Here is a 72089-nt window from a genome sequence, read left to right as displayed (position 1 = left end):
CATGGCAAACAGTGTGCACTGCTGGCACATTTCATGCTTATGTTGTCACAAAAATAATTAAAAAAAAAAAATTAATTAGCATTATAAAATGCCATGTCAGCTTAAAAAAAAAAAAATTCCCGCTTCTCTCTCTCTCTCTCTCTCCCCATTGTTCTTATTCTTTACACTCTGAATGAGGTTTTGTTAAAACCATTGAGAGCTCACATGTAGGAAGAAAGTGGGTATGCAAAGTGGAAACATGAACGTTGCCTGCAATACTGGAAATTATTTGGGATTGAATTATTCAAGTCTAAGTACTGAAGGAACCAATAAAAGAATAGGTTTTGGGTTTGAAATCTAATACGAATTTTCTAGTTGGGAATGGGCAAAAAAAAAAAAAAAAAAAAAAAAAAAAGAATCGAAAAGGTTGGAGGATGTGTGTGTGTGTGTGTGTGTGTGTGTGTGTGAGATCTTGGAGCTTGAAGAGCATATCGCAGAGAGAGCAACAAATTCAAATCCAGAAAACCAACAACAAACCAATTTTCCCCATAAAATCAAACTCTAGATAATCAAAACCATAAAATTCAAAGGGAAATGATATGTCCACAACATTTTCACAACAAATTTTAAGTGTCAAGTTGTTACTGGTTGAGAGAGAGAGAATCAAAGACGAGGAACAACCAACAAATTCAAATCCAGAAAACCAACAACAAACCAATTTTCCCCATAAAATCAAACTCTAGATAATCAAAACCATAAAATTCAAAGGGAAATGATATGTCCACAACATTTTCACAACAAATTTTAAGTGCCAAGTTGTTACTGGTTGTTATTGTTAGGGTAAAAAAATATTCTTAGTGTTAAGTACAAATTTGAACTAATAACAACTAATCACCTACGATTTGTTGTGAAAATGTTATAAAAATATTGTGGACATAGCATCCCTCAAATTCAAAACCTGATGAACAAACCAATTTTCCCATGAATACCATAGATACATATCCGCCTAAATACACACACACCTACCTGCAATTGCAATACAAAACCATTGCCAAACAACATTGAGACAGGAGAGAGAGATATTCACACTAAGAAACGAGAGGACCACTGCCGTGATGTGGTGACATGATGCGGCGAGCAGCAGCTTAGCGAGGAGGAGCTCGAAATGTTGGGGTTTAGGCATAGAGCTAAGATAGAAAGAGAGACTATGTCAATAAGGGAGAGAGAAGTAGGCTAAAGGAAAGAGAAGAGCCACATCCACTGGTAGCCCTAGCATGTGATCTTAAAGAGGCCGGCCATGGTGGTTCAAATTTGAGTTTAGAGAAAGCTCAGATCTGTATTTTCCATTACATTATTTATTTTATAATTCAAAAGTTTGTGGTAATTTTTTATGACGGTTACTTTAGAAAATAACATGCTGACGCTGAGAGAGGGGGAGGGGGGGGGGGTGCTTTGACGTTTTGGTATCTTTCCATGTAGTCGTTTAGGACAATGATTGTTCCTTGGTGAGACTATCCGCAGGGAATTTACATATATTATGATACAAAGTCATAGACAAAACTCACCCATGAAAACCGACTTGCAAATAGAAGGTGCTCAAATGCTTATATACATATGATTAAGCTTGTACTTAAGCCATGTGGGACACTTGAATCTTTTGGTTTTAGTGAAGAAATTCATCATCTAAATTGATTTATCTATATATTCCTTACCATTTGAATATTTCGATTTGCTTCCAATTTTTTTTCCCTAGATTTCTTTCCTTGGGTTTGGTTTTCCTTTGAATCTTTTATTAAAACTCAAATTTTGTATTGGGTGTCCACTTGATAATTTGTTGCTTAATTTCAAATAGCAAAGAGAGAAACTTTGAGGGTTACCAACTGAAAAAAAAAAAGTTTAGCTCTAATCCGGATTGAAATTATCTTTCTTCAAACCCATTATATGGGAATTACAAAAATCATCCATGTTAGTTTTAGTCATAGGACATGAATTTTTAAATGAATCATGTAAACTGTATAAATATTACACATAAATAGTCTTATAAATTATCATGTAGAGTGGAAGAGATAACTCCAAACTAATTTGGAACTAAACTTTGTCAAAAAAAGAAAAAGTCACTTAAAGTCATATGTATTCAAGGTTTATAAGAGGGTATTATTTCCTTTTATTTATTGCAGCCTTGTATCACAAAAAAAATTTATTTTGTTAATTGTATACACAAAAAATATTTACTTTATTTCTCAATCATTCATTGCAATTTTTCACAAGTAAACAATGCTAACATTATTTTTTTTTTTTCTAACATTATTATGCATTCTTCATACACGTTATGTGTCATAATATATTGTGGAAAATTTTAAAAATGTGGACATCTGATATAAAAGTTTGTACATTGTTTATACCGATTGTAAATCAAAGAGTTTGAAATAATAATGTTTCTTTTGTCATATCCTCCAACATGATGCAGTATCTACGCATTTCAAAACATCATGGGATGAAGCCATGCTCTTCCTAGAAGAAGGTTGTAGCTAGGAGTGATATCCATCACATGAAATTCCACAATAGAATCCAATGGGCCAATCTTGCAAGCGGTCTCGAAGCGTTGTCATATTCTTGACAGTCAAAGGAGAAGGGATAATGGTCTCCATGTCTAGGCCAATCTAAAGAGCAATTCTAAATGAGCATACATTCAATGCGGACCCATTATCAATAAGCACCATTGAGACTTTAGCACCCATGCACTTAATAGTGATTTGCAAAGACCTTGTATGAGTGATTCCCTCTAAAGGGAGTTCTTCATCGGAAAAGGTGACAGAATGGTGTTATACAACCTTTACTCCAATGATGGCCAAAACTTCTTTAGGTATTGTCTCTATGGGCACTTCTTTTCCAAATAATACTTCTAACAATCCATTAACAATCCCTGAACGAACACATGAGCTTGAGTCCTTTGCATTTGGGCTAAAGCCCTATCTTTTTCTTTCTCTTCTTTTCCATCAAGTCCAATAGGCTTTTGTCCTTCTCCCATGTTCCTACTGGGGTGATCTTACTCCAAGAAAGATGGCTTGTAGTGTTTCTCACTCCTAGTAACATTTAACACATTCTCCTTTTGAATTCTCTTCTTCAAATCAGACATCCCTTTGGGAGCAATTCCACAAACAATTATAGCACTCAAAAGCTTCTCTTCCTCTTCATCCCAAAATCATTGAACTTAAACCATGTTTACCTCCATGACTTCTGTCAGTTCAGAACAATCTCAATCAACTTCTCCAACCTCAATGCAATTCTGATATGGGGGAGGAGCTCGGTGATAATCAAGCAAAGGGTTCTTTTTAATGTTAGGCTTGGTAATGATGTTTAGGTTCAGAAGGGTTCCATTTTTTATCAAGTCTTGTATCTCGAGCTTAAGGCGAAAACAATTGTCAGTCTTGTAGCTAGATTTTGATAGAAGTGACAATACTCATTGAGGTTCCAACTAGGAGGGACAATATTAGGCATAGGTGTGGGATCTAGAGGCTTGAGGTATCCTTTGAGGTTAGATTCTCATATGCTTGGGCAAGGGACATTCCTAGACTAGAGAACTTTTGGCGGGCCTTCTTTGTATAGCTTTGGTAGTTTGTGGATTGTTGAGGCACTCACACTCATGAGGTTGGGTGCTTTGGTGTTAGATAGGCCCTTCCATATATCTTCTTGATAGGAGGCTTCTCGTACCCTTTGTCTAATTGTCCAATGTTGATAGCATCTTCAATTCCAGTCCCAATTTTACACAATTCTCCAAATGAACTAATAGGTGATGATAGTAGCCTAGTATTTTATGCCGATAGCAAGTTCTTAATGATCATGTTGATTTTTTCTTTCTTATTTGACCTATTAACCATCCTGGAAGTCTTTTGCTTCCATGTTGTCATGTATATAGAAAAGGTTTCCTCAGCTCCTTGCTTAGTGGTCTTTAGGTCTCTTACGGTTTGCTGTTGAAATGTGAAATTTTCAATAGCAAAAAAGAGAAAAGAAAAAAGAAAAAAAAGGTAGTTACAAAAAAAAATAAATAAAATTGTTCAAGCAAGATTTACGTGCATGCTTTGAGGCGTTTCTATTTTTTTTTTTTGGAAAAAAGTTAATAATTTGCATCTATTATGATTTGGGATTATTACATTTTTCAATCATAAAAATACCTAGGGTGTGGTAAGTGTTATGCGTTTGGACTGGATATTTTTTTGTTCCAAAATACCCCTATTTTCTTAGGTCTAAGTAGAGACAAAACTAATGGCCTGTTTGGATGGAGAGGGGAAGGAGGAGGAGTGGAGGAGAGTAGAGTAGAGTTGGCTAAAAATAAACTAATTTTGTACTGAATCTACTCTACTCCCCTTCCCTTTCCCTCAATCCAAACGGACCATAAAGGATAATTTGGTAAAACTACATCTTTAACTTCCACGTACAATATTGCCTACAAAATAGGACCTGTGGGGACCGGCCTAGAATAATAGGTTGGCTGGACCTTGGGCCCGTCCGAGGACCATTCTGTCCGAGGAGACGTCGCGGCCTAGAATCCTTGCTCAGGCCCACTAGAGCAAAGAGAACACGTCCGAGGAGTAATTCCTCCTCGGACGTTCCAAAATCTAGGTCAAAGGTGCATCCTAGCTATTGTAGTCCTCCCTCCAAGCACGTAAAAAGAAAGGAGACCCAAAATATCCCAGCAAAGGCTGTCACCACCACATTAGATGCACCACAGCTACTCTCCTGGCCACATTAATGAAGAGAAGACCCCTGAACAGTGCTACCTTGGTCACTGCAACTCACAAAGAACTGGTAAGGGTGTCTGATGGGACAGGTGCTCAAGTAGGGGTTTGGATGATCAACAAGTGTAAGGCCCAGATGATAAAAGAGGGCCTATATAATATGTAAGAGTCCCCCAAGAGTGAGGGACGGAGAAAAAGAGAGAGAGAAGGAACAGAGGAGCAAAATTTCACTGTACGAATGTATGCCATGAATAAAATTTCCCCCTTCACATCCACTTTCTTCATTCTTGTTTCTATATCTCCTGAGCCCATGTAACGAACCGCTTAAGCCAACTGGAACCAAGTTCTTTAACCCACACTCTACAAAAATTTATTGTGTAGGACTTTTTGGGCCAAGACTTGACCACCCAGGATCGGGTCAACTAAAATCGTGTCCCTACAATTGGCGTCGTCTGTGGGGAGAACTAAAGTATTAGTAAGCACAACAGTCGAGCATGGCAGAACTAGGTCCACACCAGGAGAATCCTCACCAGGCTAACCCTCAACAGACAGAACCCATTGAGTCCCAGCAGCAAAATAATCCTGCCAACCCAGGCGGCAGAGGGAATCGTGAGGGAAGCGTACATACTACCCAGACGAGCCAGAGTCACACCCAGATAGGTAGTCACGTATCCTAGAGGCGAAACAGTCATCAGGCCATGCAGCGAGAGATAGATGACCTGAAAAGGAAGTTATGACGTGTGCAGAGAAAGCGATCTCCCTCTAGCTCAGATGAGTCCTCTAATGGGGAGGACGCGAGTTATCGACGGAGGTCGAGAACCCCCCCAAGTGAAACCTTTTCTTACGAGAGGGAACCACGCCCTGTACGAAAATATGAGAGTCCATCCAGCAAGGGTTCGGGAAACGATGCTATGAATAGGGCACTAGACCAGATTTCAAGATCACTCTTCATGTACAGAATTGAAGGGGCTAAGTTGCCTCGATGCTTTAACCAACCAGCGTTCACCATCTATATCGGCCTAGCAGACCCGGTGGAGCACGTGAGTCAGTTTAACCAGAAAATGGCTCCCTGATGTGCAAAGTCTTCCCATCCAGCTTGGGACCAATGGCGATGAGATGGTTCAACAGCCTGAAGACAAATTCCATAGGCTCGTACAAGCAGCTCACTCAGGCTTTCTGCTCTCGCTTTATTACAAATAGCAGAGTCCCTCGACCCCTCAGTTCACTATTATCCTTATCCATGCACGAGGGAGAGACCCTGAAAGCATATTCGGATAGATATTGGGAGATGTATAACGAGTTAGATGAGAACCATGATGATGTTGCTATCAGCACGTTCAAAAGCGGTCTCCCCACCGAGCATGGCTTAAGGAAATCTCTCACTGGTAAACCAGTTGCCAACGTTCATCAGTTGATGGATAGGATTGACAAATACAAAAGGGTGGAAGAAGATCAGCTACAAGGAAAGGGAAAGGAGAAGATCATTCCCCCCAAGGCAAATGATTTCAGGTCGGAACCATATAACCATAACCAGCCGAGGAGAGATTTTTTGAGACAGGCTGGACAGAGTAACATGCAAACGGTGAATGCCGTATTCAGAGAGCCAGTACAAGAAGTGTTGGAGAAAGTAAGGAACGAACCCTTCTTCAGATGGCCGGGAAAGATGGCTGGAGACCCTTCAAAACTTAACCAGAACTTGTACTGCCACTATCATCAGGACCATGGGCATAACACTGAGGATTGCAGGAATCTATGGAATCACCTAGATCAATTGGTCCGAGAAGGAAAGTTACATCACCTTTTGCACCCCTCGAGCGGTCATCCGGGTCAGGCAATGCAGGATCCTCGAAAGGATGTATCATTAAGACCCCCCACTGGGACGATACATGTCATCCTTGCCGCACTAGGAAGAATTAGGCCATCTCCTTCTAGGGTACTGGCTGTTGGTCGGCTCCCCTCCGAGGACAGGTAGAGGGAACCTAAAAGGTCTAAAAAGGGAAGCTATTTGATACTAGGATTCTCGGACGAAGATAAGAGAGGAACTATCCAACCTTACGACGATGCCTTAGTGGTTACATTGAGAATCGGAGGCTTCGATGTGAGAAGGGTGTTGGTAGACCCAGGAAGCGCAGTAGAGGTAATGTACCTGATCTATACAAGGGGCTGAACCTGAGGTCGGAGGATTTGACGGCTTATGACTCTCCCCTTATCAGCTTCGAAAGGAAGACTGTCACGCCAAAAGGGCAGATCAGACTACCTATACAGATTGGATAAGAGGTGGTGGAGGTGAACTTTATCGTGGTTGATGCCTACTCACCCTACACAGCGATAATAGCCAGGCCATGGATCCATGCTCTAGAAGCTGTATCCTCCACACTTCACCAAAAAGTAAAATACCCATCCAGAGGCCAAGTAGAAGAGATTCGTGGAGATCAGGCCATGGCCAGGTAGTGTATGGTGGCCGCCATCTCACGACGGTCCCATGCCGAGTCCTCAGCCTTTAAGAACTTATAGCAACCAGCCACCTCGGCGGGGCAAGCCAATGAGCCAGCCGAGGAGATAAGGTGTGAAAGTTTAGAAAAGTTTGTCGTCGACAATGACCCGGAGAGATTTTTCCAGGTCGGCTCCGAGTTGCCTCCTCAAGAAAAAGAGGAACTGGTCGGATTTCTGAGAAGAAATGTCAATGTGTTTGCATGGGACGCTTACGATGCCCCGGGGGTTGATCCTAGCCTTATTTGTCACCACCTGAACGTTAACCCATCTTCCATTCCAAAGAAGCAACCACCCTGATGCCCCTCAAAGGAACATGCTAGTGCCGTTAGAGACGAAGTGGGAAAACTAAAAAGGGCAGGGGCTATTAAAGAGGTCTTTTACCCCGAATGGCTGGCAAACACGGTGGTGGTAAGAAAGAAAACAGGGAAGTGGCAAGTTTGCGTAGACTTCACAGACCTAAATAAGGCATGCCCGAAGGATCCATTCCCCTTACCGCAAATCGACCGATTGGTGGATGCAACTGTAGGCCACCCTCGAATGAGTTTCCTGGACACCTTCCAGGGCTATCATCAGATACCCCTTGCATTAGAGGATCAGGAGAAGACGGCGTTCATGACACCCGTTGGAAACTATCACTATAATGTGATGCCATTCGGACTAAAGAACGCAGGGTCAACCTACCAAAGGATGATGACCAGGATGTTCGAGCCATAACTAGGCAAAGTTATTGAGGTTTACATAGACGATATGGTTGTAAAAAGTAAAATGGTGTCCAAGTACGTGAAAGACCTTGAAATCATCTTTGCTATCTTAAGGGAGCACAAGTTGCGACTCAATGCTTCCAAGTGTTCATTCGGGGTCGGATCTGGGAAATTCTTAGGTTATATGGTAACCCACAGGGGAATAGAAGTGAGTTCCAATCAAATCAAAGCGATTAACAGCCTACAGGCTCCTCGGAATCCAAAAGAAGTACAGAAGCTCATTGGCATGATCGTAGCATTAAACCGGTTCATATCACGATCTGCAGATCGATGTCGACCTTTCTACCTCTTGATAAATAAGTGGAAAGGGTTTGAATGGTCGGAGGATTGTGTCCGGGCCTTCCAGCAACTTAAGGAATACTTGTCGTGACCACCCATCATGTCCAGCCCTGAGGCAGACGAGGTACTGTTTGCATACATAGCCGTAGCCCCTCATGCTATAAGCCTGGTACTGATACGGGATGACGACGGGGTACAACGACCAGTGTACTATGTGAGTAAATCACTACATGAGGCCGAAGTGCGATACTTACCATTGGAGAAAGCAATTCTGGCGGTAGTGCACGCCACAAAGAAGCTCCCTCATTACTTTCAGGCACACACAGTCATCGTTCTAACCCAGCTTCCCCTTCGAGCGGTGCTTCGAAATGCCGACTACACCGGAAAGATCGCCATGTGGAGTGCACTTTTGGGAGCCTTTGATATTAAATATATGCCCAGGTCCTCTGTCAAGGGTCAAGTCCTCGCGGACTTAGTCGCAGAATTCGCTGAACCTTCTGTAAAAACAACAATCGAGAAGAAAGACATGGATAGAAAATCGGTTGGCACAATTTCAGCAAGGGAGACCTTGCGCTGGAGGGTCTACATAGATGGCAATACGAAGCCTTACTTCAAGGAATGACGATGGTTCAAAAATTGGGCGGAAGGGTAATGGAAGCATTCTCGGGCTCCAAATTGGTCGTTGGCCAAGTGATGGGTGAGTTGGAAGCTAGAGATGCTAGAATGCAAGAGTATCTTGGACGAGTCAAACGCCTACAGTTGGGTTTTGAATCCTTCAATCTGACGCACGTTTCCAGGAGTGCGAACACCCATGCAGACTCTCTGGCCACTCTTGCCACATCCTGGGAGCATGATCTGCCGTGAATGATCCTTGTCGAGGATCTAGTCCAAGCGAGTCCCATTAGAAGAGACCCGGCTCAGGTCCATCAGATTAGAAAGAGTCCCAGCTGGATGGATCCTATAAAGAACTTCCTCAAAGACGACACACTACCAGAGGGAAAACTGGAGGCCGAGAAGATACGGAGGAATGCTCCTCGATTCTAGTTATCAGAAGACCACAAACTATATCGGCGCTCCTATTCTGGGCCGTACCTACTTTGTATACGCCCAGAAGAATCTGAGTCCTTGCTTGAAGAATTACATGAGGGGATTTGTGGAAGTCACACTGGGGGGAGGTCGCTAGCGCACAAGGCGCTCACCCAAGGATACTGGTGGCCGAACATGCAAAGAGAGGCCCAAGAATATGCAAAGAAGTGTGATCAGTGCCAGAGATTCACCCCAAATATCCACCAACCCGGAGGAGTCCTTAAACCCCTCTCCAGCCCCTGGCCGTTCACTCAGTGGGGTCTTGATATTGTCGGTCCTTTCCCCAAAGCTGCAGGGAATAAGTGATACATAATAGTTGGAACCGATTACTTCACCAAATGGGTGGAGGCTGAACCTTTGGCCAACATCAGGGACGTGGATGCCCAAAAATTCATCTAGAAAAACATTATTACCCGCTTTGGAACTCCATACACACTCATCTCGGACAACGGTCTCCAATTTGATAGCAAGAACTTCAGGGAGTATTGCTGCGAGTTTGGGATCACTAACCGGTACTCCACTCCTGCCTACCCCCAAGGAAACGGACAAGCCGAGGCCGTGAACAAGGTCATAGTGAATGGACTGAAAAAGAGGTTGGATGAGGCAAAGGGGAGATGGGTGGAAGAGCTCCCACACGTCTTATGGACCTATCGGACGACGCTGTGATGGTCAATCGATGAAACCCCCTTTTCAATGACCTATGGGGCTGAGGCCGTGCTCCCAATCGAGAACAGCTTCCCCACACTGAAGTCTAACACCTTGACCCCAAACAACAACGACAAGTTATTGGGGAGAAGTCTAGACTTAGCCGAGGAAAGAAGGGAAAAAGCAATGATCCATATGGCCTATTATCATCAGAAGCTAAGACAAGGATATGATGCTAATGTTAAACTGCGACCTTTAGGTCCAGGTGATCTCGTGATGAGAAAGATTCTCAGCAGCGCAAAAAACCCCTCTTGGGGCAAGTTTGGACCCAATTGGGAAGGACCGTATCGTATCACATCTGTGGCCGGAATAAGTGTTTATTATTTAGAAGATTTGGATGAAAAAACTGTACCTCGCCCGTGGAATGTAAATAACCTAAGAAGATATTATTATTAATGAAAACGGTTTTGCCTGTGTTTTGTTTCGTGATCATCGCGTACCCACCGATCCATTTCCATCTATACAAGTTTTAAACAGAACTTAAGTCCTGCATGTCTCCTCGAATCACAGACTTAGGGGAAATTAATACTTATGGCATCTATTCAAGTTTTAAACAGAACCTAAGTCCTGCATGGCTCCTCGGACCATAGACTTAGGGGAAATTAAACAGAACCTAAGTCCGGCATGGCTCCTCGGACCACAGACTTAGGGGAAATTAATACTTATGGCATCTATTCAAGTTTTAAACAGAACCTAAGTCCTGCATGTCTCCTCGGAGCACAGACTTAGGGGAAATTAATAATTATGGCATCTATTCAAGTTTTAAACAGAAATTAAGTCCTGCATGGCTCCTCGGACCACAGACTTAGGGGAAATTAATACTTATGGCATCTATTCAAGTTTTAAACAGAACCTAAGTCCTGCATGGCCCCTCAGACCACAGACTTAGGAGAAATTAATAACTTATGCAATCTATACAAGTTTTAAAAAAAACCTAAGTCCTGCATGGCTCCTCGGACCACAGACTTAGGGAAAATTATTACTTATGCAATCTATACAAGTTTTAAACAGAACCTAAGTCCTGCATGACTCCTCGGACCACAGACTTAGGGGAAATTAATAACTTATGACATCTATCCAAGTTTTAAACAGAACCTAAGTCCTGCATGGCTCCTCGGACCACAGACTTAGGGGAAATTATTACTTATGACATCTATACAAGTTTTAAACAAAACCTAAGTCCTGCATGGCTCCTCGGACCACAGACTTAGGGGAAATTATTACTTATGCAATCTATACAAGTTTTAAACAGAACCTAAATCTTGCATGACTCCTCGGACCACAGACTTAGGGGAAATTATTACTTATGCAATTTATCTGAGTTTTAAACAGAACCTAAGTCCTATATGGCTCCTCGGACCACAAACTTAGGGGAAATTATTACTTCGAACTCTTGTGCAATTTCAAGGTACATGCGTAGTTTAGCATTATTACAACCATTATTCAAATTCGCTGCACGACATTCTTCTTTCTTATTCGTTTGTATTTATTTATATCATTGCGAACGTTAAATAGAGGAATAGTGTTAGTAAACATTTGTAGAAAACGAAGAGGACGTTCTATACTAATATTCCGAGGTCAATACAAAGAGAGATCTTTACAAAAAGAACAAAAATAAGGCAACTCTCATTTAAAAAAAAAAAAAAAGAGTACAATAATTAAAAACCTAAAAGCTAAGCCTCAGCAGGAGGATCTTTTTTCTGCTCTGGTTGAGGAGGAGGAACCTCGGAGATGGAGTCCTTGGCAGGATCCTTGGCTTTATCAAGCAAAGGGATGGCATCAGGCACAGCCAAGCCCTGCTCAGAAGCTGCTGGAGCGCCATCAGGATTCTCTCGGATCTCCTGAGGGTAGAAGACCTTCTCAGGCAATCTTAGCGTCGAATCTGTAGGAATTCCTGCAGCATCAAGGGCATGAGCCCATGAGATGCTGCAGTAATCCCTGCACACCTCCGAAATTTCCTCGGAGAGCCTGGCTTCAGTTTCTTGAGTCCCAAGCTGATAAGCAGCTTTCTTTTCAGCCTCGGCGGCCTCCCGAACCAGCTAAACCTCTTCTCTGGCCCGCCGAACTTCCTCCTCAGCTTTTTGTAGCGTAGACTTGAGATCCAGCACTGTTTGCTTTTCAGTGGCTAAGCTGGTCTCGGTCACATACAACTTTTGGCACTGGTCCTCAGCTTGAGTTTTAGCGTTCTTCAAGCCGGCCTCTGCACTCCGGCGCATTTTCTCCGACTCTTTGAGCTTCTCCGCAAGTTCAAGGTTCTCTTGCTTGAGGGACCCTACGGTCTTCTCCACCTCTGTCCGGGACTGGACCTTAGCTTCAGCCAAGCTGCGGTTGCTGCGACAGAACTCCTCAGCCACAAACACCTGCTGAGTGATCTGCCAACAAAACAAAACAAAAATTGTGTTAGAATGCAACAATGTCTGATTACTTAATGAAAGGGTAGAAGAATGACTTACCATCGCAAGGTCCCTATTAAGGGATAAAAAGAGCTCAGGCTGGGAGAATCGCCTGTAGGCCTTTATGCCCCGAGGAAGGAGCACTGGCTGCTCCAGGGCCTCAGCTATATAACCTGCTCTGCCCCTGTTGTATTCTCGGACTGAGGCAGTATAGGGGATAGCGACCCCGTCTAACTCCAACTTTGGACTCCATACGCGTGGATTAACGCGCACTTCAGCCTGATTCTCCTCCTCTCGGCTTTCCACGAAATTGGCCCTCTTACTCCTCTGCCCCCGAGTGGTTTTTTGCTGCTTGGCCGGGCGGGGGGCCACTTCACCTTCCTCAAGAATGTCAACCGGCCTTTTCTTTTTTAGGTCCGGGTTAACCTTGGGGCCAAGGTTGGAATGAACCTGAGGGGTAGCTAGAGGAAGGTCCTGGGCCTGCGACTGAGCAGGCGCCTTCGAAGATTGACCTTTTCCTCGGTTGGACATCAACTCTCGTAGGGTTTTTCCCTTGCCAGCTATGTTGTCTACTTCCTCGTCTGAAGAGTTGTCCGAGCAGGTTATAATAATCGGAGCTCCGACCACAGAGTTTCGATCCTGCTCTCCTTTAGGGTCCGAGAGCTCAATCAAGGGGGCTTTATCAACCTCCTCTTCAAAATAGAACTCGTCTATCTCCTCCTCAAGAGAAAGACGAGATGATTCGGTCTCTCCTTCAACTGGCGCGGTGACTTCAAGATTGTCGAGTAGAGGCAATTGCGCGGCCGGTGGAGGATCTCGAACACCAGGTAGCACGACTGGTTTAAGATCTTCTCGGGCTAGAAACTTGGGCTTGGACACGTCAATCCTAGCCAACCTTGGACTACCAGCTCTGATGGCGTGGCCAATGGCTTGGAAGGAACGGGTTAGTGGTTGATAGCCCAAAACCAAATGACACGCGCATAGCTACCCGTCCTCGGCAACGTAGATTTCTGAACTTAGAAGATAGTTCAAGGCCAAAACGTTCACATGACTCAGCTTGTGGGCAACCAGAGCTCTATCTGCAATACAGCCGAGAAGGAGATTAGAGTCAAACTATAAAATTTATGACTTAAGCAAAAAAGAGAGTAAATCCGAGGAGCTAAGCCCCTTCCCTAAAGGATTGGCCCTAAAGGCGCCGCACCTGGAATTCCTACCCGAGTTGGACAATGAAAACCATCGCTCCATTCTCCTGAGGCAATGAGGAAGTCATCCTCATAGTCTTATTGGATATATGGAGACAGGAGATTAGCCTAACCACCTCGGATCGAGATTTAAGGTAATACCCTCCCTTCTCGACGTAGTGGTACTCGTACATGTGAACCACATCATGCCAGGTCAGGCCCAGACCCATTCGCTCGTTCAAGACATCTATGCAGCCTAATACCCTGAACATGTTTAGGGCGCACTGATGTGGTGTCAACCTATGGTGGAACAAGTAATCCCGGGTAATCCTACGCATGGGAAGTGTCATTCCTCCTTGTATAAAGGCAATCATAGGAATGACCACTTCACCCACATCTCTATCTAACAGTACTTCTTCTGGGGGATAGTACCGCAGAACCACTCCTTGCGGGATATGGTATTTTTCCTTAAAGGCCTCCATGGTAGCCGGAGTGTCTACTAGGTCTTTGAATCTACCCATCTAGGCTGAACTGGAGGGACGAAAATAAAAACCGAGGAGAAAAGTAAAATCCGAGGAGAAATTCAAAGCGACAAAACGAACGAAACTTACGGGTATCTTCGCAAATGACCGGTGAGATGCTTGAAAATCTCTTCTAGGAAGGACGCTTCGCGGAAACGATTATGGAAATTTGAAGAACGGAAGTGCTCGTAGATTTCTGGGTGCTGGAGTTCTCTGGAGTTCTCTGGACTTCTGATGTGCAGATAAAAAAGAAAAAATGAGCCTCTCTGGCGCTTTATATAGCAAGAGGGAGAGAGAAAATCACTCCCGCTCAAAAATTCAAGGAAAAACGCTAGCCGTCAGATCTACACCTTGCCGTTGGATAAAGGAGACATAAAGTTGCCTGGAGTAAATGGCTGCGCCTCATAAATTGTGGCGCATCAAAAGTAACCGCTTGCACGCGCGGACCAAGACCTCATTAATTCCATCCTTTGTAAATGTCAAAACCCCGCTTTTCTCCTCGGAAGGAGATCAAAATCGGAGTTTTGAGGGACTATTGTGGGGACTGGCCCAGAATAATAGGTTGGCTGGACCTTGGGCCCGTCCGAGGAGACGTCGCGGCCCAGAATCCTTGCTCAGGCCCACTGGAGCAAAGAGAATATGTCCGAGGAGTAATTCCTCCTCGGACGTTCCAAAATCCAGGTCAAAGGTGCATCCCAGCTACTGTAGTCCTCCCTCCAAGCACGTAAAAAGAAAGGAGACCCAAAATATCCCAGCAAAGGCTGTCACCACCACGTTAAATGCACCATAACTAGTCTCCTGGCCGCATTAATGAAGAGAAGATCCCTGAACAGTGCTACATTGGTCACTGCAACTCACAAAGAACTGGTAAGGGTGTCTGATGGGACAGGTGCTCAAGTAGGGGTTTGGATGATCAACAAGTGTAAGGCCCAGATGATAAAAGAGGGCCTATATAATATGTAAGAGTCCCCCAAGAGTGAGGGACGGAGAAAAAGAGAGAGAGAAGGAACAGAGGAGCAAAATTTCACTGTACGAATGTATGCCATGAATAAAATTTCCCCCTTCACATCCACTTTCTTCATTCTTGTTTCTATATCTCTTGAGCCCATGCAACGAACCGTTTAAGCCAACTAGAACCAAGTTCTTTAGCCCACACTCTACAAAAATTCATTGTGTGGGACTTTTTGGGCCAAGACTTGACCACCCAGGATCGGGTCAACTAAAATCGTGTCCCTACAGGACCAATTTTTTTTTGTTGGTTTTCAAAATTCAATTTGAACTACAAATTTATTTTGTCAACAATTTAATTTAATTTATTTTTTTGCAAATTTTGTTGTAGACCCATTAACTCCTAAATGTCATTCACCAGTTTTTTTATTTTTTATTTTTTATTTTTTAACCCCACGTTTTAGGGAATTGGATACAATTTAATTAATAAATTTATTATTTAATTATTTATTTCAAAATTATAAAAACGTTAATTAAAAAAAAAAAAAAACCAAAACCCTAACTAGTTCATTCGTCTCTGTTTAGCTCAAGAAAAGAAAGAAAAAAAAACTGAAACATACCCCAAACTTGACTGTATTTTTTCATTGCAAAGGCCAAAATCTTCAAACAATCTCTATAAGTTAACATTACTATGTGTTTAGTTTGCTGGGTTATTACTCTGTTTGGTTGCTAAGGAGTTGAAGAAAAGTATATAGAGAAACTTTGGGTTTTTTTTTTTTTTTTGGCTGTCTATGTTTCCAGTTTCAATTGGTGTAATACCCCAAATCCATACCAAGGATTTAGATGCACGACCTGTCTTATAAATAATCAACAATAATATAATGGAAAGGAGCGTAATTAAATATCCTCAAATAAACTTCAAACCATCAAAATCTTTCCCATGAAATGCATAAAAACAAAAACTTTAACAATAAAGTCTCCAAATACAATCTCAAAAAGTTCCACAAATGCCAAACTCACTATCCTAAGAAAATATACTAAAACAGTCCATCGACTAACATAGCTCCAAAAGAAGTCTTCAATCTATGGTTCCATTAATCTACCACCAAAAGACATTCAACTGCTCTAATCTGAAAGGGTGGAAAAAAAGGGAGGGGGTGGGGGGGGGGGGGTGAGCTAGAAGCTCAATAAGAGATTGCATAACATGAGGATGTCTCTCAAAACAAAACAACAGTATCTATGACAAAATATAATCTTTACAAAACACTTGCATATAGTTTTAATGGTAATATAATAAATTCAGTAAAACTGTCAGGAATAAAACATTTTACTATAACACTGTAATAAATAAATAAAACGATAACCACTTTAATAGGCCAATATGCACTAAATAGGTAGAACAATATATTACAATTTTTCCACTTATAAAGATCAATAACAATAAAATAGTAGTTCGATATGGAAAACATTAGTTAGACAAAGACATAAACTACTAAACACTTGGTGGGTGATTCCCATTGGGAACAATAACACTAACCTCAAAAAGGCAACACTGGCTCTAAAGAGCAAAAAATAAGACTGGCTCCTAAGAGCAAACGATAACACTGTACCACACCATAATAACACGGCATCAGTCTAAGACCAACACTTAACCCTATGTTGGCAAAAGTTGCAGACTATCTAGCTGACCGTTTGAAAACATTCTTACTTTATTACAAAATTGTCAATACGAATTATATATCATATAATGAATACTTTCTCAAAAATATAGTTTTGAGTTATTCTTAACATGTACAGTTTCAAAATAACACACAAGAAATAATAAAATTCAGGTGTGGAAAAAGCATTGACAATGGTATAAGATTTTGAAACTTCACTCTTACAATTATGTATATATATAAATATATTTTTACCAAATAATATATATATATATATATATATATATATATATGTAGGTTTTGAGAGATGTCATGTTCTAAAGTCTACTTACTTCTAGTTGCTAAATCAAGCCTCATCTCAACATCTTTGAATCAATGTCAACTAGAACCTAAATAAGGACAACACGACTCAATAAGAATGGATACCCTAAGGCAGCAATGAAAATATAAATTTACTCTTAAAATTCATATCTCACAACTTATTCTAAAATTACAGCTAATTTTGTACTCAATTGTTTCATCAAGTACTCCAAAAAAATCAATACCTAATAAACAATTCTAATGAGCCAAATATGTAGATCTCTATGTTATTTAATTCTCCCAGTATAAGTTGGCTTCCAAATAATTTTATGCTTGTAGATCATATTATCCCAAATTACATATATATGGCATCCAATAAGATTCCTACCCGTAAGACATAGAAAGGATACTATAAGTTTACAAAATGATTTCTACCCGTAGGACTACCAATCTGCGTAAATCCCAGCAACAAATCAGCTAAAAGCTTAAGTCATGAGGTTGTTTGGAAAAGTTCATGCAGGACTAATATACTACACTAGCTTTATAGATTATTCCCATAGATCTTTGTGAGAGAGGCATACCTGAACACACGGATGCAGAATTTTTTTTTCTTCGTAATCTCACAGTTTCTCTCTCTACCTATCACATAGGAAGCCCTAACTTACTTTTCAGTTGTACATGTTAAAACACTATTATTATTTTCGCGTGTGTTCTAATAAGTATTATTGTTTACTTAAAAAAAAAGCTTTACACGTTAAAACTGTTTCCTACCTTGGCTGGAAATTAAAACCTACTAAAACTTATCGCTTTAGCATTTAAGAAGCCTATAAAACTTAAATAAGCTTTCAAGACTTTAATTCCCACTTAAACTCATATTAAGGTTGTTTAGATAGGTTAGGACTCGAAATAATTTCAATAACACTTAAACTCCTAATCCAAATAGGTTTTTATCTCTTATCCCTTTCCTTAAGTGATAAGGAGACAAAAGTTTAAAAAAAATGAATAGTCCACAAAAATTATTCATGTTACCCCTTTTTTTTTGGTGTGTGTGTAGAATATCATAATATAAAATAATATTACTTCTAAAATAAATTAAATAATTCATCAACTCCACTCTAGAAGCAATTAAATTAAATTTAAGTGAGACGGGTGTTACAATTGGTTTTCTACTTTCTTTCTTAGCAACCAAACAGGGCAACAATGAAAATTGAAAACCCATTTCAAGTTTCTGCTTTTTTTTTTTTTTTTTAAATTTAATTTTTAATTCAATTTTACTTTCTGTTAGCGATGCCGTTTTAAGTTTCATCATAAATTAAAAACCCTATAAAGCTTTTTTCCAGTTTTTATTACATACGTTATTTTGTTTGGTTGCTGAGAAAACGAAGGAGAAGTATAAAATTTTACATTTTCAATCAATTTTATTTTTATAGTTTTTTTTTAAATAGTTAATTTTCATGTGTTTAATCTCTGTTTGGTTGTTGAGAAAAGTTAGGAAACAAAGGAAATTGTATGATTGTAGATTTTGAGTGCGTTTTTTTTCTTTCTATTTTCAATCACATGAAATTAACAATTTGTATGTGCAATTAATGGTGTGGAACTATGTATATAGAGCAAACATTAATTATTATTTTTGTATTATTGTTAATGTAATTGTTTCCTGTTGATTTAATGAAGGATTCAAAGGTAATACTCTTTCATTCTAAAAACTATTTTCTGTGAATATATATTGCTTTTTTCTATTTTAGTTATTTTATTTAAAAATAAAAATAACAAATCAACATTCTTCTAATACGTCACTATGCCTTTCCTTCTTTATCTTTTCTTCATCATTTCTAAAAGTTTACGTATTACATTTATTATCTTTTTTAATCTTTTTATTTTATTTGGTTGGTTTGATGAGTGTTTAATATTTTTTCTAATTGTTTCACTTTGGTGCAAATTATTTTTCAAAGAGTGGGAATGACATATTTTTGTCTCTCTCTTTTTTTTTTTTTTTTTTTGGTGGTTATCAAGTTTGACTAATTATTTTACAGTCTTTGAATGTGTTCTAAGGGGTGCTCTCTCTTCCTCCTATTCTTTTTCTTCTTGATTTCTGTTGTTTTTCTTATATTTAAGCCTTGCTCTCTCTCTCTCTCTCTCTCTCTTAGGGTGACATAATTTTTTTTTGTAAAATTGCATAGCAGGTACATTGGATGAATTTGGGTCAGCGAAGTGGTAGTCAATCTATCAAGTGGTTGTTAAAGACCATTTTTTTGTAAATACCCTACCTATATATGCCTATATTTATCAATTTTTGTAACACTATGATTTTCAATTAATTGAAACTGATACACTTTAGCTTTATTTTTCTCAATCTCATCTCTTTCATATGAAATTTAATATTGTTTTTTGTTGTGCCTTTCACTGCAATTTTTTAAAAGAGAAAATACCTCTCTTTTTTTTTTCTTTAAAAAAAAAAAAAAAAATTAAAGGATCAATTAGCAATATAATAGTAGATGCTAACAATGTGGTTTCCAACATCCATGAGGAAAAATCTAGCCTCTGTGCATGCGCTCACGCGAGTGCTTTGAGACTCTTCTATTTTTTGGGAAAAAATTAATAATTTGTATCTATTATAATTTGAGATTATTACATTTTTCAATCACAAAAATACCTAGGAGTGTGATGAGGGTTATGCATGGAGAAAGGTTAATAATTTTAATATTTGGTACAAACGCATAACACTCATCACACCTCTAGGTATTTTTGTGATTGAAAAATGTAATAATCTCAAATTATAATAGATGCAAATTATTAACTTTTTCCAAAAAAAAAAAAAAAGAGCCTCTGAGCACACGCGTAAGCGCGTGCTTTGAAGCTAGTACTTTAATTACTTAGAGCAATCTCGTCAGCTTTTCCATAAAAAATGCCATTTTGACACATCAAAAGCTTATTTTATTATTTTAGCACATCATTTTACAATATACTACATGTTCTATTCTTCAATCCCATACATTAAAACAATATATACATCACATTAAAATATCATTAAAAAAAACTTCAAATAGTAATATATACTACACAACCCACCACCACCACCGCCCATAGCACAACACCACCACCACTGGCCATAGTAGCCCACCCCTACAACCACCACCACCAACAACCATAACCAAAACCCAAAATCAACCAACCAACCCACTACCACCGACCACCATAGCTAAAATCCAAAATCAACCAACACCACCACCACTGCCCATCTGAAGCCACCCACCACCGATTTGCCCATCCGAACCCACCCATTGCCCAACCCACCCATCAAACCACAGCCAAAAAACGAAAAAAAGAAAAACCATAGCTAGAGAGATCGGCATGGAAGTGACGCGTCGGAGGTGGGAGACCCATCAAACCCATCCCAAATAAAACAAACCCAAAAGCAAAACCCACCACTACAGGTCGATTGAGAGAGATCCGGTGGTGGGAGGTTCCAATGGCACGACAGCTGATGGTAAAAGCGTGATAGCCGAAGTGACGGTCCAGCGAACTCTTCTCTCACTCTCTAGCTCTTGTGACTCCAAGCATAAGACCTCGCTCACTCGACAATTATGGTTGGAGAAGAGACTTGCATGAGCGTGAGGAGGAACTGCTGGGCGGCATCGTAGACAGGCTGTTTGGCATTGTTGAGGCGCTCGACGATGGAGGGGACAAGGGTGGTGTTGAAGTGGTTGCTGGAAAGCACGGCAGTAGAGTCCAGAGCTTGGAGCGCACCTTGAGAGATTCTGAAGTTGTTGTCCTTAAGGAGAGATGTGTTGGGAGGAGAGAGAGGACAAGTAAATAAAATAAGCATATAAAATTTTGGCATTCTCATCCGTACGCTCTCATATTTGAGAGCGTATTGTAGCTCCATGCCAAATCTTATGAGATTTGAAATATCTTATGAGAGTTGGTTTTCGGTGTTTCGTGTGTCAAATGCCAAATTGGCATTTGACACACCTGATGAGAATGCTCTTATTTGAAATTTGACACACCTGATGAGAATGCTCTTACACTCTTACTCGGTTTTAGTCTCTACTTTTTTTTTCGAAAAACCAATCTAGGTACTTCTGTGGAAGCTGAGACGCATCAGTGCATGGAGAAACTTATGTAATGAACTCTACAGAGCTCTTTATCAGAATTCTTCCTGTTCCTGCAGTTGATTGGTTGGCAATGTCAGAATCCAATGTCAAGAAAGTGGCCTTGAAGCTGAATTACGTTACAGAAACAACGCTTTTCTAGGGTGTAGGGGGAATCAACGGTCTATTAAAGGGAAGGTTTTTGAGTAGTCTTCAATGAAGACTCTATGAGATTGATGGTCAATGGGATAGGTACATACATTTTATTATCTTTCCAAAAGCTCTCTCTCTCTCTCTCTCTCTTTTTTTTTTTTTTTTTTTTTTTTTTTTTTTTTTTTTTTTTTTTTTTTCACATTGTCATAAACAAATTAGTTGCTGTTAGCAACCTTATTATGGAATGCTTTTCTCTTCTCTAATGTTTTTTGGTTGGAAATGACAGATCTTTGTCAACTTGATTTGCAGGTTCACACTAACTGTGTCTTTGATGGGAAAGTTATTCGTATTTATTTATTTCTACTTTAATAGTCATCAAAAAATTTCTTATATAATTGATATGATTTCTCTTCTAATGTCAACAAGCAGCTTTTGATTGCACGGTGCCTAGTCTTTGATATCATTGTATGTGTTTGATATTTTAACAGCAGCTATGTTAATAATAAAACATTACTGGTCTTATTTCCTAATGCAGAACTGTGAGGATGAAGGACATTAATACTGGAAAATTTACAGTGATATACAATGCAAAAGAAGTCATTACAGGGCTGAGAGCTCCTATTGTCAAGGATTCTAGGGTAATTCACCTGTAATCTTCACCTATATCTCTTTCCCCTTGTTTCTTAATTTTGTTTTTAAGTTCATATTTCACAGTAGGAGTAGAGTTTCTCTGTCTATGTCCCTGACTTAGAATTGAGTTTCTGTTTTACAATAGGAAATATGGCCAAGTGAATCAGCTCTTGTGTGGAGTGAGGTGAGCCGAGGCATCATGAGCAAAAACTGGGAGAAAGCAAAAGAAGCAAAGAAAGCTGTTAAGGAAAAACAGAGGGAGCTGTTGAGAGAGAGAGTCAAGAGGGGAATTTTGAGTTCCTAAGCACTTTACTGTTTCTCATACCAATTCAAAAGTGGGTCCCACCAGCACCCATATTTGTGCCTCTTTGATTGTATAGATCATAGTAAATCAGTTTCCTGCAAACTATTCTAAGGATTATGAATTTGTCAAATTTGTTTGTAGCTGGACCAACCCAACTGTAAACAACTAAATGTCACCTATGTTTATATGTTTAGATTAGGAAGTTCCTACTTATTAGTGGGTACATAAATCCACCAGATACTATTGCTGCGTGTTGAAATTCCTGAGAAAGCATTTTACTTTCCTCAGTTGATTTTCCCTGCCATCACTGTAAAGTGTGACTACACAGATCTTCTTCTTAAGCTTTGATCAATTTAGTTGAAGTGCGGCTAATGAATTCTTTGCAGTAATCAGAATCAGGCCTGTTGTAATTGAAATACATTAATTCACTCATTCAAAATTATATATATATATCAGCCATTTCTATCTTTAGAAAACTATGACCTACTTTATACAACAAGCCACACCAGGAATGGTAAATACTGATATTGAAATAATCACTGATTTGGCAACGAACCCAAGTTTAATTATAGCCTGGGTTTGGACAAACATCCATATAGCTGCAATTGCAATACAATAAGACCTTTGCTAACATTATAAAACATTTAAAGACAACCCAGGTGAGAGATCCATTAGGAGAAAGATATCTCCCCCAAGTAATGTTATTCCTGTTACTCTTCTGTGAATGACTTTAAGTCGGTGAAAATCTCGTATGCCTTAAAAAATGTCAAATATGAGTTAAGCACTCAAAAAAATGAAATTGAAGATTTCCCAAAAATATTCCATTACATGGGAATAGAATAGAGCACAACCTACCTCAAATGCTAGCTATTTCATTTCTTATCCAGCTAAATCACATACATACTAACACAAGATGATGTTCTTAGTGATTCTATTCTTTTTATCTTAATATTTTTGTTTTTTGTACAAGAGCCCAACCTACGTCAAATTCAAGCTATTTCACTGTCTCAGAATGCATTTCTTGCAAATCTGATTCGCTTCTACGATTGAATGACCTCTCTCTAATGGTGTCCAAAATAGGCCTCCACGATCGTGCTCTGGCAGACCTTGGTGCACCATATGCCACCACAGGCTTTTCGGTCTCCATAAACCGGTTAGGACTTGTAGCTGGGTTTGAACCATGTTGTTGGCTCCACAAAGGACTAGTTTTTGCTACTGTGGTTAGCTTCCTCACTATAGAGGCCAAGTCCATAGGAGAAACATCAGCTTGTAATGTTGAGAATGGTAGCAAGAAATAGATTTTGCCTAGTTCAAGTTGAGTATCAGGCTTTAGTGGTTTGGAGCCATTGGATAGAAGCTGAGCTGGGGTGCAGACAAAGTGCTTTGGGGACTTGGCTGTGACTTCATTAACAGAAACAGGATGTTCAAAGTCCTCCACATAACCATTAAAGTGAACAACTCTTATGCTCTTGAATGGTTGTGAAGATATGCAAGAAAAACAAGCACCCATCTTTCTATATTAGATAGATATGCAAAGTAGGAGAGGTATATCTAACTATCTATGCAGGAATATAGAATTGGATATCAGTATTGGCTTATATATAAGAAACACAATGACTGTCTATTCTTTTCTTTGATTTACAAACTTGTTCTGTTGACTGTTGGATTTTATAGAGAAGTCCTTGGGGCCATGGTCCATGGAAATTATGAGTCCAACTTTGTAGTGACAACTATTACAGCCAGGTGGCTCGGATCAACAAGAAAGCAATGATTTTGTAGAGTTTCATTTTTTTTCTTTCTTTCTTAATTTTTGACCAAATTATTAGAATATCAAGCCGTGTGAAGAGGGTTCAGTCCCCTCCGCCCCCCGGCGCCCACTGAATTTCGCAATCAAACCGTATGGAATGGGTCGTCACTCATCACTTCATCAGTCCCTTTCACAATGAAATTTCAGACATAATTTTTGGTCCAAGGTTATTGTTAGGACTTAGGATAGCAAAGCCATCTAACAATAAGCCTACCGATACAAACACAACCTTTTTTTTACAATTGTTAACCTAATTTATTGTGATTTCTGTATTAGTATTTATACACCTATATAGTAGCTAATTAGCCTCCACGTAATAAAGTATAGAAAGTTTACTCGAAACTTCACACTTACACACCAAAAAAAAAAAAAAAAAAAAAAAAGAGTCCCTCATAATTGTTACTTTATTAAATTTAAAAAAAAAAAAAAAAAAAAAAAAAAAAGACTAGTATTTCAACAATTTGTTGTTGTTACCTTTATAAGTGAACTGACTTGGGTTTGGGTTTGAACCAGTCAATCAATAAATCTATATACACTTTTCTGTTTCAAGATTCAATGACCTAGCATTTGGTTTTGAAAACATAAATTTCTTTGTGAATAATGACGTCCTTTTGAAAATGTCGTGAGCGTGGGGCTTGGAACATATAGCGGGTTGCTTCTAATTTACGCATAAGTGAATATAATGACAAAAGCTTGACCCGGAAGACTTTTGGTGCTTAGAAGGAATAACATCCAAAGATGTGCTTTCACCTCTAGTATGACGTGCATTATGTGATGTTCCAAACTCCTACTTTGATTTCTTTGTCTAACTTATATTTTTGCTACGAATATTCGATGTCACATTGATATGAATCACCATTTTTACTAAGAAGTATCATTGGCTTAGAGTTATTAGTAGACCTGTCAGTTCCATCAAAAAAAATTAGTAGACCTGTCAAATCAAAATTGGAACTTCAACTTCACCTTTACCCTAGAAACGTGTTGACTAGTCCAACTTGAATTATCTGATATTAAGATCTCTCTCTCTCTCTTTGGTGTAGCAGCGTGCACGGTCGTAATAATAACTAATTGCTAACATGTGCGATGCACGGAATAATCAATTAAATAATTATTACAAATAGTTAAAAAAAAAAAAAAAACACTTTCTTTGATTACAAATGTAAGATATTCCACATAACACATAAAGGCCACACCTTGGTTGCTTTATGGCAATGAAAACATTATTACCAACATTCCAATAGCTCATAAGTCATAGCTTCAAACACAGATTTGGGCACAATCTTTATTATCTAATAAAGATGAGAGTAGGACCTGTAAAATAAGTATTATTAAGTTATTAATATGTAAAGGGAATAATTTATAACAATAATAGTTTTATACTGAACAATTTTTTTTTGGTTTAGCAGTTATCAGTAGAATGTAATTAGTTTAAATTTCTTTATTAGTTCTATCATTTCAGTTAAAAAAAAAAAAATCTTTATTAGTTGATTTAAATTTCTTTATTAGAGGTTTCTCCAAAAAAAAAAAAATTCTTTATTAGATAAGAAAAGAAAAGCGAGAGTTATATATTAATCTAAACTCTGTGATTGGTTTTATATAGAATAGTGATTTTAAATTTCTTTATTAGATAAGAAAAGAGAGAGTTATGTATTAATCCAAACTTTGTGTTCGGGTTAAACTTATCTAATACATTATTCTTTAAAATTTGAGAGATTGGATTGTTATAAAAAATTTTAAGTTATTTTGTTAAATTTATTTTGGTAATAGGTGGGATAAGAATAAGATGATCCAAAAAAAAGGGTGGAGTAACATTGAAAGCAATTTTTTACATTGCAAATACTTTGAAGGGATAAGCTTAAGTTTAAACGTGATAACTGATAAGCTTAAATAGAACAAAATTTAAAATAAGAACAATAGTAAAAGCCTTAATATTGTTCACATTTATTTCTTTTCCAGGACAATTCCAGCAACATATGAAGCATCAAATTAATAACCTTTCCACACATTTTTTACTATTTAGTTTCTAACAAAACCAAAAACTCAAACTTTGCTCATTCAATCAGTTCCCAATTGAACCAAAAATAAATTCCAATTTCCCTCATCATTCCCTCACTTAATCCTCCATTTTCTCAGCAACCAATCAAAAACTTCACCTTTCTAATTATGCAAACTGAATAATCCCCTTGAGTTATACTCTTTAAAGAAAATAACAAATAACAAAGCATATATAATCACAACTTTCTCAGGAAACAAATAAAGATGGAAAGCGAGAGAGAGAAAGTGAATTAGGACAAGAAGGAAAGAACCCTTAGCATGCGGATTCAGTAAGAGGCGACACATTAGCCCAGACCAAGTTGTCGCCAGAGGGAATGGTGGTGTGTTCGGGTACGAAGACCTCCATCGCGGCATCATGCTTTCTGGGTTATTTTCAGTGCTTTGGATTCTCTCTCTATCACTGTGTCTCTAAGTCTTTGCTTTGCTTTGGGACTGCTGGTCTGCGCAAACACAAAGTGCTTTTTTTAACGAAGAAGACCCAAGTTTTTTGTTTAAAATAAAACCTAAGATATCAAAAAATTAAAACAAATCAAATGGAAGAGAACCAAAGTCTAATTTATGGATTCAACAACACATCAAACCATAACAAAACCAATTACAACAAAACTTAAATCTCACCATAAAACCATAACATTGAACCCAAAAAAACCAAAAATTAAACATGCATAACAGAATGAACAACACATATTCATTACAGAGCAAACAAAAAATAAAAATTAAATTTCTGCAAAACCATAACAAAACAAAAGGGCCTAAAACAAAATTGGGGTAGAAAATTAGTAATTCCGTAAGATCCAAATCTGTAAGCAATCTTTTTTGTAATTTTTGTAATCTATAAAATAGCTTGACTTGAATATGAAAAGCGACAAACAAAATCATATGAAATCAACATGTTCTCCAGAACCAAATAGGATCACAAAAACGTAGCAAGCTTTAGAGGTCAAGACTTGAGCTAGCAATGGCTATGAATAGAGAGAGCCAGACTGAGAGAAGAGGGATGCTCTGCGTTTAAGCCAAAGAGAAAAAAATGAGGGGTAGCATGAAGAGAGAGATAAGTATTAGGTTTCAAAAAAAAGGGGAAGAGATCTACGTTTAAGCCAAAGAGAAACGAATGAGGGGTAGCGTGAAGAGAGATATAAGTATTAGGTTTCAAAAAAAAAAAAAAGAAGCGATAAGTATTAGGTTTTGAAAATAGTTTTTTTAATTTTTTTAAATATTGTGTTGTGCTGATGTGGAAAATTATGGTGCCAGTAGAGGTTTCGGTTTTATATATGTATATATATATATATATATATATATATATATAGATGAACTAGAATATGGACTTGCTTAGTTTCGGATTTTTTGTAAGGGATCTTAGCTCCTTAAGTGTAATACATTAAGTTTCTCAATTAAATAAATTCATACATATAAGTGCATTGGTTGAAATAGTGTCAAATTGTTAAACTATGAACAAATTAAATGTCTTATAAGTATTTTTCTGTAAGTGTTTGAAATCCAACGTATATGCTTAACATTTCTTAAGAAAAACTACAAATTTAGTTTTCTAGTTACATCCTCCATTGATACATAGTCAATAGAACGAGTATCCCAATTCATGCCACAAAGTCAATAGATCAAAAATCTTGTTGACAGAAAGATCTAGCCCATTCAACCAATCAAGCTTCTAGGCTTTCATGCCTCCAAAGTTAAGCTATAAAAGAAAACCTAGGCACCCAAGACTACCTAGCCCATGGGCCAACCTCTATTGTTATGTTCCATAGCCTAAGTCTATCTAGGAGTCTCCTAATGGGCCTATCCTAAGCATGCAACATAAGATTAAAGAATCACACTAACACAAACCCTAGCCATCACATTCATCAATCAGATACATGCGTGCCATCACATACATTATATTCATATATTCATCATGCACAACGTCAATCATCATGCATCATACTGTTGACACCTCATTTCGCAACCCACATTTAACCTCACCTGGAAGGTAAAAGGGTAATTTTGCCTTGGAAATATGCATCTTGATTCTGCTCAGTAGAATCTTAATCTCATTTCACCAAAATGATCTTGATGTTATAATGATCAAATCGACTGGTTATAAGCCCTAATCAGACCACCAGATTGAAAGTTATCATCAAATCAAGTTTTAATGGCTGAGATGCACTATCACAAATTGAGTCCGACTATATGTGATTATGAACAATTGATTTCAATTAGTTATAAGTATAATCAATTTGAGATCGATGATGTGTCATAATTTGATTAGTTAGGACTACATTTTATGATAGGGTTGCACACACTTAATTACCTAGATAGTTAAACATTAATCATTCAATGAGTAATTTGTGCAATTATCTTATAATTAGGGTAAATTTGGAGCTAATTAGGTCTGAAATGGGAGTGATTGGAGCTCATTAATGTTAATTGGAAACTAATTTGGGACCTATTAATGCTAATTGTGCTAAAATTGTTTTCTAACAAAGGACCTCTACACACCATTTCGTTGATATCTCTCAGAATATTTTGAATCTGTGAATGAGGTTAATTTTCATAGAAACTAGACATTCGGGGCTTCAATTTAAGCATAAGAACGAGAAAATTCCTATTAGAATTAAGTAAGATATGATTTTATTTTTTGATGTTGGCTCTACAAGCTATTACAGTAGCTATGGGAAAATCAAATTTTGCTTGCTTCTCACATACCCTACTACAAATATCCTTATACCCACAAAATTTAGAGAGCTTCTAGAAAGAATTTTGAGAGATAAACCATATAGAAAAACAAGATTGGCTCATCCACAATCTTAGACATTTGATTCTCCAATTTCTTCTACCCTCACCCTCTCCATTGTCATACCCTTGAGAGGATACTTAGCCAAATCCTTACCTCACCATACCCATATCAGTGAGAAGGTTATTTGGTGCTTAGAAAGCAGTTCAAAGAGGACCAATTCATTTGGTTGATGCAATGGGCTTATTGCGGGATCGTAAAAGTTAAAGAAGACACGATTAGGCTTAACCTTGTTGGAGTAAGAAGCTTGGAGAGCTTAGGTGCATCGGGTAGATTAGGCTTGGAGGGTCTATTGTTATTCATGTATTCCAATTGATTTTCTAGTGGATCATTTTACCGCTTGGAGGGCGGCAGAGAAGTTTTTCATCGAGTTCTTCAGTTTCCTCTTCGATAACACGTGTCGGTGTTATCTTTGTGTTTGCATCTCTCTAACTCTTACTCTTGCCTTTTAATTGCTGCTGTAGATGTATTTAATTATGGTTTAGAGTAGTTTATTTATTTGGGTATAGCTTGTACTTATCATTCCGCACATATATTGTTTAGGTATAAGCTTGTGTTGGTTATATTGAAATTGGGGTCTAAACATTCACTAGTGTTTTACACACCAAGTGAACTTTCAATTGGTATCAAAGCGGGCATGCTTTGTTGGATTTCTATATCCTAAGTGTGATCCTTGACCCTAGGATGGATAGGTCTAAATCCCTAAATGCACCTCCATTCTTTGATGGAAGCAATTACGCCTTTTCGAAAGTTCGTATGTGCATTCTTATGCTTTATTGATGAGAGTGTATAGGATGCGGTTGAGAATGGTTGGATTAGGTCGGAGGCTGGCAAATTTACTTAGGATAAGGTAGCCCTTGCAGCAGCCAATGCTAATAGTAAAGCTTTGAATGCTATATTTTGTGGTGTCTCACCCGATGAATTTCACATGTGACAATCGCTAAGGAGGCATGGGAAATTTTGGAGACCACATAAGAAGGCACCAAGAAGGTGAAAGACACCAAGCTACAAATGCTCACCACTCGCTTCGAATAATTGAAGATGAGTGAAGATGAATCATTTGACTCCTTCTATGGGAAGTTGAATGAAGTGGTGATTGGAAAATTCAACTTGGGCGATAAGATAGAGGACTCCAAGGTTGTTAGGAAGATCCTACGATCATTGCCGGAGAGCTTCCATGCCAAGGTCACCGCCATTGAAAAGAGCAAAGACCTTGATGAGATAAAGATTCAAGAACTCATCAGTTCTCTTCAAACTTATGAGCTATCTCTACCATCACAAAGGAAGAGCAAATATCTTGCTCTTAAGACAATCAATGAGAGAGTTGAAGCTTAAGACTCTTCGGATGAGGATGAGGTGGAAAAGGAGGTGGCGTACCTTACAAAGAAATTTCGCAATTTCTTAAAATTTAAAAAGGATGGGAAGTCATTTGAGAAGGGGAAATTCTTAAATTTCAAGAAGGACAAAAAAGATTTCAAGAAGAAAGATTCCAAAGATTCTTCTCCATCTCAAGCAATCACGTGCTATGAGTGCAAAGGGCATGACCATATGAAGAAAGAATGCCCCACTTATTTGAAGGCAAATGGTAAAGTCTTTGCTACTACCCTTAGTGACTCGGATAGCTCCAATTCGGATTCAGAAGAAAGTTGTGGTAGAGAAGGAAACTACTTTGCCTTTATGACCATCGCACCCGTGGACTCTTTGGAAGATTTGAGCACTCTTGTGGAAGAGCTCGGTGAGCACACCAAAGCGGAGTTTGTGGGGGTTGGAGAGGAATCCGATGATGAAGATGAAGAATGCATCTATGAAGGAGAAAAGGATTGCAAGAATCCTATAATTTTTTTCTTGAGAAGACTAGATATGTTAGAGTGGCTAAGGCAACCATTAGAAAAATGAAGAAAGCAGAACAGGACTACAAGAGCATAGTCGTGAGGTATAAAGAGACAAATGTGAAGTTGAAGTGATGAATGAAGAGCTAATGAATGCCTATTCTAGGATCAAGTTTCTTGAGCTTGAGGTTATTCAAGCTAATGCTAAAGTGGAATGGGTTGCTTTAAAGAAACTTGATAAGGTGCTTGCCTATCAAAAGCCCTTTTCCGATAGAAGCGGTTTGGGATACACCGGAGAAAGTAGCTCAAGCACTAATGTGTCCAAGGAGATGAAGTTTGTTAAAGCCAAGGGACCAACTCCACTTGTTGAGAATGTGAAGGTTGAGAAGAAGCCAAATGTGATTACTCAAAAGGTTTTGACAAAGCCTCAAAATCCATTTGAGGCCAAACCCAAGGCGAAAGGGAAGTCTCTTCTGAAGTCACAAAGAGGTCCTCAAACTCAACATTTTTGCCATCATTATGGAGTCCGAGGACATACTAGGCCAAATTGCCACAAGTTTCAAGCCTTGAAGAATGCAGGTCATTAAAGGCAAAGAAAGCAAGAAAAGGGGAATTGGAACCCCAAGCAATCTAAAGGGCAAGAAGTAGATCTTGGTATTGGTGATGTGATGAAGATTATAGACACCATCACTTCTTGTTTGGAAAACTTCACGTTAAGGTTTAAGAATCATAACTCGAGTACCCAATCCTCTAAGGATATCACCACAAATGAACGTGCCATGTGGATGAAGAAGGGTACTCATGCATAAGCATTAGAACATGTCCATGCATCAATTCATTCGATATGTTGTGAGATTATTGGTTGTTTGCTTTTTATTTTTTATTTATTTTTTATTCTAGCATGTTTTTACTTTTTTACCCTTTTTTGTTTAAAAAGCTTTGAATGTTTGTTGTTTTTGATCAACCTTCACTTGCTTTGTGTCAAAAATCCAAAAACACATAAAAAGTAGAAAATCCAAAAAGTTTGATTGGCATTATTGTGTTTTGTCACACGCATGTTTATCCTTGTACCTCTGTACAAATGGCTTTACACATTTACGAGCTTAGCTTGTTCTTTATGCACTTGTATCATTGTGGGAAAAATCTTGACATCTATGTGATTGTTGTAAATAGATCTTCAAACTTGTCATGAATGATTAGCCAATAGTTTTGTTGATCTTGAGACATGCATAAACTTGTGCCTATATATCTTCCAACTCTTTTATGTTTTTGCTTAAAGAGCTCAACCAATGTAGTATCTCGAAAAGAGATATTGAGCTGTAAAGGCCGTTGTACATATTAGTATTTGACTAGAAAAAGGGAAAGCGACTTGTTTTGAACATGTATGGTGCCCAAAAGCCAAAGGCTTACTCTCAAATTGAAATATCAAAAATTTCAAGTATCAATCTCAAAAAGAGATGTATTGTTCTAAAATGATCAAATGTTATGAAATATAAGAAGTCAAATGAAAAGCTTCAAAATTATGTAATCAAGTTTTTGTGGGAGGTCATATATGCTCATTTCTATAATTGAGATTGGTCACTCTACTTAGTGCTAATTGTGTATGTCTTGGTTGAATTGATCATTGAAGCTTCATGTTAGACTAAGAACTATCTCACATTTGGTACCCACATACATCACACATGTCTATGTTCAATGAATGCCTTATTCATTTGTGTGATTGTACTTGATTAAATGTGTTGTACATTCTCAATCAGATGTTGATTAAACACAAAAAGATTTTTGAGTATTTTAGTTGTTTTTGGAAAGTGTTTTTGTTTTGAAAATTTTTTGAAAATCCAAAAAATTTTCAACCCTACTTAGAAGGTTTCGTAATTCCCTAGCGAGTGAGACCTCCAGTCGCAAAAAACACTTAGAAATTTTTTTAAAAATTTCTAGGTTTTGGTCATTTTTGCGACTACTTCGTGAGTGGAAGTCCAGTCGCAATCTTACACAGAGAGGTTCGCAACTCATTGGTGAGTGGATGCCCTAGTAGCAAAAAAGACTTAGACAAAATTTTCAAAATTTCTACAAGGGTTTTTGGCGACTTGCTCGTGGGTTATATGAGAAAATTGCGTGTTTTGCACAAATAGGGTTAAATCTTAGACAGTTTTCAAAAACTTTTCAGTTTTCCCTCGCATCACGTGCATAACCTTTTGTTTTCTCCGCATCTCCCTCTCCCAAAACCGCCATTCTTGCTCTCAAAACCTCCATTTTCTTCTTCAATCCTTCATAAATCTTCAAGAAAAGGTGTGAGTTTTCTCTTATTTTCACTCTATTTCAAGTTTCTAGCCCTAGTTTTCCTGGATTTTGTGTTTATGTTGAGATATTGAAATATGGTTGTTGAATATGGGTTTTTGATGAGTTTGATTTATCCATTTTGTTGGTTTTTGTTAGGACATATGTGTTTCACATTAAGAACATATGTCATGATTTTATGTAATTGACTTATCCTTTGACAAAATGCACTTTACTTGTATTTAGGTAGATTTAGGATGTGTTTAAATACTTCAAGAAACCATGTTTCAAGATCAAGTATTGAAGCCTTCAAGTCTGTTCAAGAAATCAAGTTGATAGTGCAAATTCTTTAAAGCCTGATAGCTGGCTCGACAGCTGCATCTATCGAGCTTAAGAAAGCTGTTCAAAGTTCGGTGTGCTCGACACCTGCTCGACAGCTTCTCGGCACCTCCTATCTGTCGAGGTTTAAGATTTTCAGAATTCAAATATGATTTTCTTGGGATCCATGAATTTGTCTTTGGGCTTTCTTTTCTACTAATCCTAGACATATAAAAGGATTGTTTTAAGGGTCGTCAAACAGTTCACAAGTTGCACAAACTTTGAGCAAACTCTGTTCAAGAAAATTGTGATCGGAGACGAAGTTCTTGCCCTAGTTCATCTCTTTCTCTTGAAGAAGTTGCTGTGTATGTGCACTGTAGGGTTTTGTGACCAAGCATCTTCTTGATATTCATCGTGTGGATGAACTGAAGAACTTTGCAACTAACAATCTTCTTAGTTGGTGATTGAAGTCGCGTACTAGGATCCGCGTAATTGGTTAGTCACGTACTTGGGAGTCGTGCATCAGAAAGGGGAACTGTCACTACAGAACAAGTCCAATTGGGTATTGGGGTAAGGGTTCAACTATAGGTTGGTAAGGTACTTGAGATTCTTTTACTTGTAACCGCTTGTTGTGATAATAGTGGAGTTTCGAGAGTGGTGACCTAAAAATCACCCAGTGGAGTTTTTGCCATTAGGTTTTCCCAATTCGTAAATAAATCACCGTGTTATTTATTTTTCTCTGCATTATTAGTTTATTGGTGATTTGTTTATGCTACCACATGTTTGCATGATAAATTGATTAATTAATAATTTGACTAATTAATTAATTAATTTCTATCACAAGGAGTCATTTAGTTTGTGGCCTATCAAGTGGTATCAGAGCAGACACACTTTGATTAGTGTTTAATCTTTGCTGTGCTGATCCATTAACCCTTGTTTGTCATGGATAGAGGACAGTCTTTAATCATACCTCCTTTATTTGATGGCACTAACTATGCATACTGGAAAGTATGCATGAGAGCTTTCTTGTAGTCTCTAGATGAGAAAGTGTGGCAAGCTGTGGAGATAGGCTAGACTAAGCCTACAGAAGCGCTAGCCGACTGGGATAATGCCAAGATTAAGGCAGCAAACTTCAACAACAGAGCATTGAATGCATTGTTCAATGCAGTCACCATTGAAAAGTTCAAGAAGATATCCTCAACTGAAACTACCAAGTAGGCTTGGACCATCCTTCAGACAACTTATGATGGTACAAAGGCTGTAAAAGATTCAAAACTTCAGAGGCTCACTACAAGCTTTGAAGAGATAAAAATGGAGAAGGATGAGTCTTTCGATGAGCTCTATGCCAAGCTAAAGGACATAGTGAACTCATCCTTCAATCTTGAGGAAACCATTTTTGAACCCAAGATTATAAGGAAGGTGCTCAGATCTCTACCTGAGAGATTTCATGCCAAGATCACGGTTATAGAGGAATCAAAGGATATTGATAAGATTCCTTTGACTGAGCTGGTTAGAAACTTGCAGACCTACGAGCTAGGGTTAACAAGGATTGGCAAGATGAGTAAAGGCAAGAGCATGGCACTGAAGGCCAAGAGCAGTGAGACAGATGAGTTTGCTGATGATGAAGATTCCAAGATGAAGTCCTACATCACCAGGCAGTTCAAGAAGTTTATGAAGAACGTCAATGGAAAGGGTTTCGACAAGGATCGCAGGCAATCCAGTTCTTCTCAGTTTAAAGGATAAGACAAAGGGAAGAAGGATGCTAAGGAAGGTGGTCAGTACACTGTTCCCACAAGACCTAAGTGCTTTGGCTGTCAAGGCTTCGGTCACATGAAAAATGAGTGTCCTACATATCTCAAGAGCATTGGGAAGAGTAAGGCACTTGCTGTTACCCTGAGTGACACTGAGCTTGAGGATGATTCCGACAATGAGGATGACGGAATCTTAAATGCCTTCACGGCCACTGTTGATCCTACTGATGGGATTGTTGAAGATGTGGTTGAAGAGGAGGAATTGGTGGAATCAAAATTTGAGAAGATGGATGATCAAGATGACAACCATACAGCCTATGAGAAGTTGTACAAGTATTCTAAGAAGCATGAGAAACTGTATAGGCTAACCACCAAGAAACTCAGTGATGTGAAACTTGATCATGAAGAGCTTTCCATAAAGTTTGATGAAGCTAATCAGACTATTGGAGCATTGAGGTTCGAGAACAATTTCTTGGCTGAAAAGACCAAGAAGCTTGAAGCGGAGCTGTTTCAAGTCAGAGCTCAATTGGAGAGGACTTCAAGTGCGAAGCTTGATGATATGCTCAGCATTCAGAAATCTGCTTCAGATCGAACAAGTTTAGGGTATGGTCTTTCTTCCTCTAATACTGCTTCTACTAGTACTACTGTTTTTGTTCCTCTTGCTAGTAATGTTAAAATTGAGAACAATGAGATTAAAACTGAATTAGCTAATGAGAACATAGACAAGGGTAAATCTATCTTAGGAGCACCCCCTAAACTTGAGAAGAAAGATGTTAAAAATCCTAGAGCTAAGAAAACTAACTCTCAAAAGCCTAAAAAAAAGAAGCAGCATTTCTGTAATCATTGTGGAGCTGCTGGTCATACTCGACCAAATTGCTACAAGTGGCTTGCCACTCAACAAAGCAACGACATGATAGCATCTGGGAACCAGAATCAGCTTCAATCCTCTCTTGCTCCCCTTGGAGATCTTCTCAAAGCCCTTATGTTTCTTTCAAACTTGAACGGTTTTTCTCCCTCACTGTCGATTCAAGGGTTTAATAAAAGGAAAGGTTCTTCCAGAGTATGGAAGGAAAAGGGCTCCAAGTGATTCTGTCACTTTTCTCTCTCTCTCTTTGTTTTTGTGTGTGCATTACTTTTGTGTTTTGCTTTCAAGTTTTGAGTCAGTCTAGTTTTTATGCTTTGGTTGTTTAACATGTTTTTGTTTGGTTATTTTTCAATTTTGCTTTATTTTTTTTTTCATATAAAAAAAATTGAAAAATCATAAAAATACAAAAACAATGTGTGTTTTGTGTACATTGGTACTTGTGTACCTTGGATGGCCATTGAAACAAAGTCTTCTAAACTTTGTATCTTTTGTAACTTAGATGAGCATCTTTATGCACAGCTAAGCAAGTGAGCTTTGTGGCTCATGTTTGTGATGAGTAAGATTAAGTTGTCTCTTATACTTAACACTCATATCACTCTTTTTGATGGGAAGGACTAGAAAATTCAAAGAGAAAGGCATAAATAACCATCTCACCATTGTTGCCCGCCAATCATAATATGACACCTGTATGCTTCGGCATAGCAAAAGTGTAGTGTCAATGACATTTGTGTGCTTAAGCATAGCAAAATTGGAATGTCAAATATCATTGGATATTTCTTTTCTCTTTCTAATATGCCCATGCATGATATGCTAAAAAGAAAAATATGCAAAAAAAAAAAAATCAAAAATCAAAAGCAAAAAGATAAAAAATGCTTCAAATTTGATTACAAGCGTGTATTCTAGGAGATGTGGAAGTCATAGGATGTACCTCGAAGGTGATAGTCCCCATCAAGTAGTTATGATTGTGTGTGAGTTAAAGTGATTTTCTCATATCTCAAATTGTCATAACATGTGTACACTTATGCTATCTTGCGATGTTTTTCACACACAACACGCAATATTCTTTGCTATCCTTGATACATGTGCAGGTACAATATGATTTGGTCATCACAAGTTTTTACATATGTTAATGTATGCTCACTAAACTGTCTTGACTTGTTTTTGAAATATAAATTTGGTTAGACTTGTTTAGTGCGTGTGTGCGTTTCTTTCTGAAGATCCATGTGCGTAAAATTTTTATTGAGAAATGATTTTGAGAGCTAAATATGTTGATTGGATCGTTGGTTGAGTTGCATGTTGGATTGCATTCATGTCTGTGTTTTTCTCATCTCATAAAACTGGTTTTAAATGCTGGCTCGACACCTCCTCGATACCTTGCTATCTGTTGAGCTTTTTCAGCTTTTTCTAATCGCAATCCCGACAGCTTCTCGATACCTGGTGGATCGATCAAGAATGGTTTTGCATCCTTGATAGCTTCTCGACACCTGGTGGATCGATCGAGCTTTTGTTCTTGGTTCTTTTGAGTTGTTCCTCGACACCTCCTCGATACCTCAGCTGTCGATGACCATTTTTCTCGACACCTCCTTGACAGATATCTCGATACCTCTCGATACCTGCATTTGTCGAGATTTACTGCTGGTACTATTTAAACATCTTGTGCGATCCGTCCCTCATTTCACTCGATCTCTCTCTCGATACTTCTCACTTTTCTCTCCCAAACGTTCCCATCTCACTCCAATCTTTGTTCCTCAAGGAAGCTTTTTCAAGAATTTCTTTACTTGCTAAGCTTCTAATCCTTTCATATTCATGCATTTCATGTTTTGAAACCTAGGTTTTGGGGTTTTTGAAAATTTTGGGGTTTTTCAAAATTGATGAGTTACTATTGAAATTTTGGGATGGGTTTTCACTTAAATGAATTTAAAACCTCATACATTGCATCACATTAGCATTATAATGGTATTGTCATGCATTTAGATGTGTGCTGTCTGTTTGTGTGCTGATAGGTTGGATTAGGCTGAGCCCATCATGCAATTTCTTTTGCATGCCACATGTTCATGCATTTCCTATGCATACGTACTCTTTTTCAATGTACTTGTTATATTTGAAATTGCTTAGGACTTTTCTGATTGTCTTTCTTTTCTCTCCCTTTCTTTCTGTTTACATTAGTCGTGTCTATGGCACCTAAGCATAAATCCACTCCAGCCCGGAACCCTCTTCGTTCTGGAGCTTCTTCATCATCTGATCCTACTCTATCTCATATCCGGTTCCGTGATGATGATTCCTTCAAGGCATTTTCGGAGAACTTTTCTAGACAAGGCATTCATTCGGAACCCCAAGTCGTTCTGTCGGACTTTGCCGACACCGACCTTCCTTCTGTCATTCACAGTAAGGGATGGGAGCATGTCCTCTTGTGCTTATCAAGGAGTTTTACTCCAACATGCACGGGATTTATCGGTCAGTACCACTTTTCTTCACTTGCATTTGAGGTATGTGCATTCCTATCACACCGCAACTTGTTGCGGATGTGCTTCGGGTCCCTAGGATAGAGTTTCCTGACTATCCTAGTTGTGAGCGTCTGAGGATTGTGTCCAGGGATGATCTCATGTCTGCTTTCTGTGAGCACCCTTCTACTTGGGGTGAGCTTCTGTTTACACCATGTCGACCTTTTGCTAAAGGCCCTAGATTCATGAACATGGTGATGATCTTTGTTTTGCATCCACTCTCTCACTATAACTCCATTACAGAGCCTCGTGCTCGATTTTTGTTATCTCTTCTTGAGCATCTTACTATAAATTTTCCTTCTTATTTCATTCTGTCTATTATAGATGTTCATCTAGATTCGGCGTCCCGTGATAAGCTCATCTTTCCTTCCGCTATCATAAGGATCTTACGTCATTTTTCCGTTCCTTTTCACTCTTCTGACCATTTCACTGTTATGTGTGCCATAGATTACACTACCATTAAACGTAGCGAGGTCCAGCTTCGATCACGGCAGTCGAATTTAGCAGCTCCTCCCTCCCGTTCAGCTCCATCCTGTTCTGCTCCATCCACATCCGTTCCTTCCTCTTCGTCGGGCGATGTGACTTTAGGAGACATCATGGCGCAGCTGCAACGCATGGATGCTCGCCTAGATACACTCTCTACGGAGTTGTATCAGGTGAATGTTCGTGTCGGTCGTATTGCACGGCGACAAGCGTCCATGGGTGGTTTTGCTCCTGAGGCTACTCCTTCACCACCTACTCACGTGGCTTCTGCTTTTGAGGATGAGGATGATGATGATGGTGATGAAGATGATGCTTCGAATGATGTTGATAGGGATGCTAGCTCTACCGATGAGATGTCTACTTGACACTCTTATCCTTTGTCACTCGTGACAAAAAAAGGGGAGTAGTTTTGGATATGAGAGTAGTTTATCTTAGGGGGAGAGTTTGTATAGGACCATTTTGTTAGGGGGAGTGTTGATATGTTTTGAGGGATGTAGTGAGGATAGTATGTATTTTTTTTTTCTTTCTTTTTAGATACATTATTCTTGTACATGAGGTCTTGTGACCATTTATAGACATACTTTGTACTTATCTCCTTATTTATGTTGATGTATGTCTTTCTTTCACCTACCCCTTCATGTGTTGTTTCTTTTCTCCCTTAATACACATGTTTCTTATATTTGTATGCAATTTATTATTTCTGTTTCACACAAAGATGCCTTGATGAGTTTTGTTTAAAGTGTTTCAGAAATACAGGTTGTCAAAGTCTACTTGCCATAAACTCTCTTCTTGCAAAGTTTTTTAAGAGTTTGTGTTAGGATAGATTTTATTGTATTCAACAAGTGAATATGAGATGAGTGATTTATGACTTCTCTCATATGTTCATTTGTTTATTGTGGTTTTGTCACAGATTGCCAAAGGGGGAGATTGTTAGGACATATGTGTTTCACATTAAGAACATTCATGATTTTATGTAATTGGTTTATCATTTGAAAAAACGCACTTTACTTGTATTTGGTTAGATTTAGGACGTGTTTAAATACTTCAAGAAACCATGTTTCAAGATCAAGTATTGAAGCCTTCAAGTCTGTTCAAGAAATCAAGTTGATAGTGAAAATTCTTTAAAGCTCGACAGCTGCATCTATCGATCTTAAGAAAGCTGTTCAAAAGTTCAGTGTGCTCGACACCTGCTCAACAGCTTCTCGACACCTCTTATCTGTCGAGGTTTAAGATTTTCAGAATTCAAATATGATTTTCTTGGGATCCGTGAATTTGTCTTTAAGCTTTCTTTTCTCCTAACCCTAGACATATAAAAGGATTGTTTTAAGGGCCGTTAAACAGTTCACAAGTTACACAAGCTTTGAGCAAACTCTATTCAAGCAAATTGTGACCAGAGATGAAGTTCTTGCCCTAGTTCATCTCTTTCTCTTGAAGAAGTTGCTATGTATACGCACCATAGGGTTTTGTGACCAAGCATCTTCTTGATCTTCATCGTGTGGATGAACTGAAAAACTTTGCAACCAACAATCTTCTTAGTTGGTGATTGAAGTCGCATACTGGGATCCGTGCAATTGGTTAGTCACATACTTGGGAGTCGTGCATCAGAAAGGGGAACTGTCACTATAGAACAAGTCCAATTGGGTATTGGGGTAAGGGTTCAACTGTAGGTTGGTAAGGTACTTGGGATTCCTTTACTTGTAACCGCTTGTTGTGATAATAGTGAAGTTTCAGGAGTGGTGACCTGAAAATCACCCGGTGGGGTTTTTGCCGTTAGATTTTCCCCATTCGTAAACAAATCACTGTGTTATTTATTTTCTGTTGCATTATTAGTTTATTAGTGATTTGTTTGTGCTGCCACGCATTTGCATGATAAATTGAATAATTAATAACTTGACTAATTAATTAATTAATTTCTATCACAATGGGTCATTCAATTTGTGGCCTATCAGTTTTGTTGGTATAATGTTTGTCATACATGTTTTACATGTTTGTTCTTCATATTTATGCTTTGTACTATAATTTGTGTTATGTTGTGCATACCATATTCATGATAAAATGTCTCTTAGATGTTTTTTTGTGTTTCTTTGGACTCCATTGAGTACAAAGATTGTGGGGATAATCATGTTTTCTTGATTTTGAAACATCAAATGATTATGTGTTTTTACACTTTGCCCTAGTTTGCACACTTTTGCATATGATGTACACACATACACCCTTTGACATGTTGTGTGATTAATTCCATGATTCTATCATGATGTGATGTTTAGCATCCTCTCATGTCAATATGTCTTTGAATTACTCTTTAAATTCCAGTTTTTATGGTTTTAATTCAAAGTTTATGTTTTGGTTCTAACTTGTTGCTAATCAAGTTTGTTGCCATTTGTGTTTCATCTTGCTCTTTATTATTACATGATCTTTGCTTAAAGATGTCTCCTTTCATGAAATCAGCTGTGAAAGGAGGTAGTAGCAAGGGAAATGAACCGGTAATTGATCTTGACAGGTTATCCCTAAGTTGAAGAAGACTCGATCTTCGACTAGAATTTATGACAACACTCGCTTTAGATCACATGCTGCATATCAAGCATATCTGAATCACTTCAAGGGTGCCCCCATGTTGATGGAAAGGGTTGTTGAGCAAAGGTCTCTTCTCAATATGAACATTCAGAAATGGTTCACCTCTAAAGATTGGAACTACCTTCTGTCCAATCTTGAAGATCCTTATGAAGATTTGGTGAAGAAATTTTATGCAAATGTCATCTTTGATGGGGATAAGCTAAGATGTTGGGTAAGAGGAAAGGACTTCATGGTTACACCTTCCTATCTTGCTTTCATTTCGAACATCAATTGGCCAGTGTGTCAAACCACTAGTGTATGATGATTTGGAACCGGATCTTGACATGCTTCGCGATGCTCTTGGAGAAAACTTGGAGATATCTTCAAATGGGAAATCAATCAATGTGTCATCACTATCTCCCGAATTAAGGTTGCTCACAACAATTATGTTTCACAATCTCTATCCTCTCTCAAGCATCGGGTACGTGAATCTTGGTCGGGCTTTTTTTCTTCATGACATGATCACTGATGAATAAATTGACATATGTTCACATATCTTCCACATTTTGAGCAAGACTGCTGAGAGGACGGCCTCAAGGAACTACCTTCCTTTTTGTTGCCCCATTTCGAAGATATTGAAGCTCAAAGGAGTACACATTGGAAGATGAGTACCCTCATCCTATGCAAAGCCCAATCTGATAGGCCAAGAATGTATTGACCCATTGTGATAGTTTAATAAGCTAAGTTTATTAATTAATCAAATTAACATGCGATTGTGTACGTGGTAGCACAAACAAATCACCAATTAACTAAAGTATGTAGCAGAAAATAAATTGACATGGTGATTTCTTTACGAATGGGGAAAACCTACATAGCAAAATCCCCACCGGGTGATTTTAAGGTCATCACTCCTGAGAATCCACTATTATCACAACATGCAGTTACAAGTAAAGGAATCCCAGTACCTTATACCAACCTATAGTTGAACCTTTATCCTAATACCCAATTGGACTTGTTCTGTAGTGACAATCTCTCCTTTTCAATGCACGACTCCCAGTACGTGACTAACCAATTGCGTAGATCCCAGTACGCGACTTGATCACCAATTTGAGAAGAATGTTGGCTGCAAAGTTCTTCAATTCATCACACAATGAAGATCATGAAGTTGCTTGGTCATAAAACCCTATGGTGTTCAAACATAGCAGCTTCTTCAAGAACTAGGGCAAACTTGGTTTCCGGTCACACTCTTCTTCACACTTGTGGAATTGTACTCTTGTGCAACTTGTGTCACCTTTTATGACCCTCAAAATAATCCTTATATATGTTTAGGGTTGTGAGAAAAAAAAAAGCCCAAATATACATTCATGAATTGGATGAAAATCAGCTTGAAAAATTGAACTTCATAAACCTCGATAGATAGCCACCTATCGAGCTAGCTATCGAGCCACAGGCTTCAGCAATTTTTAAACCTTGATAGATGCTAGCTGTAGAGCTTTAAAATCTGGCACTTCATTACTTGATTCTTGGACAAACTTGTATGGATTTAACACTTAAACTTGAAACCTTATTTCTTGAAGCATTAAACACATACTAAATCTACCCAATTACAAGTAAAGTGCATTTTGTCAAGGGATTAGCCAATTACATAAAATGTTGACATATGTTCCTAACATTGAATCATATATGTCCTAATAATCTCCCCCTTTGGCAATTCGTGACAAAATCATAACAAACAAATGAACATATGAGAGAAGTTATAAATCACTCAACTCATACTTAGTTGTTGAATACAATAAAATCTATTCTAATACAAACTCTTGAAAAACTTTGCAAGAAGAGAGTTTATGGCAAGAAGACTTTGACAACCTGTATTTCTAAAACACTTTAAACAAAACTCATCATGCCATCTTAGTGTGAAACAGAAATATAAAATTGCATACATTCAATAAGAAACATGTGTATTAAGAAAGAAAAGAAATAACACATGTAAAGATAGGTGAAAGAACTGTAATAACAACCTCAAATGTATATATATCAATAAGTACAAGATTTGCTATCACAACATGATCACAAGATCTAAAGTACATGAACAATGTATCTAAAATAGAAAGAAAAGAAAAAGATACATAAAGTCCTCACTACATCCCTCAATATAAACACTCCCCCCTATCTCCTAAACTACCCTCCCCCTATGAGTATGACTACTCTCATCTCAAAACTACTCTCCCTTTTTGTCACGAGTGACAAAGGGCAAGTAAATCAAGTAGACATCTCATCATTACTAGGCGAGCCATCATCATCATCCTCAGCATCATCAGCACTACCGGAGCCATCACTTTCATCCTTAGATGCCTTGAGAGAGGAAGCCATTGTGTAACCACCCATCACAGCTTGTCGTCGAACGATACGACCGACACAAGTGTTCACCTGACATAACTCATCACTGAGGGTGTCAAGGCGAGCATCCATGCGCACAAGCTGTGCCATGATGGCCTCAAGTGTCACTCCACCCGCTGAAGAAAAAGGAGCAGAGGTGGATGGAGCGGTAGAAGCTAGAGGTGCAGCCGTCTCAATCCCGGGCTGCCTCGAGTGAAGCTGTGCAAAACTCCGCTTAACAGTAGCAGCGTCAATGGCACATATGAATGTGAAGTGGGGAGACTCGGGATAGGAGACAGAAAAGTGGTGAATGAGTCTCGTGATAGCGGAAGGAAAAATGAGCTTATCATGAGTCGTCGTGTCCTTATAGACATCTATAGGGGAGAGTATAAAGTGTGAAGGAAAGTCAATAGAGATATCCTCAATGAAGGACAACAAAAATCAAGCACGAGGCTCTATGATAGTGTTATAGTGAGACAATGGATGAGGAACAAATGTCATCACCATGTTTAGGAATCTTGGACCTTTAGCAAAGGCTGAGCAAGGGGTGTTTTGACAGTCACCCCAAAATGATGGTGTCTCACAAAACAAAGACACAAGTTCATCTTTGGACACTATCCTCAGACGTGCACAGCCAGGGTGGTCAGGATGCGCTACCCTAGGCACGTGTAGTACCTCAGAAACAATCTCCAAAGTAACTACCATGCATATACCTCGATCGCGAGTAAAAAACTGAGATATAGAGTAATCAAATCTGCTTGGAGGGCAGTGGAGAGGTTTTTCACCGAGTTCTTCAGTTTCCTCTTCAATAACAGGTGTCGGTGTTATCTTTGTGTTTGCATTTCTCTAACCCTTACTCTTGCCTTTTAATTGTTGCTGTAGATGTGATTAATTATGGTTTAGAGTAGTTTGTTTATTTGGGTATAGCTTGTACTTATCATTCTGCACATATATTGTTTGGGTATAAGCTTGTGTTGGTTATATTGAAATTGGGGTCTAAACATTCACTAGTGTTTTACATACCAAGTGAACTTTCAATGTTCATGTCATTCATCATGTTGATCATGTTCATATCATTCATCATATGTATGCATGGTCATGTTATCAACGGGCACTTATAACCTTGCAATATCTTCTCAACACAACATGTTCTTATGCATATTCATGTGAAGATCTACATTTGAATGCAAACCCTAATCAAGCTCCTAATTAACCTTGTGGAACCCTAGACATGTTACTATAGGCATACATAACCCAAATCATATTCCTAAAAATTGAATATAGAGTTCTGGGCTGGGTGAGCTTACTTACACATGACTGAGGTTGCATATGCAGTTGTAGACACCCCATTTCACAACCCTAATTTAACTTCAAGGGTAAATTGGTCATTTCGTGTGTCAAAAGGTAAAATTGTAATTTGAACATTTAAAATGTCAATTTCTTTTCACAAAATAAATATTGAGAGTTTAACAATAAAATAAAATACGTCACAAGCCTCTATCGAACCACTAAATCAAAATATATTGTCAACACAATTTTCAAGCAGTCGTGATGCACCCACACAATCAAGCCCCAATCACATTTGATTTTAAGCACTTAATTTTGATTGGCTCCAATAAGAATTAATTACAATTAATAAGTTTTTAAAATCTGGTTGGATTGCATACAGATACATGCACCATACAACATGTAATAAACTTGACAAGTTTAAGACAAAATTTGAAATTTAAATTTGGTTGTAATAATCTGACTTCTGGCATTAAATTCTATTAAATCTTCTCATTAGAACAACCCAAAAAAAGAGTTGGAATTTTCACACAGAAAAGATACGTTGAAAGAGTCAAAATTTTTCCCTAAAAAATGTTAAGAAAACATCACAATTTCCATTAGCACTTTGAATCGCATTTTTGGCCTAGTAAATGTTGGAATTTGGTCTTCTTTACTTTTGGAAAAAGTTGTAGAGAAACGAATTTTATTTCAAAATAACACAAATTTTCAAGTCAATCAAAATTTTGAGTAGAAAGTTATGGCCAAAATACCAACCAGTGTTCTGATTTGAAATCTAGAATTTCAAGTTTTGGCTCTTGATTTTCCCTCCAATTTCAACTCTATTTTAAATTAGAATTTGATTCAGTCCATATCCAGCAGTTTTACCATCTTCTAGAGTCTTCCAATCCCTCTATAAATAGAAGTTGCTTTTGTAGTAGGGTCTGCCAAGATGTTTAGTGCAATGAAGCAAAAGTAATCCTTCTAGTTCATCTCTAAGATGTTAGAATCAGTTTCTTAAAAGTTCTAGAGAGGTTAGGAACTTCTGATCATTTTCCAAAGTGATCATGTAGGCCTAATATACCTTCTTGCATCACTCTTCTACAACTTTAAAGGAATTTTTCCATTGTTTGGGATATTATATGCAAGTAATTTTTCTTGTTATTTCGTTTCTAGTTTGTATTTATATGTGACGCTTGTTTGCTTATAATGCTCTTGTAGATGTGAAATTCTATGATTAATGCCATGCTTTAAAAAAAAAAAAAATACATGCTTTTTGTAAACTAGTCTAGTTATAATCTTATTATGATAATTAGGATCTAACTAAGAAAGAATACATGCTTCTTCAATTGAAATCTTATGTAAGATCTTGATTCTCAAATAATATTTGATTGGAAATATTTTCACCATCTCAAAAATTTGGCTACCCTAGGGTCTTCGGGTAGCCTAACGCCTCCTTGGCATAGTCAGGCACCTAAAGGAGCATAAGCTTAGTTAGGAAATAATGGATCAGCTGGTCTCATGTTTATCGTCAAGCTTAGTGGCATTGTCAGGCCCCCAAAGAAGCATCAGGCCTCCCATGCCTCTAGTGCTACCAATGATGGCCCTCAGATACATACTCGTTTGGTACCTCATGTGGTTGATGAACCAATCCCATGACTAAAGACCCTTTATATTTAGCTCCACACTGTTTGTGTGTCCTCCACTCTAGTATCCCATGCCTCTAGTGATACCAATGATGGTTGTCAGATGCCTACTCATCTGGTACCTCATGTGGTTGATGATAGGGGTGTCCACGGGTCAGGTTTGGGCTCAACCCGGAACTGACCTGACTTTGACAGGTTGAAGGACAGCGGACCCACCGTCGATTGCGAAAAACAACGGGTCGAGTCGGATCGGGCTCGGGTGGATGACGGTTGGACTCGACTCGACCGAAAGACAGAAAATAAAGAAGAAACTGGGTACAAATTTCACAAATCTTAAGAACAAATCTACAGACCCAAATATCAGTAACCATAAATCCAAAGAACCCAGACAGAAATGGAGAGAAATAATAGCAAATCTGAACTTGCATGAGACTAAAACGAAGAAATAAAGAGTGTTACTAGCAGATCGGCGGCGATGTTGCGATGAAGGAGATCCGTAGCTCAGCAATGGTGCGATGTTCGAAGATCTAAAGATTCAGATCGATGATGGTGTGATGAAGCGATGGTGGAGGTTCGAAGATCTAAAGATTCAGATCGGCGATGGTGTTGGCTGTTGAGCGTGAGACTCTGAGGCGAGACTAAGCGAGCGAGTGGACAGAGAAACTGAGGGTGAGTCAGCCGGTGATGGTCTGAACTGGAGTGGAGAGTATAGAATGAATAAGAACTGGGTTATATACACAGTCAGGTCAGGTGGATCGGATTTTGGAAGGGAAGACCCGCCATCCGACCCGCTGGAATCAGTTTGGGATGGCAAGGACCCGCCACCGACCACCAGGTAGTCGGGTCGGACGGTTTTCGGTTCGGGTCCAGTCGGTTTGGCCGGGTGGGTCAGGTCTGCGGTTTTGTTGGACAACCCTAGTTGACGAATCAATCCCCTGATCGAAGACCCTTCATACTTAGCTCCATTTGGTTTGCGTGTCCTCCACTCTGATATCCCATGCCTTTGGTGATACCAATGATGGCTATCAAATACCTACTCATCCTGTACCTCATGTGGTCGACGAACCAATCCCCTGACTGAAGAACCTACCAATAGCTCAACGTCGTTTTCGTGTCCTCCACTCCAATAACTTCGTATGGAAAGAATTTGCACGCCATATCCAAAGATCCTTCTACATATTCATATTCTCCAAAAATGGGAAGCAAAGCCCGAATATCTCGAAGCAATAACTCCATATACTCCTTATAAGGGAAGAGACTACATTCACGGGATCTTGGTTAGCTCTATATCACTATATAAGCACCAAGTCTCTTCTTCTCCAAGCTATGTTGAATTTCTTAGTTCTTATGTTTTGAGTTATTGGAGATCATTCAACCACTAACTTATCCTTCGGAGGGTCTTTGGCCTTCACCTCACCTGTGCTCTTTATAGGTTCTTCACCTTTCATTCTTCAGGTACCTTTAGTCGTTTCATGTGTGGACGGTTGACTTACTGACGATTTTGTACACCATCAATATCATTTCTAAATTTGTTTGTTCTTGGAATTTTATATAGAGTAGGTTTTTGACCTTTTGGTTATGGATCCGCAAAAATGGTTAAAATTGGAGAAAAGTTTGTTTTTCTTTGTTCATGAAATCATAAAATTATTGATTAAGATTGATTCTTATATCTGTTTTCAAAAAAATCAATTTTCAAAACCAATTCGATGTCTTAAAAAATCCATTTCTTGTTATTTTCAAAATAAATTTCTACATTGAAATAATTTTCTGCATTAAGCCAAAGTTGCCAAATACCACTGTTTTTGAAAATATTTTGCAAACTATCACTGTTTTTGAAAATATGTAGGAATCTACCAATAATTGGGAATTCGAGTTTGGGGAACTCGAGTTTTCCATGGTACTTGAATTCATGGAACTCAAGTACCATGGAAAAATTTTGAAATTTTTTTATGTAACTCAAGTTCCATAAAAAATAGTATGGTAAATTTGAAAGCTATTTTTTTAAAAAACTCGAGTTTCTGGAACTTGAGTTATACAGCAAACTTGAGTTTCACAAACTCGAGTTTCACAAACTCGAGTTTCAAAAAGGTGGTAGATTACTAAATATTTTGCAAATAATGATAGACCCATACAAATTTTCCCAAACAGTGATATTTGGCCATTTGGCCAAAGCTCCTGCACTGTTTCAAAAATATAACTTGTGCACTGTTTTAGAACACAATTCCTGCACTGTTTCAAAAAGACAGTTTCTGCACTATTTTTAAATTAAGCTTCCGCAATGTTTTAGAATAAGTTTCTGTGCTGTTTTAAAATAAAATAAAATAAAATTCTTACGTGGTTTTTCTTAAAACAAGTTTCCTACACTTTTGTGTAAATAAAATTACAGCCTTATTTTTTAGTAAACTTTCTGTTTTACATGTTTATTCTACAAAAGTTTATGTTTCAATTACAATCATTCGACTTAGCAGATTCCAAATATTTTTCAAGAATCAGAATTGTTTTCAAAATCAAAATGAAGACTCTTTTCTAAAATCTAAACTTGTTTTCAAAGAGGTTAAATTTGATTTTAGATCTAACAATTACACTTAATATCAAAAATAGTTTTAGATCTGTTTAATGTGGTGATGTAAATTCTAAAATACAATCTTGATTTTGTAAATATTCGTGATGATATAAATTAATTCAATGACAATATATGATGCAAAACTCAAAGCATACTTTCCATTCAAATTTCCATGTTGAAATTCAATTCAATTCAATGTGACGCAATGTAATTGTATGCTTTGTGTATATGCTTTATGACATGTTTGATGGGATGTGTAATTGGCCACCATAGTTTAGAAGATAGGTATTACTAGGCAAGGTGGGTTCGAACTTAGATCGAGGGTCACATATTAGTTAATTATCCATGTAATTTTACATTTTAATAGTTTGTAATTAGGACTAAAGACATGTACTTTTCTAGATTGTACTTGGGGAAAAAAGCCTTGTAATTTTCTATTTAAATGGAAATCCATACTCAAAGTTATTCAATAAAATGTGTATTATTCATAAGGTTTACTTATCTTTCCTGTAATTAAATAACTGGAGGCTCCATTGTAAAACCCCTGATTTAAGGGGATAATGTATTTCACGTGGGCTTCCCACTTTGAGGGATGACAATCACAATCTCACCCACTGTGGGTTAGGCTCGGTGAGATTCTGTTAGTTGAGGTCGGGGTCTCTCACATTAGGCTCCTTAAGTTACTAGGCAAGATTGAGTCTACGCATGCAACCTGAGGCAGAAACCGCAAATTTTAATTACTTTAACCTGGAACAAATTTCTAACCTAATTGAAGCTACTATCTAAAAAAATAAACTACTAATAAAAGCAATAAACTAAATTAAAGAGAACAAAAAATTAAAAAAAGAAAGAAAAAGAAATTGAAAGAAACTAAAAACAAGGCATACCTCAATTAAGAGCTAGCTTGATTCTTGACAACTCCCCTCAATCAATCTAACAAAACCAACACAACCATAAAGAGTTAGTAAACTTTAAGCTTGAGGGCTGGCTCAACCTATGGGCCATTTAGGCAATGACCTAAAGCTCCAAATGGAAGAAGGCCCTTTATACAATAAAAAAATAGTATATATAACATGTATCTATCTTACAGTGAAGGAAAAAAATAATATAAAAAAGTTAAAATGCAAAACTTACCATTTAAGTGTTTCTTATGCTAAGAAGAAACACTCATTCATTTAATAAAATGGAGGTAAATTTAGATTATATATTTATTCTAAAAAAAAAAAAAAAAAGAGATAAGTAAAAGATGAAGTTATAATGGTAAAATTATATTTATTTATTATTTATTTTTATTTTCATTTTCATTCATTTTGTCATAAACTTCAACATACTGAGAAAGTACACAACGAATCCTCAAAAGAAAGAAAGAAAGAAAGAAGCTATCGGTATTTGGACACGCACGAACCTTTAATCAGCTATATAAAGTGTTTGCCGATAAATTAAAATTACAATTTATAAGTGAACAAGATTAATAAGACCAAAAGAATCACATCTCCATCTCCTATTCTAATGTATATTCCCAAATCAAAATAGAGTACCAACTACAGTTTATGTAAAATTAAACACAACTATTAGATTATGAAATTAGTTTTCAAGATTTACAAAAAAAATTCTATGTCTTTATTCTTTGTCAAATTAGCTATCCAATTGGGTATTTGTAATTTTGTTTTATATTTTGGTGGGATGTTGATATTGTGCAATAGTGAAACTTGCGTTTTTTTTTAATTTGATTTTCAAATGGTAGTCTAGACTCCTTTGTACTTATGTATTTATTTTGATTAACAATGTTGGGATTTGTATAATCTATCTATATATATATAAAATTTAAAGCATAACATTTATTGTTGCTACGCTCCTGCTGAGCCACACCATCCACTTATTTTTAATCTTTTCTTTTCTCTTTTTTAAAATTTTCTTCTCTCAATAATTAAAAAAAAAAAAAAACTATTCTTCTCCTTATTAGTTCACACCTACTGTTACACTTCTTCCAACATTTCTCCTCTCTTTTTGCCTCTTTATCTCCTCACTACTTTATACTTTACCATTACACTTCCTTTATCTTTTTATCTTTCTTATATTTTGACTCTTCTTCTCTCTATTTAATTATATAAAGTTGTGATTTACAACTATTTTGTGTTGGCTTTAATTCCATGCCAAATTTGATTATAATTATGTTCAATCTTATGTTCCCTGTATTTTATGTGGGATTTCTTTGTAAGGGTTGTGTGTGAGAGAAAGTGTGAAGGCTCAAGGCAAAGTGAAGAGCAAAGAAGTTTTTGCGGGTAGCTTGCGAGAAGCCTTCCCACGAAGTGAAGCATGTGCTCAGCACATGATTGGAATGCGAAGAGTTATGACAGATAGTGATAGCTGGTTTTCGCGAGTGTCTCGCAGGTAAGGCCTTCCCGCGAGATACCTGAGAAACATTCTGTTTTTCCAATTTGTCATATCTGATACACTAGGTCTCTACACACTATATATATACCCACATTACCCACATATTGAGAGGAGTGCTTTCAGAGAGAAAACCCTAGCCACAACCCTTAAGAGTTAGAGATTGTGGTTTTCCTCAACTCCTCCCTCTCTATTTCTAAATCCTTGAGAGGTTGATAGCCCAAACACTTACCACATCCATTCTGAGTGTAAAGTGAGATTTTGGTGTTGCTGGGAAGCATTGGAAGAAGCCATATGTTTCGTGGATGCAATCGGGCTAAATTACGTGATCCGGAGAGCTAGAGAAGACAGGGCTTGGCGAAGTCAGTTGGTAGCAGGAGCTTGAAGGGCTTGAGTACATGGGGTAGACTAGGCTTGGAGGGTTTTTTGTTATTCGTGTACTCCAACTTATTCTCTAGTGGATTAATTTACCGCTTAGAGGGCAGCGGAGAGGTTTTTCGTCGAGGTCTTCTGTTTCCTCTTCGATAACACATCGGAGTGTTATCTTGTGTTTGCATTCTTCTTCCCTATTGTGTTTTATTGAATATGGTTTAGAGTAGTTATTTTGTTTATCTGCTCGTATTTACTCTATTCTGCACTTAGTTTAAATTAGAGTAAAATTAACCGAGCCGTAATTTTAATTTGGGGGTCTAAACAACTCGTGTTTTTACATAATTTTGAGCTTTCAAATTCTATATAAATTTGATATCATTTCTCCCATTCAATCTATTTTTTTTTCCCACGCAAAAATGTGAGTTCTCTCTCTCTCTCTCTCTCTCTCTCTCTCTCTCCTTTCTTTTGGTAGATTTTTGTTTTTCCTTATAACTCTAATTAAGGTTGATGGTTCCTTTTTATTTTTTATTATGTGCTTTGGTATTGTGTGTGTGTGTGTGTTTTTTTTTCATTTCCCATCAGAAAAAGTCTTCTCTTTCCCTTTTATAGCTTCGATTGAATTTTGGTTTTGGTTAATACTTAGATTTTTTTTGGAAATAAGAATTTGAGAGTATATCAAAACACAATCTACATGGCTATGAATTTGAATATTCCTACCAATTGTTTGAGTAATAAATTATTATTAAGTCTATTTTTTATTCCTTTGGTTTCATTTTAATTTTGTGATAAGATAACATTGTAATTTTGTGATGAATTTTGTTATTATTATAATTTCATTATTCCTTAAGAGATGAGAAATTTGAATAATAAATTTGAAATTTATAAAGTTTGATTGTATATTAGACAAATATAACACACTACAACAGAAGTTAGAAGAATATGGTTCATCTTAAAAAAATATTAATAAAAAAAAGAATGATATATTTATAGAGATTAAAAGATAAAAGAAATACTTGTAGAAATCTTTTTTTTATTTTAAATATACAATATTTGTAATTTGTAGAATGCGAGAGAGAGAGAGAGAGAGAGAGAGAGTAACAAATTTGAATCTATTACGAAAAACACATTTGGCAATTGTTCATTTTAAAATAAGGGAGTGTTGCGTTGCATGGTTAACTTAGTTTATAAAACTTAGCACCAAAAGGGTTATACACGCACATGGGAGTCATAATTGAATATATAGAGCCTAGGGTATATGGGAAGAGAATTAAAGTTGACCTCAACGTCCAAGGCCTAAGCTATATATGCAATATACAACTAAACTCTTGTATGTAATCTCCTTATTTTTAGTCAAGGTTTTTACAATTAGTATTTTATTTACTATCTTTAGCATCCTTTATTATTATTAATAGCTTGTATATATAATAAGATGCATAAAATAATTCCTATATATATAATTTAAATATTATTGATAGTCACTTTTATATTTTGTTAACTCTTTAAAAAATTTTCTAAGGATATTATTAGGTATAAAATGTAAATTGTCCATTTTTTATTATTATTATTGGGAAGCAATTTTTATTTTTATGATTTATTTATTCTAAACTATTTGGTTTTTGTTCTTAATAACTCACTTAAATGAATATTTATGATGTAGTCCCAAATTTGATTCTAAAATTAAGAAATAAAATTCTTTAAGAATAAATAATTTATAACTGATGGCGCAAAATTGGAACTCTAATTTGGAATTCTAATTTGAGTTTATCTCAGTTTCACCTATTATTATATATGACGAGTGTCGATTGTGGTGGTCTAGGTCTGGCAAGGTATGGCGATGGCCGGCCGTACGAATCTCCAGTGGATTGCAGAGTCTGATGGGAAAAGATTGCTAGGGTTTTTTTTTCTTCTTCCCTTTCTCTGTATCACAGTATCACTAGGGGTTTTTTTTTAGAGAGAGAAAATGTTAAGCAGAGTCTGAAGAGATCTCTAGGGTTTTTTTAGTTTCTACTTTTTTTATATTTTATTTTAACCAGGTTTTTTTTTTAATATACACAACCACTGTCAAACAGTGTTAACCTGGTAAAACAATATAATGTATTGCTTTTTAAGTTATACATGTCTGAATTTTAGATAGACAGTTATCCTATATGTCAGCACCTCCTTAATTGTAGGAATCAACTTTCTCTCAGCTTTTGCTATTATATATAGTATATGATATAGATTATTATTATTATTTGCAATTTTTACTTAGTTCAACTTTTCATTTTCTTCAACTATTGTCTTCTTAATTCAATCATTCATCTCCTCCAATCATTGTTTTTAAAAAAATTCATTTGATTCTCTATAGATTTTTAAATTTTATCATTTATATCTTCTTAAACTCTATAGTTTCATTTTGTTCAACCTTTCATCTACTTCCACCATTCCTCTTTCATCTTAATTTTTATATAAATTTCTTATTATTTCACTTCCACCCCTCTCCTCTATTCCTTCCAAGTTGTCCATGACAAAATAGGTCAATACTCTCTCTCTCTCTCTCTCTCTCTCTCTCTCTCTCCAATTTTGTTTCTCTATCGGTGGATTTTTTTTGTTTGTTTTTGTTTTTGTTTTTTTGTTTCAACCACTTATTTTTAGGATTCCAGTTGTAAGATATCTAATAATGAAATCGTAGATATCAAATATTTGGAGTTTCTTTTTGTATATTTTCTACTAATGGTTCTTTTTGTTATTGTTGATTTAATTGTCACATTACATTTGTTTCTCTTTTTGATAATTTTTATAGTCTTTTATGCATATTTAGGTATTTTGGTATTCCAATTCCTGATCAAAAGTTTTTTTTCTTTATCCTATTGGTTTGGTTTGATTTGGGTCAATAATTAGTTGTTTTGTAAGTTAGAATTTGATTTTTTTTTTTTTTTTTTTTAGTGATCCATTTAAATGTTAAACTATGAAACTTTACTAAATTTTGTTTATTTTTTAATCTTTTTGGGTGAAAATTTTATTGTTTTTGTAGAGAAAGCATTCTTAATAGTTGTATTAGAAATACTTTATAATGCCACTTATTCTACGAAAAGTAAAGATTAGTCAAATGAAAATAATCGGATGAATGACATATTTTAGCTTTTGCAATTATATTTTTCATTATTATTATTGTATGGACTGGAATTAGACCGTCAGCCCAACGAAGATGAATGATGGTTGAACAAGCCCAAAACAATATATTTGTTAGAGAGTGGATTTTACAGTAAATCAAGTATGGGCCATAGTAGTGTTCTTATATTCACTCAAGTTTATCTAAGTACAAGATGGTCTATTCTTTTTCTCATTTTTTCTCATATTTCGTACCCCATTTTTCACAGGGGCCATTTCTTTATATAGTCCTATTCTTTTCAATCACAACCTTCCACTTGTTGATCATGTAGGTGATTTTTTGGACGCTTGTCCCATCAGAAACATGTTAGAAGCTTTGTGGGTAGCTTTGAGCTGAGATATGTTTGCTCAAAGGTCATTTCCACATATATGTAGCCAGTTGGTTAGGTGCAGAACATTTAATGTGGTGGTAGCAGCCTTCTTCTCAAATATTTTTTGGTTTATTGTGGACTCCTTTATCTAAAGCTTATCCTTAGACATATGGTACCCTCTTGCATGGTATTCTCTAGATGACCGGGCTCCAACCCCCCCACAATGCTTCCTGAGGAAGTTTGGATCCTCGGGAGACAACCTTTGTTCGTCATTACCTGTCCTTGTCCTCGTCCCATTGTTCCCCACACTTATCTTACTATCCAACCATCCTTCGGCTACCCTACATCCTCGGGCATGGCCCACAGCCCAATACTCCTACTTGGCTCATTTATCCCCACAATTATTATTATTATTTTACAACTATGCATAAGGCTGTCCACGGGTCGGGCCGAGTCGGTTTTAGACCCAGGCCAAACCCAACCCGCCGGTCGTTAGGTAGAAAGAAGAGTGACCCAAAAACGACCACTAGTGTCAATCGGTCGGTTTGATTTTGGGCTCGGGTGGAGATCGGGTTTGTCGATTGATTTCAGGTCGTCGTCGGAGCTTTAAAAGTCACCGACATCTGGAAAAAAAAAAAAAAGCATCGAAATCTACAAAATCATCGTCGGAAAATGTAAAAACTCACCAGATCTGCATCAAAATTGCCAAGCCTCTTCTCAAAATAGCTAAAATTTGCAAGGAATGGCTGGATCTGGCTAAATCTCACCAAATATGGTTGAGAACTTGCTGGATCTCCTCGGATTTGAGCTCGATTTCGCCAAATTTGTATATAACCTCCATTGGGTTGGGTGGCTCGAATTTTGGAGAAGAGAACCCACCACTTGACCCTCCAGAGTCAAGCCTTGGGTGCAGAAACCCGAAACTGACCAATGGTGAAGGCAGTTCGGGTTGAAATTGGGTGGAGATTGGGCGGGTTGGTTAGTCCGACGGGTTGCAGTCGGGTCTGGACACCCCTAATTATGCATATATAGAAACTTAATTCTAATTGTTTATTTGATAATCTCTTTTGGTGGATGAATTTGTAATTTCCACAGAGAAAATGACCTCAATTGATTATCAACAACAAATTGTTTTCGTAATTGGTCCAATTAATCATTGTTAAGTTTTATTAATTTTTTTAGATACGTTTTTTTGGAGTTTTGGATTGAAGGGTAGAAAAAATAGGGTTTGAGAAAGTTTGTTTAAAACTAAGAGAATAATTTCCAAATTTTATATACTTTTTAATGATACACAAAATGTTATAAATAAATTTTATTAAAAAATGAATATGTTCTCTAACTTGCCTTTTGAATTCCTAAAAAATTTTATTGTTCTCATTTTGATGTGACATAAATTATATATATTACATATTTTATTGTTCCTATAATAAATGAAAGCATGATTATAAAATATATTACTCTTTATTAAATTAGACTAATTTGTAAAAAAAATAAAAATGAGATTACCATAAAAAAATCATCGCGCGCAACGCATAAGTTTGCGACCAGTTTTATAATTATTGAACAAATATCAATTTGTTGAGCTGAGCTTTTTCTTAATATGAGTAGTGAATTCAAAGTAACCCTTTTTATACAAAGTAGTTTGCTACATAACTTACCAAGTGGCAAATACATTTTTTTTTTTTTTAAATCATACAGAAAATACCGCAACTTGATTGACCCGACCTACATATTTCGCCATGTCTACCCTCTAGTAAGTTTCTTCTAGGGGAAATTATTTTGTATACTTGTTGGTAAGTAACTACCATCCCAAATTTTAACCTTGATTGCCTATAAGACAATTTGTGTTTTAATTCTCCGTATGAGTGAGGGTAGTCCCCAATATTTTTTATATTTTTAGATTTTTTGGGTACAATTATTGAGATATTCTGGGACAATGGATGCCCCAAATTACATCAATCACGTAAAAGGTGACAAGATTTTAATTAAGGAAAACAAAATGAATTCTCAAGAATTTCAACAAACAGAAAAAATAGGTGACATTTTTTTTTTTTTTTAAAGAAATAAGCACACACAAGGGAGAGGGAAAATGGTTTTAACACAAAAACATTCTATAACTAAAATAGGTGATATTTTAGTTTAATAATCCTAAGAACACTTTGTGGAAAAAAACAAACTGAATTGCTATTATATGTCTATCACAAATCACAAATCAAAGGGGCACAATTATGGGTGCTTCTGGGACCCACTTTTGAATTGGTGAGCATTCCCACCCACCTTCCTTGCTATGAGACACAGTAAAATGCTTAGGAACCCAATTCTCCCCTCTTGACTCTCTTTCTCTCTGGAGCTCCCTTTGTTTTTCCTCAACAGCTTTCTTCGCTTCTTTTGCTTTCTCCCAGTTCTTGCTCAGGATGCCTCGGCTTATGTCGCTCCACACCAGAGCAGATTCACTTGCCCATATTTCCTATTGTAAAAAAGTAAAAGGGAACCCCTCAATTCACTTGCAAATAGGGATGAGTATTTTATATATTTGTGCATAGATAGCCATCCATGATTTAGGATACACATTGTTTGTGCATAGATAGTCTTTTTTTTTTTTTTTGGCTAAATGTGCACAGATAGTCATTTGGGATTATATATTTATATATATATAGTTACTTAAGAAAGACAAATGTAGCTATTTCATTCTCCATATGAGTTAAAGTCATAATGCAAAGGAAAAAAAAAAAAAAAAAAACAATGCGACTGCCACATTCACATGGTAAAATATAGCGAAAAAGAGAAGAAGAAAATATTTAAACTGGAATACCATTAATTTCGATTCTATTTTATGAAATAAGACCTCAACACAAAAAGGAGAAACAGAGGAAAACAAGGATAGATGAGGGTTATAAGTAAATTACCCTAGTATCCTTGACAATAGGAGCTCTCAGCCCTGAAATTACTTCTTTTGCATTATGTATAACTGTAACTTTCCCATTATTTATGTTCTTCATCCTGACAGTTCTGCAATAGGAAATAAGAGAAGTACTGTTTTATTATACAACTAACATATGTTCTGTTCAAAAACCAAACAAATATTTCGACATTAAAAAATAGACCAGGTACAATCAAAAGCTGCTTGGTGCCATTGGAAGAGAAGATATATTTTCTTTCAGAAATTTATTGGTTACTAAGAACCTGAAAATTAATTTTGCCTAAGAGCTTCCACTTCCAACCAAAAAATGTAGGATGAGAAATGCATACCGTATTTAAGTGGTCCAGAGCAACTGAATTTTAATGATAAGGAGGAAGAATAATGATTTTGGAAAGAAACTTAAAATTATATACCTATCCCATTGACCATCGATCTCATAGAGAGTCTTCAATGAAGAGGACTCAAAGACCTTCCCATTAATAGACCGTTGATTTCCCCTACGCCCTAGAAACGAAGTGTTTCTGTAACATAATTCAGCTTCAAGGCCACTTTCTTGACATTGAATTCTGACATTGCCAACCCAATCAGCCCAAGGAAATGGAAGAAATCTAATCAAGACCTTTGGAGAGTTCATTACATAAGTTTCTCCATGATTTTGGAGCTTAAGCAGCCTTTTGCCATGCAACTCAGCTTCCACAGAAGTACCTAGATTGGTTTTTCAAAAAAAGTAGTGACAAAAACTGATTAAGAGCGCAAGTAATTAGAGTATAACCCAATAGAGCAGTGATTATGATATATATTAAGGCCAAAGTAGTATGCAGGTTCAAATGTGATTAGATCAGTGCAAATGAATGTCTACTAGTTATAAAATCTTATAGCTTTGTATCCTAGAGACAGTTAAAAGATAATAAGGTGAACTCAATTTATAGCCTAGAGACAATTAAAAGTTATGATGAACTGAATTTCATCACTGGTGAGCATTCATTTTTAAGTGATTCAACTAAAGGTAAACATGGTTATAGGTAATGTTAAACTACCGTCATATATATAGAAAACAGTAAGTGAATGAAAATAGACATATGGAGGGGGACATCATGGATTTACCATCAAGTGCATGTTTAATCATAAGAATTTAAGAGTTGGAGGTTTGAATGTACTGGCCAACATCGAGGGCAGCAAGGACCTCCTTAGAGAAGAAAATGTAATTGAGGGAAGAATTGAGAGTTTCCAAGAAAAGAGATGTCTTCTTTTGGAATGAATCTCATTACAAGGTAGCAGGCCATTTATGCAGTACTTTGACAAGCTAAGAGCCTAACTGATTCTCTTATCTAACTCTGTCAGCTGGCATAGCTGCCTCTAACCAACTAACTACCTTCCAATTAAGCACATGCCTTAATCACAAACATGGTCTAAGCCTAATTAGTAACCACTCTAACTACTATTACAAGCTAATAATCACGATTATGGGTGGTACCAAGTGGACTTATAGAGTTGTTAACTTGTTTTTTGTGTGGAGAGCAGTGTTTGGCTGTTGCCAAAACAGGGTTGTTTTGCAAGCCAACCCTCATTGCATCATGTGGACCATTTGAAGAGAAATCCATGGAGGATATTAACAATCATTTTCTGCAATCTTTGTTTTAGGTTTGTACTATGATTTAGGGGGTTATCTTGTAACTCTATTGTCAATTTCTTAGTTCTTATGAGTGTCCGTTCGTAATACGAGAATGCTCCTTTCTCAAGCGTTCCTTTCATCTGAAATTTTTTTTGTACTTATCCAAAAAAAGAAGCTAATATCCCAGCTGTGACAAGGCCTGGCAATCGTATCCCAGCTCCTAACAACCTTTACCATCTCATAGTACTTATCAGTTAAGTTGCAGAGCTGTAGTCACTAACCGCTGGCAGCAGCACCCTTTTGTCATCCAACCTTCACCCTTACAGGATAGCACAGCAGCATAAGCAACCAAGTACAGCAGCATAGGCAACCAAGTACTAGCAGCACCAACGATGCAACAGTATTAAGAGCAGTGATACAGCAATTCAACAGGAGTAGCATGAGTGGATTTTAAGGGTTCCTAACATATAAATTACCAATAAAAAGAAAATGGAAATATGAAGTTTGGAACTCATCTCAAGGGACTAACACACTCATATCAAGCTCCAACAAATATCATCCAGCATAAAAAGCTCTGCCTCTTAGTCAACAGGAAAGAGACTTCGCATTCCACTCTATTCTAGTGCAATCAAATTTTCTTGAGTTACTAGTAGGACAAACTGCCAGAAATGAACTCAAAACAGGAAACGGAGAGAACAATTTGCTGAATTGGGAAGACACACATGTTAAATTGATGTTCAATAGGATGTGTGTGAAGCCTGATCTACTGTATTGGTTATGCCAAAGCTTTAAGAACTGCTGGGCTCCTGAATACAAGTTGGCATCCATAAAAATAATTGTGGTATTTTCAGTATTTGAGAATACATTAGAAGTCCTAGGTGCACAATAGCACTTTCTCACATATAACATAGCCCTTGTAATAACTAAATAGGGCGATACATATGACAAAACTTGGGTACAATTTTTTAGGTGTTGTACATTAAGTTTCGTAATTGAATTCAACTATGTAATTATATTGATCAATACAACACAAAGGTGTTATCTTCCCCCAAGGTTAAATTCAATTATATGGCTCATTGGCCTATGCAACAACATGGTTGAATTTACTTGAAGAACCTAAGCTATAGCACTTAAAGAACTGTACTTAAGTTCTCTGTATATATATATATATATATATAGCCAATTACTGGTCCACACTTGCAATGCCTTTCTTTATAGATATGAATGAAAGCTATATATGCAACACAAATGAAAGCATGTATCTCTTGAGATATTATCAAGTTTTTGCTTTGAACAATCAAATTCCATTTACACTGCATTAATAAGGTGGAGTTTCTAAGGGTAAACTAAAAAAAAAAATTTTAAAAATTAATTAAAATTCATAAGTACCATAGAATTTTGGAGTAAGATGATGACACCAGATCATCTCAACATTTTCACCCTCATCAGTTGCATGGAGGGCAGATACTGGTGGGTGATGTGAAACCTGCAGAAGGGATATTTATATGAACTTAGCCAAAGTAAGGTAGAAAATAAATAAGTCTGCTGTTCAAGCCAGACTAGGCTGTAATTGTATCAAGAACAAGCTTGGAACCCAGTTTGATCTCAAGTTTCAAACAATATGGCCAAATTTTGGAATGTCTGTGATATTACTTAAGTGCCTAATCAAGATCTTCTCATGCATTATATCAATGAAAAGATGAACCAATCTTGGCACAGAAAGGCTTGTAATAAATGGCTTCATTTAGAAGGATTTTAGACTATTATTATTTAGGGTTGTAAGTAGTAGAAAGCTATCCAGAAATGCAAAAAAGAAAAGTACCTGTTCAAGTAGAACATTGAGATTTCCCCTTGAAACATGGTGGGTTTCTCCAAGAATAGGATTGTATGGAGTAACACCAAAGATCACAGGACGCACAGTAGAAATGCTCCATGTTACAACAGCAATGAATCTGTCTAGCGGGCTCTCACCACTGTTGCACCTGCTCATTATATCACTAGCAACGCAATACACTGATTCACCGAAGCACTGAAGGTGGGACTTTGGGATGTTGAAGAGAGGTGGCAACTGAACTTTCCAAATTACCAACACATTAAAAAAATAAAAAAATAAAAAAAAATTATTACACTAGGTGATTTAACTTCATAGAGGCAAAATTTGTAACTAATACTTATTTGTCTTCATACATTCACAAACATATGAACATAGTTATGTTTGTCCACAAGCACTTCTCACATAAATTATATGTATGTGTATTTGTGTGTTTATGAGAGTGCCACTCATATGAATACTTAAGGTCATTTTTTTGCTTAGCAAAAAAAAAAAAATCAGGGATGGACCAAGGTGGGGGGCCCAAGTGGGCCTAGGCCCTCTTGGGTCCTTTTTTTTTTTAGTTATTATATATTTCATTTTTGTAGTTGGGCTTTTCTTCCAAAACCTTAGCTCCATTTTTCCTCAATAAGCCTAGTTAGCTTCACTCAAATAGTATGGTCAAAACCAGATTTGCCTCTAGTTCCCAATTTTTTTTTCCCTTTTTTTTTTTCCAGTTTTTCCTGGTTTTTGATTGGTTTTCACCAGGTTTAGGCATTTTTTCCAGACGGGATTGTTGGCCAGTTCTCGATTCACCTAGCCGGTTCGGCTAGTCTGGTCCAATCCGATTTTCAAAACCTTGCCACGTAGCAACTATTCAACCCAAAAACTTAACAAAAACAATAAAACATTCACAATGGTGATTGTATTTTAGTAAAAAAAAAAAAAAAAACTATTTTATTACCGAAGAACCAAAAAATCATGTGTTATTGGAGAAGTTAAAGCTAAATTTTTTACAACTATTAGTAAATTTTTTACAAAGATTAAGATTTTTGTCTTTGTTGGTAAATGATTGCATCTTAATGTATTTAGAAACAACAATTTTGAGTATTTATAATTTTTTAATACTATATGGATGCCTATTTAGAGTTTTTTTTTTTTTTTTCCTTCATATTCCGCCCGCCACTCACTTAAAACCCTGCGTCCGTCCCTACTTAAGATCAATCCAAAATCACTCATGTGAATACTAAATAGTATTTTAACATTAGAAAATAGATAATAATAAAAAGTTGCATATCCAATATATTGTGTTTGTTACAATATTTTATATATTAATAAAGTCGTATTGCAATTATTTTTTTTAAGGGAATATTGCAATTTTTTTCATTATCAAAATTCCACTAATAATTATCATATAGTTGTTTTTTAGTCATTAAATAAACAACTTATGATGGTTTTGAAACTTTTGTTAAACAGATAAGATGATTTCATTCTAACAAAATTTCAATCATACAGTAACCATTTAGGCATCTAAAGCCTTGGAGTTCAACTTGAAAACAATATCTAATTATGGATTCTTATTATAAAATTTTTCCCATATTTTATTACTTATACAGGTATTTTTATGAAGAATAATAAATTATTGCATAAAAAATTTGAACTCTTAACACTTTTGAAAGGTAACAAAATTATTTTTGCCCATAATTAAAAATTTTACTTCTTTATTTTCTTTTTGTACCCTTATTTTTCTTTTATAACTTTTAGACCTTACAAAACCTTGATAAAATATAAAACATTTTCTTTTATTTTTCCATGAAGTTTGACATAAAAGCTAGAGATGTATCAAAAAGGAAGAAGAAGAAGAAGAAGAAAATCAAAGTATAAAGGGGCTTTGATTTCTATGGGAGAATTAATTTTCTACTATGATTAAGATTATAACTCCTTTTCCCTCTACACTTGCACTTTGTAACTTAAAAATGTCGTTAGCTCTTTATTCACCCAAAGCCCTAATCTTTGTATTTGTAATTGAGGATTCTTTGGTTGCATTTGGGGTTTGGGTATTGTGGCAGTGTCTTTGTACCACAATTGTAGTCTCCCAAATTTCTAATTGAAATTTTCTCCACACTGCTGCCTGTGAACATAAGCCTAAGGCTGAACACATAAATCCAATTCTTCATAAAATCTCGATCACCATCCATTCAAACTTCCCAATCCCAAACCCTAGTTGGTTCACCGTTAACCCTAAGTCATTTCCCTCTTCCAAAAAAAAAAAAAATCCCAAACCCATTATACACTTGCTGCCCCTAACCCTTACCCTACCATACCATGCTTTAAATCCCTCATGTAGTCTACAAACAATCAACTATTGACAATATTGATACTTCCACATCCAACCATAATCTAGCATAAAGATCCAAGCAACCCTAATCCCTCATTATTTCTGTTTAAGATTCTACTTGATTTGCCAATTTTGGATGGAGGGAGAATAGAGTAGAGTCAGCCATAAATTGTAGCCAATTTCCGATCAACTCTACTCTCCTTTTCATCTCTCCCCCTCCATCCAAACAGGCTATTAAAAGCACCTAAACCATTATTGTGTTCTTTAACACTATTCCTCACCTAAAGCCATCTGGTGGCTTGGCGATCCAAACTGCCAGACACAATAACCTGGCCAACTCACTATAATCCATTTGGTACCTTGATTCTCTTACCTTTAATATCCCCTGAGATTATTAATATGATCTGGGCAACCCTAAATGTTGCTGTCTATGGACTTGGTTGTTTGTGTTGATCCTCCTTTTCAGTTGGTGCCTATGTTGCACCTAGATTTATTCGTCTATTTACTTACTATATTTTAGCTTTTGATAATTCCTTTATTACCAAAAGGATAGAAGAACGAGAACTGATATGATATGCTAACACTCAATGGAAATGGTTGCAAATTACACCATCTTGAACACCTTCCAACAAACAATTTATCTATTAATATTTATTGACAATTATAATTATGTAGACTTTTGTGTTTGGAGTTTGAAGTACTAGAGAGTACTAGGTTTTTTTTAAAATTTTTTAAAGAAAGTTCCAACTTATGGTATCTGCTTCCAACAATATCTTTTTATCATCAGACCAAGACACCAATCAGTTTTTGGTGTAAGCGGAGATTGAACTCCATGACTTTTATTCAACCATTAGAAACTTTACTAGTTGAACTAACTAGAACCCACAAAGAGTACTAGTTTTTATGCTAGAAAACTTCGTACAAGTTTTTAAAAGTTCACTTGTAGGATTTTTTTTTTTTTTTGGCTAATTAAGGGTCTGTTTAAGATTTACTTATTTTGCTGAAATTGAAATTTTTTTGCTAAAAGTATTATAGATAAAGGTAAAAGTTAGTTGAAATAGTATAAATGGGACTTATGAATAGTATCAAAAAGTGCATTGGGGCCCATGAATAGTAGCAAAATAAGCTGAATAGTAAAATAAGTTGGCAAAAATAATTTTTGCCAAACACACACTAAGGGTTCGTTTGGATACAACTAAAAACGGAAAACACTATAGCAAAATAATTATTAAATGTGTGAATAGTATCGTGTGACTCATTTTTAATGAAAAAGTTGCTTAAAAGTGAGGTTTGTGGGTCCCGTGAACAGTGCACTGGACCCATTGGTGTGCACTGTTTAAACAGAAAAGTCAACAATCACGGATCCAAAAAAAAAAAACAATGCAAAAATTGCAAACGCAACTCATAAACGCTGAATCCAAACGCCACCTAAATATAGGATTTCTTCAAACCAATTTAGAGGGGAGTTCCTCAAACTTATTACCTAGCAATTGAAATGAGTATACGCCTGTATTTTTAATCACATAACTTACTAATTCGGGAAATTATTAATCACCAGTTAATGAGTGCCCTTAAAACAATTATTAATAAACCATTTTAAGAAAGTTTGGCACCACTTTCATGGGTATATAAAAAACTATTAAATAAATTAATTTCCTTTTTCTTTTCCCATAAAAATATTTCTTAAATTAATGCCCAATACCCTTAAGACATATGTTAACTTTTCCCCATTAATAATTAATTTCTTTAAATGATTTAATGAATAATGAATTATCTAATTAAAATAAATGTAAATATTGTTATAGACTGCACATAATAGATTGTTTAGAGGAAAAGTTTGTCTTTTTTAACGTATGAAATCTTCTAGACTTCCACTCAAAAAAGAAAAAAAAAAAAAAAAAAAAAAGAAACCTTCTAGACTTAAGTAGCGAAGAAAATGGGAGAACATGATGGCTTCAACTACAATATTAAGTGCCCGTTTGGTATATGTATTTAAACATATGTTTTCAATTTTCAAACAAAATTACACGTATTTTCACACATTTTTTATCCACACACATTTCTAAAAAAATTGAAAATTCTTGTTTAATCGCACGTACCAAACAGGCAATGGTTTTCCACTTCTCTTATAAGAATTCATAAAAAAGTGGTCCCATTTCCAAATTTCAAGAAAAAGTTTTTATTTTTATTTATTTATTTATTTTTTTTTTTTTGAGAAGGAAGAAAAAGATTATGTTGATTAGCGAAAAAAATGTAATGCCCATTAATTCTTTTAGTGCATATCAACATCATAAGTTAATAACTTTTTTTTTTGGGGGGACAAGATCATAAGTTCATAACTTGATTTCCGAAAAAGTCAAACATATTAAATGCATATTACTGATACTAAAGAAATAAAATGCAAATTGATAAAGACACATATTGCAACTATACCCCAAATGATAGATGCCATACGACTAGGTAAACATTCCACACTTATATCTCATAGGCACATATTGCAACTACAACTCACAAGTGACTCTAAGTAATAACTTTTTATTGAATTAATATTTCAGAAATTGCATTGCTTAATTTCATGATCCTTATATATTTTTAACCCTTATATCAAGTTTTATGTCAATCAGGTTTCATTTACTATTCAATCTAAAAACTCATATTTTATGCGTAATTTTAAAGTTAAAAAAAAAAAACTTCAAATTTAAATATTAAATTAATGACATAAAGATTTTAGAATCTTCATAAAATATGCAAGCGTAAAGAGTAAATTGCAAAAAAAAAAAAAAAAAAAAAAAAAAAAAAAAAAAAAAAAAAAAAAAAAATGAATTGTGTAACATAACTTAAAGTTATACTACTCCCATTATTTCAACGAAAAATTTCTTGTGAAGATAATTTTTTGTATTTTTCTGTACTTGGTAGTATTAGAAAAAATTGGTTATAGTAAAATTATCTTTTAACTTCCTTTATCTAGCTCGTCGTGAGATAGAGTTGTTTTCTGCTAAAATTTTCTGAAAAACAACTCTATTTTATGTGAAGCTAAATAAAGAAAACAACTTGATCTATCTCACACAAAGCTAAATAAAAGAAGTCAAAATAATTTTCCAACTCATTTTAAGGTTGATAGGAAAATGAGATATATTTCAAAATAAAAAAAATAAATAAAGGGCCTATTTGGTGAGTGAGTTCAAACTCACATTTTCACATTTTAAACAACATTACACATATTTTCACACACTTTTTCACCAACACATATTTTAAAAAACTCCAAACAACAATTTTTAAACTATTCTACCAAACACCCCTAATTTCTAGAAAACTTTAAAATAAGGCAGTTTGACTTGCCTGAAGGCGTGTGAGATCTGATCCTGGCATAACATTTTTAAAGAGGCTTAAAACAAGTTGGAGAGGATTAGGAGCTGCGTAATCAGTATTTGATTCCCCATCTATTGTCAATGGCTTGGTAAGAACAAGCCTCGTCTCTTCCATCCCTTCAGTAAACTGTATAGTGTATACCACATTGTAAAGTTTCAAACTGTGAGCGTGACTAGCGCGAGAGAAAAAAAAAACACACACACAAAGACAAAATTATTCACCTGTCTTTTTAAATAAATAAATAAATAAAATTTGCAACATCCAACTACATCGATCATAAATAAATAAGACAAAATTATTCACCTGTCTTTTTAAATAAATAAATAAGACAAAACAAAATTCACCTGTCTTTTTAAATAAATAAATAAATAAATAAAATTTGCAACAACCAGCTACATTGATGTGACATCACTGAGAACAAGAAGATTGTATTTACTAGGAGGAGCCAACATCTCATCCACCTTTATTTACTTCCTCCAATTTGGTAAGAATCAAATAAATTGACCACATCGGAACAAATTAATATTAATAGGAGGAGCCAATTATCCATGACCGGACACAGATGGATAAGAATATTTTTGAATGAGCTGGACTTAGAATAAAGTATCTACAAATTTGATCTAAAATACTGAATTGGAAAATTAATTATATCAATTAATTAGGAGGGAACACGTTGCATTGTAATACTACTTTAAATTGCAGAAGGAAAAAAAATAAAATTAATGTCAAAAGTTAGAAACGTAAAGGCCAAGGATGTTTGCCATGTAGCACAAGCATCTCAAAGCATATAAGGAGAAATGAGAATAAATAATTGCAAGAATTCGGGAAATTTTTTGTTTCCAAATTAACAAAATGAAACTTATGGTCGAATCCTATTTAGTGTTTTGATTGGAACTTTTAAAAAATGACCGATCCAAATCGAAGGGCTTTAAAATTGGTAGATAGGCATGGCTGAACCAATTTAAAAAAAAAAAAAAAAAAAAAAAAACACAGTGAATCCTGAATTATTCCTGATAGTGTTTCATCCATTTCCTTTATATTGTTGTAATTTTAATACTATTAATTATTTTCAATAGATTAAGAATTTTTTTTACAAGAAAACTACCATATTTTTTGTATAAAAAAGTATTCAAGTTTTGCCCTATGGTTATTGTTATTGTTACCCACCGTCTAAAAAAAATAAAAGAAGGTCATTTAGATAATATTTAATTTTCTTATAGAAAAAGGAAAATTATTAGATATTTTCTAAGTATAATAAATGCATACTCTCTCACATAAATAGTGGATCCTACCATGAATTTAATTAGTGGAACCCATCATTCATGTGAGAAGAGGAAGTACGCATTTATGGTACTCGAGGAGTACACAATAATTTTCCAAAAAAATAGTATTTAATTTAAACCAAATATATAGAAGATATTTATTTATATTCTATTATAGCTATAGATTATTTACATAAACGGTTTTGATACCACCCTTACCAAGAATACAAAAAATGAATAAGATAACATTAGCAAGACATATATATAAACAATAAAAAATTTTACAATTTCTTTCACAAATTAAATATAAATATATTTTTTAGTTTTTTTACTCAAATTATATTCTAAGGAAAAATAAAAAGCAATAAAATTAAATGAACATTCATTCTATACCTTTAGATAAACATGAAAAGACCAGTGACCATGAGACAAGAACCGGGGGGGTTTTGAATTTTGTCCGATCCATTATGGAAACTGGGCAGTAATTACGTGTTTGAAAACATGATACATACTTTTAGTACACGAATCGGTGCATGTTGTCTTCTTATCTTAACTTACAAGCATTTGCAAAAGAAAAAAAGAATAATATAATACTAATTAATTAATAAAGTAGCCAGCCAAGCCAACTGATATAGGCCAAAAACTACTTGGAATCATCAACCTTTTCCTATTCCATTTCCATATATAAAATTGCAGTCAACAAACAAGAAAAGGCCGGCAAACCAGTTTTACATATCGGAAAACAGCTACCTTGGAAACATGTCAATGACTTAAGCCATTAATTCTCTAGCTTCTGGACAGAAGAGGAGCACGAAACGAAACGAAACAAAAAGGGAATACAAGATTGACACATGCCTATTTTAATACAAAAAAAGTGTTAATATTGTGTTCCTTCCAGCGCTCAAAACCATCAAATTTCAAAAGATTAAAAATCCCTAGTGGCCGGGTTTTGTTTTTTTACCACTTTTCTTAGAAACCGAAGTGAACAATTACATGTATACAGTACACACACTTTTATCAGATTCGAATACCATTTTTAGAGAGAGAGAGAGAGAGAGAGAGAGAGAGGTATGCGTACCAGTTGAGGAGCCTTTGGGTGAGAGAGGTATGCGTACCATTTGAGGAGCCTTTGGGTGATGATATATATATATATATATATATATGGAGATCTAGAGAGAGAGAGACACTGATTGAATTGAAGAGGTTTTCCTGGTAGATGAATATTTGTATTGTACTTGTGAGGTTTAAGACTCGGGACCGACTGTATGTTGATGACTTTGTTAATCATGTCCAATAGACCTTCTTATATCGGCTACGGAGAGAGCGATGCCTGCCGAGATGGGTGTATTTATTCATTCGTGGAAGCAAACTTTGGTCTGGCTACACACTTCTTCATATCATTTTTATTGTCTTCTTTTTGGGGAAAGAAACATGTGATTAGTATTCAATCTAATTACTTTTAAGATTCTCAAAAAAAAAAAAAAAATTAATTACTTATATATATATTTTTTTAAACCCTTCAATTCAATTAAATGAATCTTATTCTAATCATTTGCTTTAATAAATGTACTTTTTGTACATTTGGTCTATCAAATGGGATTTATAATTTCATTAAAAAAAGGGATTTAATTTAATCCCCACAATTTTTTATAAGATTTTGGGATGTACTTGTTCGTAGCTTGACATTAGAGAATCTATAGCCCAACTTGAAAAACTTCGGTCTCTTCGTTTCGTTTATGAGACGCATACTTCAATAATATATCATATGGACTTCAGTCCATGAATAATGTAAATTTTCTGTTCTTTTTTCTTTTTTCTTTTTTTTTAAGAGAGAGTAAAATTCATTTTATCAAAAAAGATTTATGCTTCATTTGTTTCACAGGAAAACATTTTGTGAAAATAGTTTTCCAAGTTTTTCTATATTTGGCAGTATCTGAAGGAAAACCAAAATTAGTAATAGAAAACTCAAGTAAAAATACACATTATTTTGGAGAGCTTGTTTTCCGCTTTTATATTATGCAAGACATTCTCAAAAGAGGAGAGCTTCTCTTTCTCTCTCATTTATGCTATGCTAGGAAGCTTTCTATCTCTCTCTCTCTCTCTCTAAATCCCTAGCACTACAAAACACGTAGGTCTTAGGTTGCGTTTGTAAAAACGTGGTCACAGACGAACTAAAGCCCCATTTTTAAAAAACGCGGCTTAAAGAAAACAACAAAAGCTGCGTTTTAAACATGCGGCCATAGAATGCATCTAAAGCCGCGTTTTCTTGACCTATAGTCGCAGTTAGCTATAATTAAATTGAAAACATATGAGCATAAAATGTGTGTGTTACATTTCACCCCTTATTTGTAAGAAATAAAGAGATAACATTTGGTCCAAAAATCATTGGCAGAATATAGGTTTTCTTTTATTAATTTTTTTTTTTTTTAAAACAATTAGGGGGGGTATCCCAGGCCTTCAGTCAAGACTAATACCCTCCCACACACAGTGCAATAAAAATGTGAGGAGTGGTGACCCCTGGGGAGCAATGAGCAATCCCAACGCCTGACCACTCAACCAACCTGCAGGGTCAGCATTGGCTGCATTTTTTTTTCATCGATTGAATAAAATTATGTTCATCCATGAACAGAACATTATGTGTTATATAAAAAGTTGGTGTTTTAATCTTGAACAATTAAAAAGAAAATTATTCGATCAAAAAAGCACACCAAGAGCTTTTAGCTCCCATAATTATCAAACTATCAATAAATAAATTAAAAAGCATGGTTTTCTTTCATAACATGTCGCCTTGTTTCGCCGCTTGAGACAACAATTTCTTTTTCTTTTTAAGTTTTTTCTTTTCTTCTTCATTTTTCCCATGTACACCTCATCTATTTATAAAATAATAGGTAAAGTAGAGAGAAACTCAAATTGTAATTTTAAATTAGAAATCTAATTTTATTCCACGTGTCTAGATTGCAATTCCAAATTAGAACTCTAATTGTGTGACATGTGTCTAGATTCATATGAGGATCACACCAATTTCAATATGAAATTAGAGTCTAATTTTGAGCCATGTGTCCCAATATATTTTTCTAAATTTAGGTGTTAAGTGAAGACCACACCATACATACATATACAAATTTCCTCAAATCACGTAGGAGTCTTTAATGACTCTCTCGTTACTTAATAAATGAGACAACCAATATTGTGACAGTATTGATAGTAGCTCCCATTTAATTTGATATGCATGAATCTTTTAACACTGAACAATAATAG

The 72089-nt window shown here is 36.2% G+C and overlaps 2 protein-coding genes across 4 annotated transcripts; both read right to left on the bottom strand.

Moving 5' to 3' along the window:
* Positions 1–22982: 22982 nt before the first annotated feature.
* Positions 22983–23982, bottom strand: LOC115978137. Its single transcript, XM_031100161.1, has one exon. It carries the CDS (start codon positions 23726–23728, stop codon positions 23213–23215), a length of 516 nt encoding a protein of 171 aa, XP_030956021.1. The 5' UTR covers positions 23729–23982; the 3' UTR covers positions 22983–23212.
* A 33647-nt stretch (positions 23983–57629) lies between these two features.
* On the bottom strand, positions 57630–70217 carry LOC115975724 (oxysterol-binding protein-related protein 4B-like). 3 transcript variants are annotated; one of them, XM_031096626.1, is made up of 7 exons: positions 69947–70217; positions 67540–67741; positions 61875–62120; positions 61442–61538; positions 58854–59145; positions 58427–58529; positions 57630–57987 (listed from the first exon to the last, which is right to left on the bottom strand). In XM_031096626.1, the coding sequence occupies exons 1-7, from the start codon at positions 70117–70119 to the stop codon at positions 57733–57735; spliced, it is 1368 nt and encodes a 455-aa protein (XP_030952486.1). In that variant the 5' UTR covers positions 70120–70217; the 3' UTR covers positions 57630–57732. The 3 variants fall into 3 exon arrangements, with proteins under 3 accessions (XP_030952486.1, XP_030952487.1, XP_030952488.1); XM_031096627.1 differs by having other exon boundaries at positions 67540–67695; positions 69947–70039; XM_031096628.1 differs by lacking the exon at positions 69947–70217 and adding an exon at positions 69582–69604 and having other exon boundaries at positions 67540–67695.
* Between the last annotated feature and the right edge of the window lie 1872 nt (positions 70218–72089).

This window comes from Quercus lobata, chromosome 2 (assembly GCF_001633185.2).
Source record: "Quercus lobata isolate SW786 chromosome 2, ValleyOak3.0 Primary Assembly, whole genome shotgun sequence".
Taxonomy (NCBI): Eukaryota; Viridiplantae; Streptophyta; class Magnoliopsida; order Fagales; family Fagaceae; genus Quercus; species Quercus lobata.
The sequence above is the reverse complement of the archived record's forward strand: the minus strand, read 5'-3'. Positions and strand labels throughout refer to the sequence as shown.

What these genes read in the sequence shown, in the direction of transcription:
- LOC115978137 (XM_031100161.1), bottom strand. Translation starts at nt 23,728, where the DNA reads ATGGGTGCTTGTTTTTCTTGCATATCTTCACAACCATTCAAGAGCATA.
- LOC115975724 (XM_031096626.1), bottom strand. Translation starts at nt 70,119, where the DNA reads ATGATTAACAAAGTCATCAACATACAGTCGGTCCCGAGTCTTAAACCT. An exon ending in TCTTACTCCAAAATTCTATG is followed by an intron (nt 59,146 to 61,441) that starts GTACTTATGAAT and finishes AAACCAATCTAG; the next exon opens with GTACTTCTGTGGAAGCTGAG. An exon ending in ATCGATGGTCAATGGGATAG is followed by an intron (nt 58,530 to 58,853) that starts GTATATAATTTT and finishes TTCCTATTGCAG; the next exon opens with AACTGTCAGGATGAAGAACA.